Genomic DNA, 72,089 nt, shown 5'->3' with positions numbered 1-72,089 from the left:
TATAATCATACTACCAGCAGCATATAAAATCCAATCATATGAAGCTTAAAGGAAAAAAAAATCACCTGAATTTTTTGTAATGTGAAAGAGAATTCAGGCTTAGTATCAATACAAGAGAAAACAAATTCTAAAAGAACAAATTAAAAGTTGCTTAAGTATTACTTGAAGTCCACATTAGAATTATCTTATGAGTTCATGCATTATAGGATTATAAGGAAATGGTTAGAATCCATGCTGTAGACACGGGCCACGCTGTGGGACAGCAAAGAGAAAGGTGTGGTAATTAGCTTAGTTTATTGTGTCAAATATATGAGAAGAAAAGAGTACTGGTAAAGAAATTTTCCACATAATAATTAGGATTTTGTTATTCTTGTTTGTATGTTTATTTTCATAAGAAGTGTACAAACCAATAAGTGTGTGTACATTTGTACTGATGTAATGAGGTTTTGTACAGAAACGAAACTGTGAGTGGGAGCTTTCATCAAAACCACATGCACACTGCACCAGCGTCCACATACATAGATTTTAAGACAAAATGATAATATTTAAAGACGTTTTATTCTTGGCATACATGATTTGGGGTCTGCTTCTAAACTTGCCCTCTTTCCTCTTCCCATACCTAGGATCACATTTACCTTTGTCTTTTGTTAGAGGATCTTCTATATTAACTTTGAAAAGGGACGGTAAGTCTGGAATTGCAAAAGCAAATACCTTTGAATAGGGTGACCTATAATTTATCATCCAAACCAAGATACTTTGGAGACAAAGGGAAGACTATGAATAATTAGGTGGGACAAAGGTATAAACTGAGTCTGTCCCAGACAAACTGGAAAAATGAGTCACCCATGCATTCATAGACAGTTTGTGAAACAGCTTGAGATTAAGAAAAACAACAGTTCAAGCAAGATAATAAAGTAATACTTGATCTCTGGAGTGGGAGAATAATATGATGATGATGCTGGAGGAGCTAAGGTCCAGCATGTCTTGCCATGAAGAAAAAGAGGGCAACATTTTTTGAGATCTAGATTCTTTTTGTAAAGTGTCCAAATGCTAAATGTTCAAGTACTGACAACCAACTACATGCCCCAAATAAATAAACACTTTCATATGGCACATGACAAAGAATGCAATTTGCAAACTTTGGCACTAGGTGTTAATTTCAGAAGCACTCTATTTAGATGTGCATGGATTGCCTAGAAGCTACATTGTCAATGAACTCATCAAACTCCAATCAGTACATACTAACAATTGAAAAGCAACCTAAGTCAGAGATTCTTAAATTTTAGCATGCTTCAGAATGATATTGGAGGGCTTGATAAAATGCAGATTACTAGGTCCCAGTCCCCAGTCTCCAGGGTGGAGCCTAGAATTTGTAATTCAAACAAACTCCATTGATGTTGATGCTACTGGTTTGAAGACCATACTTTAACAACCATGAATAAAAATTTGCTCTTGCTTTCAAGGAGATACTAGTATTCTATGGTCAATTCATTCATTAATCCATCTATCCATTCATTGATTTATTTAGTTTCCAAAACTATCATGTCCTAGACACTATATTAGGAAAAAAAGAAAGGCATTGTGTTTGCCCTGCTGATTTATAAATGATTATCGATTTAGGGCATTCTAAATCTGTTAGTAACTCAAATTTTACCTATGAGGTTCAGAGATTCTAAATCATTTGGCTAAAGTCTTACAAATACTGGGTAATAAATCAGCTTCAGAAAACAACTTGTGACTTCCAAGTCATATAGGCTTAAGTAATGGAGATGGAAGAGAGATTAAGAAAGATTTGTGGAATAGATTCACAGCGGATGCATTCCTTTTTCCTTGAAATTGGTCCTGTGTATACATCAACCACTCTAAACAGAAGTATTTGAGAAGTTTAGATTCTTTCAGTGCCACTGCCTTATAAAATAAGTAAGTAAATAAATAAATTCTATGAGGTGTTATAAATATTAGGAAATCTGTTTATGGCAGGTGGGAAAGAAAAAATTTGAGAGGCACTTAACATTGTATAATATTTGCTTTTTTCTATTTATGAGGATAATAATATTTGCATACTGCAAAATAATTCTAGAAGATACAGAAAATATGGACTTAAATTTGTTCTAAAATTCACCTACAGAAATAATCACTATTAGTATTTGGGTATTTAAAGAATATTCTAGGGGCGCCTGGGTGGCTCAGTCGTTAAGCGTCTGCCTTCGGCTCAGGTCATGATCCCTGGGTCCTGGGACCGAGCCCCGCATCAGGTTCCCTGTTCCGCAGGAAGCCTGCTTCTCCCTTTCCCACTCCCACTGCTTGTGTTCCCTCTCTTGCTGTGTCTCTCTGTGTCAAATAAATAAATTCAATCTTATAAAAATTCCCCCCCAATGAAATTATATTATACACAGCAGTTTAAGATGAATTTTACTTTTTTTTTTTTTTAGAAAGAGAGAAAGAGAGACTGAGTGCATGTCCGGTGGGGAGGGGAGGGGCAGAGGGAGAGGGAAAGAATCCTAAGCAGTCTCACGCTGAGCGCAGAACCTGACATGGGTCTCCATCTCAGGACCCTGAGGTCATGACCTGAGCCGAAATCAAGAGTCAGACGCTTAACTGACTGAGCCACCCAGGTGCCCCTAATTTTACTATTAAGAAAAATTATTTCTTCAGAAACGTTTTGGAAGCAGAATCAAAGGTATGTACTTTGTAAAGTTTGTACCAATTTAAATACTCATCAGCAGAATACCAATGCACCTTTTATCCATCCTAGTGACCAACATTTGATATGGCAAAACTTTATGAGATTGTATAATCTTATAGGCAAAAATTGTCAGTCATCTCATTGTTTTAGTTGGCATTTCCTTACTTATATCAGAGCTTGACTTTTTTTTTATACTATCCTGATTTAATGTTGTTTTTAAGGGGGTGGGTAAACTTAGATCTTTTCCCATTTTTCTATTAAAATATTTATGTTCTAATCATTTTAAGAGCTCTTCATATATTAAGGACCGTAATCATTTTTCTTCCATAAATAGAACAAATATTTCCCAAACTTGTCATTTTAATTATTTCTTTTCTTGACAGGAATTGTGGCATGCAATTTACCTTTGCATAATATCTCAGTATTTATTAATAAATTTCAGGTTTTTGTTACTTATCTTATAAGAAGGTAAGTTCCTTGAAGACAAAGAATGTGTCTTATGCTTTAAAAAATTGCATATGCAGGGCATATGCAAGACAGTTACAAAGAAATGCTGAATACGTACTTGCTTTTTATATATCAGCATGGGTAAGGAAAAGAGCCTCTAAATTGTAGCCACACAAGCTTATGATGACCGCAGTGCATGGTATTCTTTACTGCATATTTTAAAAGACAATATTCTCAAATTGTGAACCTAGTAATACTGAATAAATGTTTCAAAATTTTAAAAAAATTTTTAAAAATGTTATTTATTTATTTGACAGAGAGAGAGCGCGCCCAAGCTTGAGCAGGGGGGAGGGGCAGAAGGAGAGATTGAGCAGCAGACTCCCTGCTGAGCAGGAAGCCCCCCAAGAGTCAAGGGGCTGGATCCCAGGACGCTGAGATCATGACCTGAGCCGAAGGCAGATGCTTAACTGACTGAGCCACCCAGGCATCCTAAATGTTCTAAATTTTTTAAAGAGCAAGTTCAAAAATGGAAAGGGAGAGGAAATGTTAGAACTGGAAATGCTATTTTCATGACACTTAACTCAGGGTAACGACAGTTTTTCTCAGATTATGTTTTTCCTAGTTTCCTTTTAAATTCTGATCACATTTGTTTTTATTTTCCTTATCTAAGAGTGTACAATTTAATATTCTAATATCTATGTTCCTCAATTTCTTTGTTTTTATACTAGTGGTTTCTGCATGTATATTTTTCTCAGTTACCATTCTTACAAATGTGTGAGTCCAAAGGAGAAGCCAGTCTTTTGTGCAACTTTTGCTTCCCTGTAAATTATTGGACATAGGGCCATCTTTTTCTTTTCATGATAGAAATAATGGTAAGAGTCACTTCCTTGAAATTCCTTGTGTCATCATAGCTCATCTACCTGAGAAGGCAGGGATTAGGATGGAGATGAATCTACTTCCCTCTCTGAAGGCAGGTTACACTGACATGTGTCACCAAAATGCTTTCTCCTCACTTCCCTCTTCAGAACTGGAGAAGTCCCTCATCTGAATATTGACATCCTTGTCAAGTCATCTTTAATGAGCAAGAAGAATGATAGCAGTGAAGGGTCATTATTGGATAAGAAATATCCACAAGAAATAAAAATTACTGACATTGGGAACTAAATGAAAATATCCAAAAGTGGGCTTGACAGAATCTGGATCTTCTTTCTTTAGATGTCTTCAAGAGCAAAGGCATCCACTTGTTTAACACTAACTCAAAGTCCTTTGATAATGGCAAAACCTGGAGCTTATTCCTCTTCATAAACTGACTTTCAAGGTCTCACTTAGGGACACCACGTTGTGCACTGAGATAGGAATGACCTGGAATTGCAGAGTGTGCAACATACACAACTGTACTTGCTGGTGCTATAGACTAGGACTAATCCCAACCCTTAGAATGCGTTGCTAAATGTTTTGATGAATGAAAGGCTTTTAGATTTATGTTAATAACTATAGTTAGATGATATACTAATAAGAGTTTTTAGTCCTAAATATAGGAAGTAGATTGATTTTATTTAGACAATTGTGTTTGTTAAATACTAGCATGTAATTAATCTCATAATTACTTTTACCTCTAATTGTTAATTTGTTCCAAATCCAAGTAATTAGCCTTCATTGAGAACATAGTACAGTGATGAGATCATGAACTTATGTATCTGGAAGATAAAGGAGCTCAAATTCTTCCACTTACTTGTCGCTTATTGGGTAAACCCTACTGAAACCAAAATGAGCACAGAAGTACATTCTTATATATAACTGCCACCAGTCACATATATTCTCTTCTTCCTCAAGAAAGGGAGGTTTTTTGGTTAGGCAAGACAAGGTTCTTGGGGCTGTGCGTATGGATATGTATTATTTCTTTTTTCTTTCTCATTGTTAGTAAAAGTGATTTTATAGAACAATAGACAGTGGATGTCTCAGCACCAAAAGTTGCAATCTTGGGTGTTACAGGAGTGTTGACTTTTTTAGCTGCCAAAGAGAAAAGCCCCATTTGGCAGCTGTGGTTTTGTATATCACCCTGGCCTTCTCTTGCCCCCGGAGAAGGAAACAAGGAAACCTCTTACCTGATATCTGGTCTCCTTCCCATTTATCCACACCCCACCCCACCCCACCCCAACACACACACACACACACACACACACACATTCCCTTTCTAGGCAGAAAGACAGGACAAGAAAGCTGCTTTCCTGGGAACCAGCCCAACACACACTCTGACTCACAAAAATACAAGGAGCGTAATCCCGCTCTTGTTCAACATAATGTTAAAGGGCTTGATTTGGAGATCTTCCCTCCTCGTATTCCAAGTGGGGGAAGAAGCAAGTAGAAACACAGGTTGACTCTATGTCTTTCCTTTAGCAGACCTGGGAAAAAGCTGCCTCCACTGTCCATACTTCTGCCTGTGGCTTCCATTTCCTGAAAAAGAAACAACAAAAGCTCCTTTCAGGAAGGGAGATTTTGGCCTGAGACCTTATAGCTATCTCAGCAAAACATGGAAATTATGTTTTCTGTTAACATTTAATTTGCACTTTAGTATCTCAACCTTTGCCCCATTGCTTCTGTCTCTCTGATTTCTATAGCTTTGGAGACACCCACCCCATATCTGAATTTTGTCCACTCTCAGCCTCCAGAAGTGTGTGGTTGGGCAAGAGTCCCTATTGAAGACATTGCTTGGTATAAGTTTTTTTTTTTAAATGTATATTTAATAATTTGTGTTTTAGATTGAGTAGTAGTTTTTTAGACATGCATCAGTAACTGAATCAAAAATACTATATAACCAATTTTAAAGATAACTTTAGAAATTATAATTTCATAGCTGAACAAGTTCTTAGAAAAGCTTTCTGCTGTCTTTTAATCACATACCTTCTAGATTTTTACTCACATTGTTTTTGCAAATAATTTCCCTCATTAACTGTTTTAGAAGAAGTTGTATTCCTAATGCTTCTAGGAATTTTAACTTTCATAACTCGATGAGGTAAACACATCAAAGAGCAACTAGTCTAAGATGCTCACTTTATGACTATATGAAATACAGAACAAATGGTTGCTTTTATTTTACCTTCATGAAATAAAATATATTTTTTCCTTTAAAAGGTATAATAATAAAATTTTCATTTTGCTTTTGGTAAAATCAAGGTGATACTATATCTTTTAGTTATTGAGCTTTCCAAAGTTCAAATTCACTTGAGATCTGTGAGGCCTTTTATGGTTTTGTATATTTCTAAGGAAATAGAGCTTAATGTCATGTCACCTGATCATACAGTATATTAATTGATGTAGCAATTTGAATATACACCCTATAAATATCTCAATGTACTCAGAAAATAATAAAGAAATTTAACCTGGAGGTAAACACAGAATAGTGATTCAAACTTCTGTAAATATGCATGGCTCATGTATTTGCTATTCCTGGTATCATTTTTAACTTTTCCTGAAGAACTGTAGCTCTACACAGAAAATCTATAAGGGGTAAAGGCATAGAAAGTGTAGAATGTGTATTACAACTCACACCCTTACCTCATTCACATTGCCTGTGTCTCTTTTGTCCAGGATATAATCTAAATTGTTGTGTCATGACTTCATTTTTAAATCCCCTTCACTGGGGCGCCTGGGTGGCACAGTTGGTTAAGTGTTGGACTCGCAATTTCAGTTCAGGTCATGATCTCAGGGTTGTGGGATCAGGCCCCATGTCAGGCTCTGTGCTCAGTGGGGAGTCTGCTTGAGAGTTCTCTGTCTGCCCCTCCCCCTTCTCTCTTTCTCAAATAAATAAAATAAATCTTTTTTAAAAAATAAATAAATCCACTTCACTATCGGGTCTGCACCATTTTCAGTCAATTATGTTAGAGGTGTAGGGCTGAAGGTCAGAACTGAAGATACTTTCTAACCTGGTCTCTGTCACTTTGCTATCAAGATAGCCTGGGAAATATTCCTTAATTTGTCCAGTGCCAATTTTCTAAGTTATAAAGCAATAACTTTGGTTAGAATGAAGTAGGATTGTGTAGCAAAGCAGAGCTGCCTAGATTCAAATACCAGTTCTGTTGGACATTAGGGAAGCTACATACTATTCTATATTTCAGTCATGTCTTATATAAAAAAGGGGATAATACTGTACTAAATTCATAAAGACAATGGGCAAATTTCAAAAAGTGCTTGTGAAGCGCTTTTACCATGCTCCAGTGGTAGGCAGCACTAAGCAAGTATGAACTTTTTATCATTATTCTTCATGTATTCATTTTCTAATTCAATAGCAGGATAGGCTGGATCAATGGATATGGTTTATGAGCAGAAATAAGCTATTTCACTGAATTTTTAATAAGCCAGATGCAGTTCTGCTCAGAGTTTTGTCCACAACAGGAGTAACTTTATTCCCATAGAACTGCCATCCACAGCTGGCTTCCCTCTCAACTCTGCTAAAACTACAAGAAATTATGTTTAGGGTTTTCCATTCCATTGTCTCAGGAAGCTCCATCAGGACACCCAGCATTGCTACTATGTATCGATATGTGTCATCAAAGTGTCAATGCAGGGCGCCTGGGTGGCTCAGTTGGTTAAGCGACTGCCTTCAGCTCAGGTCATGATCCTGGAGTCCCGGGATCGAGTCCCGCATCGGGCTCCCTGCTCGGCGGGAGTCTGCTTCTCCCTCTGACCCTCCTCCCTCTCATGCTCTCTCTCTCTATCTCATTCTCTCTCTCTCAAATAAATAAATAAAATCTTTAAAAAAAAAAAAAACAACAAAGTGTCAATGCATGTCTGCATTCTTTCCCCTCTCCAGTTTTCTTACTTCTTTTTTTTTAACAACCCAACCCCCAGAACTCAGACACCATAGGCATCCACTGCTCCCTACACTGTTCACATTTGCTCTCAGGAATTTTGAAGCGCTCGTAGTGCTTTGGACATAGAAACTCTTATTACAGACACAGCGATAAAAATTGTAACATCTGTTTTCCAGAAGTTTTATTTGCTTTCCAAAGCAAAGCAGACCATGGATTGTTGAGTTGAGTTATGGTTTTGATTGATCAGGCCTCATGTTCAAATCTTTAGCAGATATCTAACAAGGTAATCTAAGTGGAGCATGCATATCAGTGCAAATTATTGGACTGTCAGAACCATATTGGCACAGATGTTACTCTTTTCTTAACATTGCCTTAAATGAGGAGCGTTTGTAGTCTGAGAGTGAAACAGAACATATGGCTTCATATTTATTAGCAAGAATTCACAATTATTAAAGCTTGTTTAATACAAAACTGTTTCTTTTCTTTTCCCAATTTCACTCCAGCTGAATACTAAGAGAGTCTGGTTTCATGGGCACTTTTTTTTTTAAAGATTTTATTTATTTGTGAGAAAGAGAGAGAGCAGGAGTGGAGGGGAAGGGAGGGGAAGCGGGAGAGGGGGAAGCAGACTCTCCACTGAGCAGGGAGCTCCAAGTGGCGCTCCCAGGATCACGACCTGAGCCAAAGGCGGATGTTTAACCAACTGAGCCACCCAGGTGCCTTTCATGGGCCTATTTCTGGGAGCGTTGCTTGCAATAAAAACCACCACAGTCTATCACTAAACTCCACAGTGCCGAAGCCAGTGCTGCTTCAGATTGCATTTTTAAATTTTTGTGTGGTCCCTTTCTTTAAAATTTTTTGGCGAAGGATGCATAAAATCTTTTCTTTTGTGCCACTATGTAGTAACCTCTAGTCACCAGGAGTCGTTAGAAATCAGAAGGAAAGAATGAAAACACAAAACAGGATTTTTAACAGTGACAGACTAACATTCAAAAAAAATCTCTCCACGATAAAATAGAATTTATCACAACAAATATTGCAGAGCTAATGAAATCAGGGAAACCCCACAGTGAAAGATGTCTCTCTCTGATAAGACTGTGGGTTGATAATAACTAGAATTTGGTACCATAAGCCTGCCTTCATGTGAGTCTATGATCAAATGGGTACTGTCTCCACAGACCTGCAAATTAAAGCCCGGCTAGTAAAGCTGCAATAAAATGATTCCAGGTTAGTAGTGGCCACTGATGCTTGAGAAATGCAAATACAAATATTCTCTAAAGAATACTGTCTTAAATATGGGTCTCTCAGGGTTCCAATATGTAAAGTTCACCCAATTATTACCTCACAATAAAATTGCATAATATAGGAAGAAGTAATCCACTACAAAAAAGAGATTGTGGAAACAAAGATGATGGATCTAAGTCTTTCAATATGTGAAGTGTTAGTTTTATCAGATAGAGAGTTTAAGTTAACTGTGATAAAATATTTTAAGAAATAAGATATCAGTAAAAATTAAACTATTAAAATGACTATGCAGCTGCAAGAAAACACTGGAACACAATTTTAAAAATTAAAATCATAGAAATAAAAAATTCAATAGATGGGCATACAACAAGAGTACAACTGAACAACACTAAAAAACTGAATAGTCCTAAAAAAGAATGACAGCAAGAGAGAATATGAAAGGAAAGAGTAAGAGAACAGAGATGTAGAATATAAGATAAGTGGGGGAATCCTAACATATGTGTAATCAAAGTTCCAGCAGGAGAAAATAGAAAGAATAGGGGAGATAAGTTATTTAAAGAAATGATGGATGATAATTTCCAGAAATTATGAAATATGTGGCTTCCTAGGCTCAAGATATACATGTTGCAAACACGATACATATTTTTTAAAAATCCAGTTGTGAAGCTGCAAATATCAAAATGAAGAAAATATCTTTAAAACAGGAAAAAAGATGAACCATAAAGGAATAACAATTGGACTGCCAATCAAATTCACAAGCAATGATAAGAGCCAAGGGCAGTAAAATAACATACGGAAGTGCCATGAAAAAATATCTGTGCAATTTGAGTTATGTGTAGCAAAATAATTTTTTTTAAAGCAAGGCTAAATTAAACACATTCTATGCCTTTAACTAAAAGCTAAGAGTTTACCACCAGTGGAACTTCACTACAAGAAAAGTTAAAGAATAAAATTCAAGAAGAAAGAAAGCAATCCTGGTAGAAAGTTCTGAGGTTCAGGAAGGAATGTTGAGGGACACCTGGGTGGCTCAGTTGGTTAAGCGTCTGCCTTCGGCTCAGGTCATATCCCCGTTTCCAGGATCGAGCCCCCCACGTGGGGCTCCCTGGTCAGCGGGGAGCCAGCTTCTCTCTCTCCCTCTGCTGCTCCCCCCGCTTGTGCTCTCTCTCTCTCTCTGACAAATAAATAAATAAAAATCTTTAAAAAAAAAAAAGAAATGCTGAGAAAGCATGATGGTAAATATAAACAAATTTTAATTGTGTAAAACTATAACAACCTGGGAATTATAGGATTAATAATATATGGCAAAACTTAAATACAAGACAAAATCAGCATATTGGTTGAAGAGATGCATGGGTTGTTACATAGGATTCTAAGTTCCTTTTATTAATTAGAAGGGAAAGTTCAAGATTTTGATTATTTTTAAATCTTGTTAATTATCCAGGAAAAATTTTGAGAGAAGTTATTAAACTAATAATAATTATAATAAAGCATGTAACTTCCAAACAAGTAGAAGTGGAAGAATGAATAGGGAAAAATCAATCCAAAGGAAGCAAGAAGTAAGAAAAAAGGTGAAAGGAGACAGAGAAGGAAGATGAGAAAGAGAATAAATATAGGTATAAAATAAAATGGCAGAAATAAATCCAAATGTATCTGCAATGTAATTTTAAAAAGGGGTTAAATTTACCATCACAATACAGATGACTAGGAAAAAAGATGCAGCAGAAGTCTTTTACAAGAAAATACATAAAGCATAAAGAAGAGTAAGACTAAAAATAAAAGGATGTTAAAGATATACCTGCAAAATGCTAATCAGAAAAAAATTATTAGGCACATTAAGATCAGTTAAAACAGACTTGAAGACACATACCAATTCTAAAGAAAAGCAAGTCACTGAAAAGTGATATAAATTTTGTTCTAAAACTGCAAAAAATAAATAAATAAAATAAAATAAAAACTGCAAGCTACTGGACACAGACCTTATACCATTTACAAAAATTAATGTAAAGGGAAAAGCTATAAACTCCTCGAACATAACATAGGAAGAAAATCTAGATGACCTTGGCATGGTGACAACTGTTTAGCTATGACACCAAAGGTACAATCCATGCAAGAAAGAATTGATAAACTAGATCCATTAGAACTAAAAAATGTTTTGGTCTTTGATACACACTGTCAAAAGAATGAAAAGACAAGCCACAGAGTGGAAGAAAATATTTGCAAAAGACATATCTGATAAAGGACTATTCTCTAAAATGGACGAAAAAACTCTTAAAAATAAGTAAACAAACAACCCAATTAAAAGGGGGCAAAGACCTTAGCATGCACCTCACCAAAGAAATTATACAGATGGCAAATAAGTATATGAAAAGATGCTCCACATCATATGTCATCAGGGAAATGCAAATTAAAACATCAGTGAGATACCACTAAAAAACCTATTAGAATGACCAAAATCTGCAATCCTGACAACATCAAATCCTGGCAACAGGAACTCGCATTCATTGCTGGTGAGAATGCAAACTGGCATACCTACTGTAGAAGACAGTTTGGCAGTTACTTCTAAAGCTAAACACACTCTTATCTTATGATCCAACAATCACACTCTGTGGCATCTTCCCAAAACAGTTGAATATTTAGGTCTACACAAAAATGTGTGCAGGGATGTTTATCGCAGCTTTATTCATAATGACCAAAAGTTGGAAACTGCTAAGATATCCCTATGGTAGGTGAATGGATAATTAAACTCCAGACAGTGGAGTATTATTCAGCACTCCAAAGAAATGGACTACCAAACCACAAAAAGACATGGAGGAAAACTAAATGCTTATTACGAAGTGAAGCAAGGTAATGGGAAAAGGCTATCTACTATATGATTCTAATTATATGACATTCTGAAAATGGCAAAATTATCGAGACAGTAAAAAGATTGGTTTTTGGCAGAAGTTAGTGGGGAAGAGGGGATGAATAGGCAAAACAGGACTTTTAGGACAGTAAAACTATTCTGTGTGAGAAAGGTAGATACATTAATACATGTTTACATATTATATACATAAATTATATACGTCTCATATATTTTATATGTAAATATTATACCAAGTTTATATATAAAATACAATCCATTTTTTTAAGTTATCTTAAAAAATAAATCTGGCTGTGACAATATTGGTTAAAATTTTTCAGGGATTCCCTCATACCTTTTGGTTAAAGTTATAAACCCTTATATTTTTACCAGGACTTTCTTAAAGTCCTTGGTTGAGATAAAAAATTTAATATTTTTCCACTTTCTTCAGCATAGTATTTATATGTTTTTTTCCACTTTGAAAAATAAAAATACAGGCCATACTAATGGACAGGATTCATAAAGCTAGTTTATTTTTGGTTTAAACTGTTCAAAGAATCACATGTAATTCTATACTTGCTAGAAAGATTTAGAGAGAAATACTGACTTTTCATATTGAAAAATTTTCTCTCTGTGAAGAATTAGAAGCAATGGAAGGTCAGTTTCTTTCCCTCTTTGGGTGCAGTAGTCTAATAGGAGAGAGACCACATATATAAAATGGAATTCTCTCTCTCCTTCTCTCCTTCTCTCTTTCTCTCTTTCCTTTTTCCCCTCCACCTTCTCTTCCTATCTTACTAATTCTTTAAAACTATTTTAACAAATTCTTCCTTTGTTTTCTTTAACATTTAATATGAAAATTCTGGTCCATATCTATTATTGTTTCGATTCTAATAATTCTCTCCACATCTTCCTGGTCTCTATCTTTTGGCATATAGACCAGTGATACTTAATTGTTTAGGAAGTTCTAATTTATAAAATTCTAAAGAAAAATGCCCCCCTCTTTCCTCCTAGAGACAAAAACAATGTCGACAGGCAATATATACTCTGTCTCTCACAGCTGAAAAAAATATCATATCAGAATTCCAGAGATATTTCATGTCTGAACAAGACAATTTAACACTTAATATGTAGTCCCATATCTCTCTTTGACTTATTTATTTGTAAGCTCCCCAAAGAAAGAAGCTATGTGCTCTGCATTTGTTTGTTTCTAACGTTGACTAGTGTAGTGAGAGAAACATAGATCCATGTGTTCATTAACTGGTTGATGGAAACCAGTGAAAACCAAGTACAGGAAATTGTGGTTTAGAGGAACAGTCCCTTTTAATGATCCCTTAAGAATTCTATTTATTTGGTTTTAATTTTTCTAAATGTTGCCATTCTGAATAGAATATGCATGAATTTGAATCACATATATATATTTTTATTCATATTCTTCTTCCCTAGGAGCAGCTCCAATTTCTTCCTTTCTTTCTTTGGGCTCTGTATAAGCAATAAACCTTCCAAGATATTACCTAGGTTGGTACACATATGTTATAACATTATGTAATATAATAATATGGTATTATAATTTTATAATTAATATAATTATTAACATCATATTATAATAGTATAATAATATTATATAGTTACTGAATTTATGAAATTTATGGATTTATGAAATGTTTTTCACACTTTTTAAAATTATGTAATCAACTAGGTCTATTTATAATTATGTATCAGTAGGTTATTAGTTTGCTAAATTAATATTGTAAGAAAAGTGACTACACATCATTTACTGCAACATAAAAGCAACCACCTACAGTTTTAATCTTGAGTATCTTTTCTTTTTCATTTTACTTTGAAGAGTGTCCCATGGCTCTGTCTAGAGTAGTAGCACAGCAACTGTCTTATTTGTTTTAGGTGAATGTAAGGTACTCAAGGTATAACTACCTTGTTTCCTAACAGTGTCAGTTATTTGTATTAGAGAACACTTCCTAAATTTATGATTTGGGGAAAATCATTTAAGTTCTTTGTGATTGTTCTCGATATTTAAAATAGTCATAATTAATATTATTTTTTAATTATTTTTTAAAAAGATTTATTTACTTTTTTTTTAGAGAGAGAGCAAGGGGAGAGGCAGGTGGGGAGGGAGAGAAGCAAGCCCGATGTGGGGCTCCCAATGTGGGGCTCGATCTCACAACCCTGAGATTGTGACCTGAGCCGAAATCAAGACTCGAGTGCTTAACCAACTGAGCCACCCAGGCACCTCAGTCATAATTATTAAGAATATCTACAAGGTGAAGAAAAGTGAGGACACTTCAAGATCTAAAGTAAGGCAAAATAGGAAATAAATATGGATTAAAAGAAGTTTGAAAACTCAGTTTGTAGCATTTAATACAGATTCTTTTATTATTAAATCTCTACTATGTGTATATATCATAGTCAAGAAAAAGTAAAAACAGAATCCAAGAATACTTATTATTTATTCTATTGAAGATTTTTGAAACAAAGCAGTTTCTCTTATTGTCTTAAAATGCATGAAACTTGAGAACATCTGTTATTTCCCCATCAGAGATTTTCAGTGATCTAAACCATTCTAGGGCAATACTTTTCAGTGAACTTGTACAAAAATGTCATCAACCTTATATTACACTGGTATCATTCTAAGCATATAACAAAGGAAATTAAAGCCTTTATTTTTTTAAAGATTTTATTTATTTATTTGACAGAGAGAGAGAGACACAGTGAGAGAGGGAACACAAGCAGGGGGAGTGGGAGAGGGAGAAGCAGGCCTGCTCCGCGGGAGCCCGATGCAGGACTAGAGTGGGGGCTCGATCCCAGGACTCTGGGATCATGACCCAAGCCAAAGGCAGACGCTTAACGACTGAGCCACCCAGGCGCCCCTAAATAAAGCCTTTTTAAAGGAATATTTTGGTTCTAATCCACTCATCTTGAAGACCCCCCCCCCCCGCAAATATCTTCTTTGCAAGTCCAATGACCCAGAACTTGAATTTAAAAAAATAAAGCAGGTATATTTATAGATTTTAAACTTCATTTTATTATTTTGTCTTTAAGAATGGTAAGAACATTGTGGAAGGTAATTAAAATCATAGAGACCGTATTGGTTTTTCATATGTGGACTTTGAAATTCTTTGAATATTCTATTACAAAGCACAAATATTAGTAAATACAGAAATATTAACATACAGGATTTTTGTCACTAAATGTTTGAAGGAATTGTTTTTCTTTTAATTTAGGTGCCAGCTAAGGGAGTCCGAGAAAGAGCAGGTTTTTTAAATCTCTGAATAAAACTGCAGTGTAGACCCTTTCATTTTCTTTTCATAATCTTTTTCAAATCTTTCATACTGGGCTACATTGAACTGGTTTTTCTAATCTCCTGAAATACCTGAAAAGAAAGATAAAATGGTACATTTGAGACTACTACAAAATTTCCTTCTTAGATCAGTTTTCATTTGAATTTCCACACGTGTATTCTTAAACCTTTAACTTTTTCATATCTGCTCCATAACTCCATTCCTCACTCCCAAACTCTTGTGTGGACTGCCAGTTTACTGACTAGGAAAACCGAGAAAAGTTCCTAGTCAGTAAACTTGTTGATTACTTTCTTGTTGCTGTTTAAGATCATTAACATAGAAACTATAACAGAAGACTTCTTAATTTTCCAAAAAATCCCATGGATTTTTCCAGTATCTTATAAAAAGAAGTAATCCCTTCAATATATCAAGAAATGTCACTGGGAGAAAATCCAATGTCTCAAAATCTTTATTCTTTGGCCTCAAGAGCTTTGTTAACAAAAAGTAAAGAATTTTTCAGTCCTTTTAAAACTATATTTTTCAATGTCAAGTGATAATTTATGAAAAAAATTTCTATGATCAAGTAAGATTTGGAAATGACTGGGTTAAATGTAATTAAACATATGTATTATCACAGGATTTCTCAATTTTCCAGAGACTAACCATATCTTAAGACCTTGAAGGAAAGACAGATATATTCATATATTAATTTGCAAAAAATAATCCAGAAGTCATTTGCAAGCCAAGGTTTAGGGGGGAAAAACAAAAGAGCAGGGAAGAAAACATGCCAAAATAACTTTGTTAATCTGTCCCAGGATTTCCCAACTTTGGCATGTTATTTTATTTGTTTATATTTCCACTGTTGACATTCAAAGCCAGACCATTGGCTGGGCAGATGTGAGATTGTCCTGTGCATTATCATGTGTTTAGCAGCATCCTCGGCCTGTACACATTAGATGCCTATAGCATACCCTTAGTCATGACTCTCAAAAATGCCTTTGGATGTTGCCAAACATTCTTTGAGAGGCAGAATCGTTCCTGGCTGAGATCCAGATAGTCCTAGAAAGACTTATCCATGGCTTACTTTCTGCCTCATTAACTTAGGGCTTGGATTTTGGATATGCTTTGGCTAATGGAATTTGAATATGGGCAATATATACCACATCTAAACAGAAACTTTAAAGACATTGTAAGTTTCTAGCGCCTCTCTTGCTCTTCCTGTCTACTATGATATTGGGCATATCGGATACCACAAGTGGGTAGCTCTTTCAGCCTATGTTTCATAAAGAGAAGACATAAGAGGCTGAGACCATGAAAGTCAAAGTAAAATTGATCAGAATCAAAAAGAGTAAGTAAAACTGCAGCAGCCACTGGTGGCCAACATTCAGCAACATTAAAGAAAAAATAAAACTTGGGGTTTTAAGCCACTGAGATTCTTGGAGTTGTGGGTTTTTTTGTTTTTGTTTTTTTTTTTAAGACTATTTATTTGAGTGAGAGAGCACAAGTGTGGGGAGGGTCAGAGGCAGAGGGAGAAGCAGACTCCCCACCAAGCAGAAAGCCCATGACCTTGGGATCATGACATGAGCTGAAGGCAGACACTTAACTGACTGAGCCACCCAGGTGCCATTTGGAGTTGTTTGTTTCATAGCAAAACTAATACATACACAACTAACAGAACCTCTCCTTCTCTCTCTTTTTCTCTCTCTTTCTTACACACACACGATTCAATTCAACACATCTTTATTAAGGGACTATTTTTTGCAAGATGCTAGCTATTACATTGAGATCAGCATTGAAGATGCAGTGATTTACCATATCATAACAACAACCTCAAGGAATTGACACTTTTCATTATTCATTTGGTATGCTTAACATCATTTAAGCCGGCTACCCACTACAGCAAAAATTTAAAGGAATATGAAGAATATCTAGAGAGTTCAGACAAATGAAAGACATTCTTCTGATACAGCAAAGGATGCCAAGACTCATGCTTATCAAGGCATAGACTCTTGAGTAAACATTTTTCATTAGAAGGTTTGTCTTACATGTCAGGCTTACAGAAATTATAGTTTATTTGCCACAAATTATTTCCCCTAAGGTTTTTTGTTGTTGTTGTTGTTGTTCCTATTTTTTTTTTCTTGCCAGCATACTCAATCTCTTTCCATTTCCTATAATACTGCTATTTGCTTCCCACCTATACTCTCCATGACTGTAATTAGTGAACGGTATAGAAACTAGTATATGATTTCTCACCCTTTCTCATGAAGGGAGATACAGAATGATCCATATCAAAATCTGGTACAGTGATATAATTTGTACTGGATTCTGCTTCATCACATTGAAAGAGCTATGATAGAGGATTTTATCCACAGTTTCTTCTGACAGATCTTTGTCTAGAAACTTTAACAACTCCTGAATTTCATGCTTTGGATCCTAAAAAAATTACAAAGAAAAAGAATTATTTCAGGTAGATTTAGTCATGAAATAGGCAATGCATTTAATAAGGTTCTACATATATGTCAATGTGGTGAAAGAAATGATTTTATATTTTTATGTGCATTTTTCATTTTGCTTTTCAAAGTACATGTCCTATTCTTGGCCAGGCAATCATCTGCTAAAAGGAAGAGTAAATTTTGTTTGTTTTCAAATTTTTATTTAAATTCTAGTTAGTTAACATATAATGTAATATTGGTTTCAGGAGTAGAATTTAGCAATGCATCTCTTACATATAATGCCCAGTGCTCATCATAGCAAGTGCCCTCCTTATGACCCATAATTTTGTTTCAAAAAAATGGAAAAAAAAGTGTTGATATTCAACCTTTCACACTCAAAAAGAGAATTAACCTGTAGAATAACGAATGGTAATAAAGCAAGCTACTATTATCATAAGGTATAATTTTCAAAATCCTTGACCTCCTTTTTTTTTTTTTAAGATTTTATTTATTTATTTGACAGAGACATAGCGAGAGAAGGAACACAAGCAGAGGGACTGATAGAGGGAGAAGCAGGCTTCCCACAGAGCAGGGAGCCCGATGTGGGGCTCGATCCCAGGACCCTGGGATCATGACCTGAGCCGAAAGCAGACGCTTAACGACTGAGCCACCCAGGCGCCCCCTTGACCTCCATTTTTAAATCATACTTAATATAAAGAATAGATTACCTACCAAATGTGTTTCAAAGATTTTATTTATTTATTTGAGAGAGAGAGAGAACACAAATGTAGTGGGGAGAGGTGCAGAGGGAGAGGGAGAAGCAAGCTCCCTGCTGAGCAGGGAGTCAGATGCAGAGCTCAATCCCAGGACCACAGGATCATGACCTGACCTGAGCAGAAGGCAGATGCCACACAGGCAATCCTACCTACCAAACATTTAAAGAAAAATTAATACCCATTTCCATTCTTCTCAAACTCTTCCAAGAAGTAGAAGAGGGAGTAACAATTCCAAATCCATTTTACAAGGCCAGCATCATCCAAATACCAAAACCAGATAAGAACAACACAAGAAAGTAACAGGCTAACATCTCTGATGAGCATCAATGCAAAAATCCTGAATGAAATATTAGCAAACAAAATTCAACAGCACATTAAAAGGTTTGTATACCATGATCAAATGGGATTTATTCCAGTGATATAAAAGTGGTTCAATATCAGCAAATCAACCAATGTGATATACCACATTAACAAAATGAAGGATGAAAATCATATGATCATTTCAAAAGATGCAGAAAAAGCATTTGAAAAAATTCAACATCCATTTATGATAAAAACTCTTAAAGTGGGTATGGAGGGAACATACCACAACAGTAGTCCATATATGACAAGCCCATAGCTAATATACTCAATGATGAAAAGCTGAAAGCTTGTCCTCTAAGATCAAGAACTATAGTCAACAATAACTATAGTTAACAATACTGCACTGTATATTTGAAAGTTGCTAAAAGAGTAGATCTTAAAAGTTCTCATCACAAGAAAAAAAATAACTATGTGTGGTGTTGGATATCAGCTAGACTTACTGTGATCCTTTCATAAAATATACATATATTAAATCATATTGTTAATATTGTGTTATATGTCAATTATGTCACAATAAAAAAAACCAGATTACCTATTACCTAGAGCTATAGTGGAAAGAAGATACTCTTTCTACCTCTCACCCCTACATAGATTTTTTTGAGAGTATGAATATATCAGGAGAAAAGTAAATAAAATCCTGTCCATTTCCAGCCTAAGGAATGGTGGAGAAGAGAAAGAGGCAATGATGAAGAAGAGATATATTTGATGTATTTCTTATGATTTCACTTCTCTATGCTTCAGACTCCATAGGATAGCTTGGAGTATCTAAGAACAGTGAAAGAGTAGCACTCAGGCCAAGTAATTTGTGCCCTGTTACCCATTGGAGAGGTGATCTTCTTGGTGGTCCAAACCAAACTGAGGCTGAGAGCCATAATGTTAGTGACATTGTGAGATCAGGCAGAAAGGTGATCTGTTTAGCTTTATTGAGCTATCCATCTCAATTCATGGAAACAGAACCAGAGAGTCTTTGTAGTGGCTCTAAAAGAATCTATTTATTGTAGAAACAGTAATGAACTTGGTGGAAATCAGACACACATCTTAATCACAATGAAGTCCCAGTTGTGTCAGGTCTATCCTGTGAATGTTAAATGGAAGAGTGATGGAGAAAAGGTACACTGCTCAGGCTTGGAATGGGAATATTTGGGGTGAATTTGATGGCACAGAGACTCTAGAACCCTTGGGTAGTTTTGAGCCTTTTCTACCAGCAGATGTAGATTCTCCTCCCATATTTGAGGAGACTAAACTCCTTTTGCTTAAAGACCTTATTATACCTAAGGTAGGTAGTTTTCTTTCCAGGTAACACCTATCCTCTCCAAGATCCACCCCAACCCCTACTTGTTGCTTCTAGACACATAATTAGGGTAATATGTCACCCCTTAATCCAGAGTGACAAGTAAAAAGTGGTTTAAACAGGATGTAGAAGAAGCTGGGAATTTAACTAATGAATCTGCCAGAGGGAGTCACCTTAGCTGGGTGAGGTGGTTTCCCTAGAGGCTATAGAACAGATTTCCCAAATAAGAGATGAAGGGTAGTCATAGTTATCTAAAGGAATTTGGGTGTGGACAAGCTTCCTGAAACACATACAATTTAAGAGATGTGAAACATTTCTTAAATGGACTATTTAAATAATCAGATCAGGATAAGTTTTTGATCAAATTGGAGAGTGAATTATTTTTCATGCTAATAACCAGATAGAAGATGAAAAAATAAAAACTAGATGTTCTATAAATTAAATAACATGTTTTCCCCACTGTGCTGGCCCCTTGGGGAAGCAATCACAAATGAGATAATTTTAATCCCTACATCCAAGGAGCTTGCATTATACTAGAGGAAACCAAGAAAATGTAAGAAACACATATATAAAATAATTAGAAGTGATGGTAGATGCTATGAAAAGAACAATAGCAAAAGAGATTTTTTTTTTAAGATTTTATTTTTTATTTATTTATTTGAGACAGAGAGAATGAGAGACAGCATGAGAGGGAGGAGAGTCAGAGGGAGAAGCAGACTCCCTGCCGAGCAGGGAGCCCGATGCGGGACTCGATCCAGGGACTCCAGGATCATGACCTGAGCCGAAGGCAGTCGCTTAACCAACTGAGCCACCCAGGCGCCCAGCAAAAGAGATTTTAATGGATAATAATAAGGTGAATTATTTGACATTGTGGACGTGAACAGAATTCTGTGGAGAGTTAACACTTAAATTAAGACATGGAGGATGAGAAAAAGTTAATTTGAAAATAGTGGGAAAAAATATTTCAGGCAGGCTCACTTAGTAAGAAAAGGAAAAGTGACACCAGAAGAGGTTGGAGAGATAGACAGGAACTAAATAATGTTGAACTCTAAATTATCTTAATGATTTTGTATTTCATGTAGAGACAGAAATCATTGACATATTTGAAGAAGGCAGTGGGCATACTCTCATTTAGGTTTCAAGATCATTTTCTCTGAGTGGACAGTAGAAGCAAAATGAGATACTTCAAGTAAGTCAAGATAGGTGCCTAAACTAGAGCAGGAGTCAGTAGTGGTAGAAAAAAGTAAATTAAGTAAGAGATTGATTTTCAAGGCAGAGTTAGCAGGATAGTGGATTAGTAATATTTATAGATCAAGAAGAAAGGAAAATGTGATACAAAAACAGATGAATCTTGGGTTTCCTTAAAAAATAAAAAAGAAATTATAATTGCCTCTTACCTCTTTCATGTCTTCATAGAATAGGTAAAGGATATGATAATCATTCCTCTTCTCCCACCAGCCCTTCACATGGTCATACCAAGAACCATAAGCCACTAAATTGAAAGATATAATCTTTGGAAAATTAAAACTATTTACATAAAGAATTGTTAAATATTAATCCAAGTCATCATTATCAACACAAACACACTTATTAGTTCAAGAAAGAGGGATGGTAGGATAATTACCCCTGTTCTCACTGACTTTGCAATCTACTTGGAAAAGAGTGGCAGGGGAGATCATAGAAGAAGGAGAAAGGGAGAGAAAATCATAGGGATGGAGAGTTAAGGAAGGGCTGCCAAGGAAGAGTATATTTGGATCTAAGAATAACTGGGTTTTAATAATGATAAGAATGAGTAGACATATGGGCAGAGAATAGTCCAGGTAGCAGCAGGAGTAAAAATTTGCAAGATATTGAGATGTTCTTGCCTTGAAAAGAGAGTTTTTATAGAAGAATATTTATATGAGAACTTTAAGTAGAGCTACTACTATTGCCATAAATATGTTTCCCTGAAAGAGAGAATACACAAGTAGAGAAACAGAGCCTTGGGGATAAAATCTTTATGCAAGAATTTTCAGTTTATATAATAAAAATAAGGGAATGATAGAGAAAAGAGAGTCCAAGAAATATGTCTAATATCAAAACAATAAAATGGATGCACAGCAAGAGAAGAAACCAGTTGCCACTAAGCACTAATGAAATAATAAGACTAAGAACTGAAATATCTGTGCTACCTATTCCCCAAAAGTTCTGAAAGGGAAGAGACAACTATGTATTCTGCTTCCTCTATAGTCTTCCTAAAACAGTAGAGTGCTGGGCACATATTAGGTTTATAATAAACACAGATTTATATTTGATCTTTCTATCTCCTTGAAAAAAGACTTTTCACTATAGAACTCCTTGATTAAAATAAGAGTTGAACCCACCCTTCCCAGTCATGAGTTTATCCAGGAACCCCTCCCAGGTGCCAGGCTCTGGGTGTAATTTTGCCATCTGGGAGAAGTAATAGTAAAACACAGCCACATCCTTAGCATTTCATGCCACATAGACCATCTGTGGGGAGATATGGGAAATCATCATTTCATTTATATTATTTAATAGTTTGTAAACTTTTATCTTGCAAGAATGCTTATTTTCTCTTTTCTATTTCCTGATCTCAGCATTTACGTGTATATCCTGACATAAAATATTCACAACTATATATCGTTTTAACATAAAGGCTTGTACTTTCACACCCTGTTTCTCTTTAGCCTTTGAAAAGAACATCTCTTAAAACACAGAAAAATGAGTATCATAAGAATTACAGTAAATGTTAAATTAACAAAAATGAGCTAATATTGTTCTTAAATTTAAAATATTTTTTCTGTGTCACTTATTAAACATATAAAAAGAAGCATAAAAGTTATAAAACATAAAAAGATAAACATTTTTATTTTTTTTTATTTTTTCACTATTACTTTTTTTTAGAGGGAGAGTGCACACGTGCATGAGGTGCGGGGAGGGACCGAGAGAGAGGGAAAGAGAGAATCTTAAGCAGGTTCCAAGCTCAATGAAGAGCCCAATGTGGGGCTCTATCTCACAGTCCTGAGATCATGACCTGAGCTGAAATCAAAAGTTGGACGCTTAACCAACTGAGCCACGCAGACGCCTCTAAAGTAAAATTTTTAAAGCTGAAAAAATGTCCTATTTTTAACTGAAAATAAATTATTATTCAGGTACATTTAATCAATAAGGATTAAGCATTCTTCATTCTGTTCACGATCACATAACAATCATTGCTGTTTATAAGATTTGGTGTGAGATTAAAATTTATTTTATGTATAGAGCCCTAAAGATTGCTTAGAAACAGAAATTTTGAGCATATTTTCCAATAGAAATGACATTGTATGTCTCAGTGGTAATTAAGTTTTCAGGCAAGTCCACTGAAATCCATTAAGCTTACTTCTCCCCTGAAGTACATCTAATAATACTGAGGCCCCAGCCACCCATGCAGTAAATAAATCCCTAAGGGAAAATGCATTCAGGAAGAAATCTCCTTTCCTCTAATTAGAAACAGCTTTCTTCTTCTCTTCCAATTGATGGGAAAAGGAAATGGGAAGTTTTATATTCCCAAGTCACTGATAGTAGTTCTCATATTCTGGGATAAGAAGGGAGTGGGTGGAAAGAGGTTTTTTGAAAGACTGAGTATAGAGTTCTAAGAGTTGAGACAGTTCTTGAGATAAACATTTCTAATAACTTCTTATTTCAATACCAAGAGACTATGGTAATGAGCCAACTGTTTTCCTCTATCATCATCACCTCTAAGTTCTTTAGTGAGGACTATTTCCAGTTACCTCAGTGTAGATAGAACGTACATTGAAGTACTATTTTAATTACTGACAACTAGAAACCACCCAACTATCTATTAATAGTACTGTGGGTAAGTTGGTTGTGAAATATTCACATAGACCTAATGGAATTCCTTATATCAGTGATTCTCAAACAGTAGCATGACTCAAATTCACCTGGAGGTTTTATTAAAGCTCAGATTTCTGGACCTCATCCCCATAATCTTTGATTTAGTGGGTTTGAATTGAGCCTAAGATTTGCTTCTCTCACATGGCTACTTTTGCTCAGGGTACCACATTTTGTGATCCACAGGCTACATTAAAGAAAACAAAACAAAAACAAGGTGACAGCATGATAAGAATTGATCTCATAAATATTATGTTAAATGAAATAAGTTAAATATTCAAGATTATATACTTTCCTATTGCAGACAAACTAATTTATAATAAAAACATTCAAGATAGTGGTTATCTTTGAAAATAGGGATTGCTGCCCAGAGTGCAAAGAAACAGAGCTTTTGGGGTACTAGTAATGTTCAATTTCTTGATCTGGGTGCTGGTTTCTTGGGAATGCTCATTTTGTAAAAATTCATTAAGCTGTATGCCTAAGATTTACGTACTTTTCTCCATATATGTTATACTTGAATTCAAATGGTTATTTTAAAAAGAAGCCTAAAATGAACCCATATATATAATATAAGATATATATAATTATAAATCCATATTTGTAATTTCATGAAGAAGCAGTTCTAGCATTATTTAAATATTTAGATATGAAATATTTAAAAGTGGATCCTGATTAAAGGGATTTAGACAGAAAGACAGGCATTTTAGAGAACAGAAAACCTGAGAAATTCTCAGTGCTTGGGAACTAAGTCTATATCTATATATCTATAGCACTGGTGTCCATTGGTGTTGTTTCAACCCTTGAATATAGGGACCACGTTACTATTTTTGCAATGATTTACCCAGGGGTTGTAATATCCCATCGTAATTTCTGAATGATGAATAAAAGAAATTTCAACACAAATAAGGATTTTTTTTCTTTAAATGTTGCTACCTTGCAGTTATTTTTCCAAAATGAAGAAGGGAGAAGTTGAACAGGTAGGTGTGTTTTCACTAATCAAGGAGGCTGCATTTTTTTCAACTCCTCCACACCTACAAGCACAAAAGTTAATCTATATTATAAATGTGGAATCATAAAGGTCAATTACAATAAACTCTAAGGCTTTGTAAACATTAACCCCACTATATGTCTTGAAATAACTATATAGCTTCAGATACATATAAAATCTACCATGAGATCAAAAATGATAAATTCTTGTTAGTGATGCTGTTTTATTTCCTATGTAGAACAGACAATAACTGTCTGTAAAATCTTCAGATACAACACCTTGCTGAGACAGAAACAAGAATAGGCCAATGTCAAGACATCCAAATTTTTCCTTCATTTATCTTTCTTTTTCTCATTTACTATATGGGGAAGTTGAACTGGAAGATTTCAAAATCCCTTTCCAGCTTTCTTATATTCAAATTATAAGATCAATTAAGCCATGAAGCTCATAATTAATTTTTAAAATTTTAATAATGCAAGACCATCCATAATTATGTTTCTTGAGTCTGTGAGCATCAGCTAACAAGGAGTAGACATGATTTTATATTGGATCAAACTCTGAATTTTTTGCATATAATGATCATACATTTAAATGTTGAAGACTTCCATCTGTGCAATTAAGAAAAAATACATACTCCGGGCACCTGGGTGGCTCAGTTGTTAAGCATCTACTTTCGGCTCAAGTCATGATCCCAGGGTCCTGGGATCGAGCCCCACATCGGGCTCCCTGCTCCGCGGGAAGCCTGCTTCTCCCTCTCCCACTCCCCCTGCTTGTGTTCCCTCTCTCGCTGTGTCTCTTTCTGTCAAATAAATAAATAAAATCTTAAAAAAAAAAAAAGGAAAATATATACTCATCAAAATCTCCTCTTATGCAGATATTATTATTATGTTTGGATCCAAGAGTAGTATAATACGGTTATTAGTAAAACCAGATTCTTACTCTTCTATTATAGACGCTTAGGATTCAACTGTCCAAGTTCTGTCTATAGAAATTCCATCATGATTCCTTGAAACACCACAAAATGGTAAGGGGATTTATTCTTATGGTAAAAAGGAACATTCAGGGGAAATACCATTTTGGAGTCCAGGAATAATCAATTCCATGAATGGCACTCGTTTGTATATTGCGTCCTGCTTACAGTTCTCCACATCCCCATTATTATAGATCAAATCCAATATTTCACTGACCCAGGTTGTTCCTAAGGGGAAAAAAATGGAACAACTATAAACTTTTCTGTCAAAAAGGGTATAAGAGGGTCAATATAGGTAGAGAAGTTGTATAATACCAAAAACAAAAAAGGTGCTCTTCCTTTCCATCCCCCTTTTCTCTTCCCACTTTTCTAAGGAAACATCCTTATCTATCTTGAACATATACATATGTGTTGTATGTGAGAGAGTGGGAGTAAATCTGATTAAAGTAATCATAAAGTAAGTCATAAAAGAGAAGTAAGACATGGGTAATTTAAGAGACAGTGTGTAAGTCATGTAGCAAACCCTCCTGAATGGAATGCAGAGGGAAGCAGACAATTTCAAGGAGTCTAACTAGCAATTTGTAGAGTTTTTATTAATATCAAAAATATGATTAGGCTTTGGGACTGAAGAGTACTTGAGGCAAAAACATTCAGTGGAGGTCTGAAGAAAGGATACAAAGAGAACTTGGTGATTGCATCTGTGGTGAGTAGGTGCTACTCACAAACAAGAAACCATAGATCCTAAGTGAGCAGAGAGGATGGAGTCACTCTGGTCTTTATGAGATTGTGTCTCGTTTGTCTTGAGAAATGGAACTAAAGTACAGATGGTCCCCTACTTATAATGGGTTTGACTTACAATTTTTCAACTTTATGATTGTGTGAAACTCATAGGCATTCAGTAGAAACTGAACTTCACATTTTAAATTTTGATCTTCTCCTGGACTAGTGATAAGCAGTATGAAGCTTTCTCTCATGATGCTGGGCAGCGGCAGCAAGCGGCAGCTCCCAGTCAGCCAGGCAATAATGAAGATAAACAACTGATACACTTACAACCAGTCTGTACCCACACAACCATTCTGTTTTTCACTTACGGTACAGTATTCAAAGATTACATGAAATATTCAGCACTTATCATAAAATAGGATTTGCATTAATTTTGTCCAATTGCAGGCTAGTATAAGTATGCTGAGCACATTTAAGGTAGGCTACACTAAGCTATGATGTTCAGTATTAAATACATTTTCAACTTATGATGAGTTTATAGGGAGGTAACATCATCATAAGTCTGTATATAAGGATATGGCCTATTTAATTGTCTACAGTATTCAATGATCAGGTTATTGAGGCTGGGCTGAAAAAGCAATTATAATGATAGGAGAAAAATATCTTCTTAACTATTCCTATCCCCTTCCTCTTTATCAAACATGTAATGAATGATAATGTCTAAATTGAATAATCATGGGTGGAAACTAAAAAATTAAATTAAGTAATTAATCTATGCACTGCATAGATTTTGGCCGATGACCTGCACAAGGATGTACCTTTGGATTGGTTCCATAAATTAGAGTACTTTAGGCCTCCTTTTTAATTCTTTCTTGTGGGCAATTCTTCCTCCTTTTCATCCCTAAATCATGAATATGAGACTGTCTCTCTCATCCCTCTAACACAGACAATTACAGTGCTAAGAAAAAGGTGAGTCAAATTAATACTATCCTTGAAGATTTTGTTGCCTCATCTGGCTTAGGCTTAAGCAGTGATTCATGGGGAAAAAAGAGACCTATATTCCAAGGTACAACAGAACATATTTCATTTCCTGTCAGTGAATGGTTGAAGTTATGGCCACTGAAATCTGATGGAAAGAAATACCATTTTAGCTATGCTTCAAATTGGAAATGTTTATTTTCCATAATTTTTGAAAAAAAAACCCCACATGATTTACCATATATATGGAGCAAGTTGACTTAGATCCTTTATTAGTAACATCAAGACATGTTCTTAACAGTTTGTAAAGAGAAAATATCAAAGAAAACAATGACCAAGAGTATATAATTACTTTATGTAGCCATCTAGCCACCTAGCTTTTACTATATCAGAAGAAATCCAGCTTCAAAGAGCACTTTCATAAATAAACTATTTGTAAAATTGTACCTTCCAAAGATGATCTTAATGGTTTTCTGCTTGTAAACATATTTTTTAAAATAGCAAAAACAAAAAGAGCATATATATTTTCAGTAACTGTCCAACTTTTTTTTTTTCTTTTAAAGATTTTATTTATTTATTTGACAGAGAGAGCAAGAAAGTACAAGCAGGGGGAACAGTAGAGGGAGAGGGAGAGGCAGGCTCCCCGCCAAGCAGGGAGCCCAATGCAGGGCTCAATCCCAGGACCCTGGGATCATGACCTGAGCCTAAGGCAGATGCTTAACCATCTGAGCCACCCAGACGCCCCTGCCCTACCTTTTATAAACTTGTATCTCAACAAGGAGATGCAGAATAGTTTTGGTTCCAAACAATTTGGGATTGGTGAATTGCTCATAGAGCAATGTATATAGTAAGAAAAGAAAGAAAAAAATAAGTTTTTGCCAAAACAAGCTTGTTTTCTTTTCTTTTCTTTTTTTTTTTAAGATTTTTATTTATTTGACAGAGAAACAGCGAGAGAGGGAACACAAGCAGGGGGAGTGGGAAAGGGAGAAGCAGGCTTTCCGTGGAGCAGGGAGCCCGATGTGGGGCTCCATCCCAGGACCCTGGGATCACGACCCAAACCGAAGGCAGATACCTAACGACTGAGCCGCCCAGGTGCCCCCAAGCTTGTTTTCTATTACTTCAAAGGTCTGTATTGTACATTTGTTTATTTCCTGAGAGGATCTCTTTGTTTTCGTACAATGTTATAATCTTGACATTAGAATTTCCAAAAATTCAGATGTTTCCTCCTAGGCTTTGTTACATATCCCTATGAAGTAATTTCAATATTTATCATATAAAAAGATTAGTACTTATTGAAAACTTCTTGTCCTTAAGTCTTTTAAGAAATTAAGCAGAAATATAAAGGAAAGTTGACTTTAGGGAATTTAGCAATTGGAATAGTTGATTGATTATGGGCTCAAGCTAATTAAGTGGATAAAAGGCAAGAGAAAACCCATTCTCTGATATCTCCCTTTACCTCTATCACTGAGTAAATTGGAAGACTCTGTCATAAAAAGATCTGGAGAAATTAAAATTATTAATTCTTATTGAGACATCTTAACTCCTTTCTGAGATCATATACTGAGGTCCGCAGCTATTTAACTTTATAACAAAATATTTCCAAATGCATTTATAAAGTGTAGAAAATAATAAAATATTAATGTTTTACATAGTATATTTAAAATACAATGAAAGGGGCGCCTGGGTGGCTCAGTCAGTTAAGCATCTGCCTTCACTCAGGTCATGATCCCAGGGTCCTGGGATCCAGGCCCACATCAGGGCTCCCTGTTCAGTGGGGAATCTGCTTCTCCTTTTCCCTCTGCCCCTCTCCCCTGCCCATGCTCTCTCTCTCTCTCCTCTCTCTCTCAAATAAATAAATAAAATCTTAAAAAAATCAAAATAAATTGATATTTTATTAAATAAATTAGTATTTCATTACTATAGATCCAACAGCACTAGATCACCTTCCTGTGCATTATGAATCAGTGGAAGAAGAAAGTATAAAAACTAATAAGGTCTTGCAGGATTTATTTCATAAATGCTCTTTATATGTTAAATATCAACACTTTCCATTGGTATATTGAATTGTATACAACAAAGATTGCTGGGAAGGAGGAGCAAGATGGCAGAGTAGTAGAAGACCTAAATTTCGTCTGGTCCCAGGAATTCAGCTAGATGGTTATCAAACCATTCTGAACACCTACAAATTCAACAGGAGATCAAAGAAAAGAATAGCAACAACTCTCTGAACAGAAAAGTGACCACTTTCTGGAAGGTAGGATGTGTGGAGAAGTGAATCCGAGGCCATATTGGGAAGATAGATGGTGGGGGGAGGGGGCCTCCATCAGCGGCTACCAGCAAGTGATAGAGCAGTGGAGCACAAAATCAGAAATTTTAGAAGTCTGCTCCACTGAGGGACGTCGCTCCAGTGGCTAAGCTGGGTGGGGGCCCTCGCTGGGACAGTGTGGTCTCAGGACCCTCGGGGTCACAGAAAAGCCAGGGGTGCCTGAGTGGGGCAGAGATCCCAGATATCAGAGTGGGGAAGCTGGCTGCAGAGACAGAGCCAAGGAGTGGGTTGCCATAAACCATGATCTGCAGCACAGTTGGGCCACTGCTCTTCCAGCAGGGACCCAACAAGTGGCAGATCCGAGGAGACTCTCCTTCCTCCTCTGGGAGGAGCAGCACGGGAGCGCACCACAGGGATCTGCTGGGTTTGGAGACTCCAAACGGGGTCATGTGCCAGAGATAGAAATGCTGGTTACAACCCAGGTGAGCAGGGAGTGCGGCCGGAGACCAGGGAAACAGGAGTTATTGACTGCTTTTCTCTGAGGGCTCACTGAGGAGTGGGGCCCTAAGCTCTCGGCTCCTCTGGGGCCGATTGGGAGGCCGCTGTTTTCACTCGTGCTCCAAAGCTGTTCGGAAAGCTTGCAGGGAACAAAATCTCCTGAGAGCAAACCTGAGCAGATTACTTAGCCCGACTGGCAAGGGCAGGGCAATTCCACCTCTGGCAAAGACATTTGAGAACCACTGCGACAGGCCCCTCCCCCAGAAGATCAGCAAGAATAGCCAGCCAAGACCAAGTTTACCAATCAATGAGAATGGCAAAACCCCAGTGCTAGGGGAAAACAGCACATAGTCTTTAGACTTTCAAAGTTAATTTTTAAAATTTTCTTTATTTTTTCTTTTTCTATTTTTTTAGTTGAATTTTTCTTCTTTCCTTTTTCAACCAACATCTTACAATTCCTTTTTTAAAATCTTTTTTAATTTTCATTTTTACAGTCATATTCTATCTCTTCATTGTAATTAACCTTATTTTTTGTATATATATATAAGTTGTTCTTTCTTTAAAATTTTGGGATACAGTTTCTTCTAACAGACCAAAATATACCCTAAATCTAATGTATGACATTGTCCTAGTCTCCTGCCTGATCACTTTCTTTTTTTTTAATTTTTAATTTTAATTTTTACATTTTTCTCATTCTTTTTTCAACCAACGTCTTATCAATTCCTTTTTTAAAATCTTTTTTAATTTTCATCTTTACAGTCATATTCCATACCTTCATCATATTTACCCTTATTTTTGTATATATATAATTTTTCTTTCTTTAAAATTTTGGGAGGCAATTTCTTATAACAGACAAAAATACTTTTGAAAAAAGTATAGAAGATACTAGAGAATCCCTTTCTGGAGAAATAAAAGAACTAAAATCTAACCAAGTCGAAATCAAAAAGGCTGTTAGTGAGGTTCAATAAAAAGTGGAGGCTCTAACTGTGAGGATAAATGAAGCAGAAAAGAGAATTAGTGATATAGAAGACCAAATGATGGAAAATAAAGAAGCTGAGAAAAAGAGAGATAAACAACTACTGGATCACGAGGGGAGAATTCGAGAGGTAAGTGATACCATAAAGTGAAACATTAGAATAATTGGGATCCCAGAAGAAGAGAGAGAGGGGCAGAAGGTATATTGAAGCAAATTATAGCAGAGAACTTCCCTAATTTGGGGAAGGAAACAGGCATCAAAATCCAGGAGGCACAGAGAACCCCCCTCAAAATCAATAAAAATAGGTCAACACCCTGACATCTAATAGTAAAACTCACAATTCTCAGAGACAAAAAGAAAATCCTGAAAGCAGCTTGGGACTAGAGGTCTGTAACCTACAATGGTAGAAACATTAGATTGGTAGCAGACCTATCCACAAAGACCTGGCAGGCCAGAAAGGACTGGCAGGATATATTCAGAGCACTGAATGAGAAAAATAAGCAGCCAAGAATACTGTATCCAGCTAGGCTGTCATTGAAAATAGAAGGAGCGATAAAAAGCTTCCAGGACAAACAAAACTAAAAGAATTTGCAACACCAAACCAGCCCTACAAGAAATATTGAAAGGGGTCCTCTAAGCAAAGAGAGAGCCTAAAAGTAACACAGACCAGAAAGGAACACAGACAATATACAGTAACAGTCTCCTTACAGGCAATACCATGGCACTAAATTCATATCTTTCAATAGTTACCCTGAATGTAAATAGGCTAAATGCCCCAATCAAAAGACACAGGCTATCAGATTGGATAAAAAAAACTAGTTTTTGAACCAGATCTGCTAGAGCTTGGTAGAGGAAAAGAGGGTTTTAATTATTTTTCTCATTTTAGGTTCTTTCTCATGTTGAAAAGGAGTTATCAGGTTCAGAATGGAGTCGCCTGTACTAAAAGCCACCTCAGCAAACTAAGACTTAACTACCGAAGCTAATTGCACTTTCTTTTTTTTTTTTAAAGATTTTATTTATTTATTTGAGAGAGAGAGACTGAGAGAGAGAGAGCATGAAAGGGGGGAGGGTCGGAGGGAGAAGCAGACTCCCTGCTGAGCAGGGAGCCCGATGTGGGACTCGATCCCGGGACTCCAGGATCATGACCTGAGCCGAAGGCAGTCGCTTAACCAACTGAGCCACCCAGGTGCCCGCTAATTGCACTTTCAATCCCCCCACCCACCCAGGCAGGAATGTAACTTTAACCAGTTAACCTGGGATTACCTTATTAGTACTAGTAAGGTCACCCATGCCAGAGGCCCTCCATTCTCCTTAGGAAGGCAACCTTGCCTGAAACAATGCATTCTTTGCAACTAATTTCCTTTTTCTGCTCCTTTTCCACCTTTGAAAGTCTCTCCTTTTCTTTTTTCTTATTTATTTATTTATTTTTTTTTTAAAGATTTTATTTATTTATCTGACAGAGAGAGAGACAGCGAGAGCAGGAACACAAGCAGGGAGAGTGGGAGAGGGAGAAGCAGGCTTCCCGCCAATCAGGGAGCCTGATGCGGGACTCAATCCCAGGACCCTGGGATCATGACCTGAGCGGAAGGCAGACACTTAACGACTGAGCCACCCAGGCGCCCAGTCTTTCCTTTTCTACAGCTCAGTTTTCTACAGCTCATTGCTAGATGGGATGCTGCTAGATTCATGAATTGTTGAATAAAGCCAATTTCATCATCAAATTTAATCAATTAATAAATCTTTGCTTTTTAACACTCAGAAAAGTTTTTTTTTTTTTTATTCACTGCGTTCCTGCAACCTTTTCCATTAAGCTCAAAAGTGTGTTTATCCACAAGAAACTACTTCTTCCATAATCCTTATAGTGGAACTGGTATTCTGTGCTGAACTTCAGATTAACCAGAAGAGATTCTGACACTCAGATCTCTTAAAAGGGCAAAGAGGAAAGTGAGAAATAGCATTCCAATGAGGGAGAAGAGCAGACACAAAACATCTAATGACTTAGTACTTAAAAGTAATGATGTGTATCTATTGAAATAAATTCTCCCCAAGATATTCTTGAGTGACAAAAACTGGGGGAAAAACAATTCATAGAGTGTATTCTCCTTAAGGTAAAATAAACAAAATACTACGTATTTCTTAATATATGTATCTGTGTCTTAGTGTATGTATACATACAAGGAAAGGTTTGCAAATTGATCTTCAAGGACCTCCAAAAAAAGATGTGAAATTGGGTGGGATCGAATAGTGACTTTGCTTTATCTAATTGTTTGAATTTATATTTTGTGATAAAATAGAATTATGTGCGTGGGTGTGTATGTATTAGTGTATTCCTTGGGAAATTAAGAACAACTTGTAGAGAAGAAGAAACATACTCAGTAGAAGAAAAGAGCATAGATAAAAAGATGACTGGATGGCAGGATGGTAGAGAAAATACTTTTATATTTTTGTGTGGTTAAGGCTTTCTGAACAAATAAATCTAGGACCTAAGTTAACAAACAAGGCTTGGAAGTTAAAAAATGGCTAAATAGAGAATGAGAACTGAGATTCACTCTCCCTTGGACTTAGGTGTTTACATTTCAAAGGGGAGTAAAGTCTGAAATCAGAAAACTTTCCTGGGTTTGCAAAACTGCAGGACTTGGCCTATTTTCCCCCTAGAAATCCTTTACATTCCAAAGGATAAGTACCTTGAAACCCTCTTATTCATGTCCCAGTTATCATTTGTTTAGATTGGGGAGATTAAGCTTCCTTCTATCTCTCAGCACCAGAGAAGGATGACACGTATATAAACTCCCAAATGTATCCTTTTTGGTGTTCCTCTCCTATAGTGCTAAAATTGCCTTTGCACTCGCAGTCTGTCACTTTGCTTCAGGAGAAAGGCAGAGAGAACAGGCATGGGGGACTGGTAAGATTGTCACTGTAATAGTACCTCTGATCCCTGCACCAAGAATTTCATGTTTACTTTCAGACAACACAAACAAGTATAGGGATCAAAAACTTACCACAGCACTAGTATTCATTCCATTGAAGAGTGAAACTTTTGTGGCAGGGTTGAAGGTGGCTGTCTCCCAGCTGGTTTTTTAAATCTCATCATTTTCAGTACAGAGATGAAAAGACATTATTTTCACTTGATTTATTTCACATGTATCTATTAAGGGCTTAGTAAGCACCAAAAAACAGGCTTAAATCTAAATCTAAATCTTTTGGGATGAGGCAGACAATAGATAAACCAGCAAACATTTAGAAAGTCAAATAGCTTTAATTTTTAAACTAAGGCAGGATAGTAGGATAAGAATTTATTTTAAATATTTAAATATTTTAAATATTTATTTTAAATAAGGTCCTTTCTGAGGAGGTCGAATTCGAACAGAGATCCGAATAAATTGAGTGAGCCCTGCAGATATTTTGGGGAAGAGCATTTCCAGAGAAGAGGTCACAGCTAATACAGATGTGCCAAGTCAAGGACATGGTCAGTATGTTTGGGGAAGAGCAACCAATTACTATGGATGCAGGAGAAAAAGGGAGAGAAAGGAGGACACGAGGTCAGACAGATGGGAAGACAGATGCAGAGTTTTGTAGCCCAGGGCAACTTCTTCGGCTCCTCTGAGAGAACTCATCACAGGAATCTAAGTAGAGGACTAAGAGATCCAAATTGTTTTAAAAGAGAGTTGAAAACAAAGATGAGCTTGGAAGTGGGATGAGAGAATAGCAGAAAGAATAGTTGGAGATTTTGCAATTATCCAGGCCATGGTTCAGTTACTTAGACAAAAATTAAAGTGAGGGATTTGCTAAGAAGTGACCCTAGGGCTAATGGGATTTGGGGATGGTAAGTGGGTTGTCTAGAGCCTCAGGCAGTAGGCAGCCTGTAACCATGGCCTTGGGTCGTGCCTTGGCCACTGCAGTTCCCTGTCGGGCAGCAGCCCAGGCAGTGGCTGACCCCCTCCCATGATGCCACTCCTGGCATTTTCTGCATTGTGAGCTGTTCCCCAAAAGGCAGGACCTGACATCATATGAAGGGAAGGAAGCCGTTATGATTCTAATCTTTCCCCACAGCTCAATCCAATTTCTGGTGTCCGAACATTATAAAACATTAACTACTACAAAGCTGGGAGTTTCTGGTTGTGGGCACAGATATGTAACTGGATCCACTGAGATATGACACTTATCTTCTTTCCACGGTCAGGGTACCTAGCAACCCAAGTGGAAGAGGAACACCCCAGAATAGGAACGATTTGCTGTGGTGTTGCTGGAGTAATAACACAGACAGTGTTCTATGCATTTGATGTAAACGTGGGCGAAGGCAATTGGGAACTGTTTGGCAGAATCTGAAGTGTTTTACCACGAGAGAAACAAATGGACTATGTCTGTGGAGATAGTGGAATTCCAAAAAGATTATATCCTGGTTTATCTCTTAATTACATTCATGGCATTCCCTTGTAAGCTTGGCTTTTATAACATATGAACTTATGAAGCAGATTTTTTCACCATGACTAAAAACAATATCCTGCCTCCCACCCCCACACCCCGTTAATAAGTTAATAAACTGTTGGAGAGAGAGATAAGATGTTACTTTATAAGATGTTATTTAGATAAAACATTTAGTTGGATATTTACCAGGCTGTAGGAACCACTGCTATTTTAGTTCTTTCTTTTTCTTCTTTTTCATTATTATTCTTCCTTTCTTTGTTCCCCACAAATCATATTTCCTAAACTTTTTTTGATTCCATAAATTGCAGTTTAGGATATTGAAAAATCCTTAAGCTGATACCAGATAATTAGGGGTTTTGTCCTTTTTTTTCTTAAGAAAAAGGTTTTAAAGTGCTATGTGGAAGTAGAATTTCAAAATGTTGCTGTTAGCCAATAATGTTATTCTTAGATTTTCATTATAGTTACAATTTTTAAAACATTCTAATGTTGTGTGTTAATATGAAAATAAATAGGTTTGGTTATGTTGCAGCAGAAATATGAGCGCTGATCAACAAGAAAATGTGAGAGCTGATTTTTTAAGTTCAGTAAAACATAGTTTAGAAACCAACATTGAAATACTGTTCTTAGTTCTCATAATTGTACTTCACTAGATAAAAGAACACCTTTTTAAAAAACATATTTTTAACATTTTTAACAGAAGTAAATATTGCTTTAAGAAAAAAAAAAGGTAGCTGTATAGGGGTGCCTGGGTGGCTCAGTTGGTTGAGCACCAAGCTCTTGGTTTCAGCTCAGGTCATGATCTCAGGGTCACGATCAGGGTAACGAGATCCAGCCAGGAAGCCCCACAGCTCAGTGCAGAGTCTGCCTGGGATTCTCTCTCTCCCTCTCCCTCTCTTTTCCCTTCTGCTCCTTCCCCTACTCATGCTCCTGAGCTTGCTCTCTCTCTTTATCAAATAAATAAATAAATAAATAAATAAATAAATAAATAAATAAAATCCTTAAAAAAATCAAATAAAATAAAAGGTAGCCATATAAATAATTATTATGCAAAATGTACAAAAATCTCTCGAAACTCAAAATAAAAAAAAATGGATAACAGATCTGAACAGACATCTCCACAAGCAAGACATATAGATGGCAAATAAGCATATGAAAAGATGTTCAGCATTCCATGACATTAGGAAATTACAAATTACAACCATGGTGAGATATACTACTATACACCTATTAGAGTAGCAAAAATCCAAAACAATGACAATACCAAGTGCTGGTGAGGATGTGGAGCATTAGGGACTCTTGTTCATTGCCAGTGGAGTGCAAAATAATGTGGTCATTTTGGAAGACAGGTCGGCAATTTTTTACAAAACTCTAATAATCTTACCATTTGAGCCAACAGTCACAATGCTAGGTATTTACTCAAATGAATTAAAAAACATGTGCATACAAAAATGTACCCATGAATGTTTATGCAGCTTTATTAATAATCAGTAAAAGTTGGCAGCAGTCAAGATGTCCTTCAATAGGTGACCAGATAAACAAACTGTGGCACATCCATACCATTAAATATTGTTCAGCAATAAAAGAAACGAGCTATCAATCCATGAAAAGACATGGAGGCACCTTAAATTCATTTTGCTAATTGAAAGAAACCAGTCTGAAATGGATGCAACCTGTATGATTCCAACTATATGAGGACTTATTGGAACTCTATGTACTTTCTGTGCAATTTTTCTGGACACCTAGGAATTCTCTTTGAAAATTGTCCATTAAACAAACAAAAAGTAGCTTTGTAGAGATTCAACCACAAGTGATAAATTTTTGAGTATTACTCAAATTTATTACCAGTTACTATGGGTGATTTACATATGTTTTTGGAAGTCAGTGTATTTTCCAAAGGCAGTAATAATAAATATTAAATATCCTTGCTTTCAAGATAGAGATTAGCATTGTCAAATTTTATCCTTGTTACTGGAAGGTTTGGTATATGCTAGAAGACATAAGTGAATTTTGAAATACCCATAACATAGTTATGTGAATGCTAAAGAATGTTTCTTAGACATACTACCACCATGATAGAACTAGTCTTTCATGTAAATCATTTTAATGCAATATTAACTTAAGTAGAGATGTAAAATAGGATTTAAATTATGCTTTATTTTAAGAAAATGGTTTAAATCCATTTATCATATTCAGAGCCATTTCTATGTCTTATTATTAACATGACTGATTGGAAGGGGAACAATGTGATTTGTAGAGTTGATGTTATTTTAAGACATTAGAAATCTAAGTTGAAGTAATTTTTCTCCTTCAATTTTTATTTTTCCATAAAATCTTTCCTGCCATTTTACCTTAGTAAAAATGTCATGAACTGATTTCATTGAAGATATGTATCTCGTATGATTTCTAAATATACTAGTGGATGGAAATACATGAGTTCCTAAAACTATTTTATTTTCATTTCTGGGATGCATTATAACAAAATAGTACCAGATCACAAGAAGACTTGAATATATAAAATAAGTATCTCAATCATGTTATCAGTGACAGAGAACTCAAGAGTATTTTTTAAGAAAAAATTTGTATTCTATATAATAAAATACATAGAATAATTAAAAATATTTTTCCATGTTTCAATAACAATGATGAAAATAGTTGATACTGTCCTAGATTTAAAAAAAGACTCAAGAAAAAACTGAGATACTAAAAATGGAACTTATTTGAATCCTGATTTGAAAAATAGATTCAAAAAATGACTTTTTAAAGGTTATCAGAAACATTTGAGTAAGTACTTGACATTAAATGGCATTAATAAAATATTGTTAATTTTCTTGGGTATAAAAATGGTACTGTGGCTGTCTTAGTCCATTTTGGCAGCTATAATGAACTTCCATAGACTGGGTGGCTAATAAACAACAGAAATTTATTTCTCACAGTTCTAGAGGTTGGGAAGTCCGAGATCAAGGTGCTGGCAGATTCCATGTCTGGCGAGAACCCTCTTCCTTGTCATAGATAGCTGTCTCCTGGCTGTGTCCTCCTGTGGCAGAAGGAGCAAGAAAGCTCTCCTGGGGCCTCTTTTATAAAGCTCTAATCCCATTCACAAGGGCTTCCCCCTCATGACCTAATCACTTCCCAAAGGTAATTATGTTAGGTATTTGGTATTCCCAAATACCATCATGTTAGGAAATAAAATTTCAACATATAAATTTTGGACGTATATAAACATTCAGTCTATAGCAGTGGTTATATTTTTGAAAATACTTTTTAGAGATTCACACTACAATGTTTAGGGGCAAAATGGTATGATATCTGAGATTTGCTTTAAAATACTCAAAGAGGGCGCCTGGGTGGCTCAGTTGGTTAAGCGACTGCCTTCGGCTCAGGTCATGATCCTGGAGTCCCGGGATCAAGTCCCACATCGGGCTCCCTGCTCAGCAGGGAGTCTCTTTCTCCCTCTGACCCTCCTTCCTCTCATGCTCTCTGTCTCTCATTCTCTCTCGCAAATAAATAAAATCTAAAATAAAATAAAATAAAATAAAATACTCAAAGAAAAACTGGGGCGCCTGGGTGGTTCAGTCAGTTAAGTGTCTGACTCTTGGTTTCAGCTCAGGTCATGATCTCAGGGTTGTGATCTCAGGGTCCTGAGATCGCGCCCCACATCAAGCCCAGCAACCTGTTCCGAGCTCAGCAGGAAAGCTGCTTGGATTCATCTCCCTCTGTCCCTCTCCCTGCACACACACACACACACACACACTCTCTCTCTCTCTCTCTCTCTCTAAAATAAATAAATAAATCTTTAAAAAGAATAAAATACTCCAAGAAAAATCAAACTGAGGATGGAGTAGGTGAAACAAGCTTTGAAAAATGATGTTGAATCTGGGTGATGGGTAGATGGATCTTGTTGTATCTTTACTTTTGAGTATGATTTAAACTTTTCATATTAAATACTTTAAAAAATCTTTGGTGTAAACACATTCTTTCTTTCTGTAATATGTTTTAGTCATTGCTTCAGCTTTACTTCCAATGCACTTTACAAAAACTCCATTTTTCTGGTATGTTCTTAATTTTACACAAACCTGATTCTATACCTATGTTTGAGATTTTTATATGTTCTGGAACATCTTCATAGGTCATGTTTAGGCTTGTGTTGGAGCCTCAGGAGTCCACTGCACTGACAGTTATCTGTTAACAAAGTTATTAATTCAGAAGGTGTAACCAAACCTCCTTAAACATTTTTCCCAGAACTCTGAAATCAACTTGATATGTAAGCCTTACCCTTCCCAGTACTAAGTTTGTCTAGAAAGTCATCTCAGATGCTTGAATCAGGGATTCTTTGCCCTTCAGTAGAAATAATGGTAAGAAAAGATCACATCCTTTACATTCTGAATAACAATACATTATCTGCAAGTATCGAAAAGCTCTTGAGGATATGCTATTATATATTCAGTCCCAAATGAAAGAATTTGCAACCAATGGGAGACTGTTTCTCAAGATTGATACTGAGACTGTTTTTATACTCAATGTGAGGCACTTGTAATTTTATTTATTTCCAGGTATGAATGTAAAAGAAGAAAAATATTATGAGTTGTTTTGTTTTGTTTTGTTTTTTGTTTAGGGGAGACTGAGGAACAAAGTGTAGAATCAGAACAAAAAAAAGCATAGTCAAAGCATTAAAATAACATGAGATTTGAAATGGGAAGGAGGAAGGACAGGAACATATTTATGATGATTTGTGGTGTGGTGTGTAAGGGGGAAAAGATCTCATATTTTAAAAAGAGAAAAAGAACACAGTATTTAGCTAGATAGTAATAAAGATGTTTGTTAAATGGTGAAACAACTAACTTCTAGATTAAGCTTTCTAGAGATTACCTGGAAGGCAAATGCTTTTAGAAATAAAATTGGATGATTACTATTACAGCCCAATTCCTTTGTAGCAGCTCCAGTTGGCAAGGGGCATGCATTATGTCCCAAAGCCATTGAATAGTGTATTTAAGCAGAAAGAAAAAAAATCAGTCCTGTAAGCCTTTGTATGTCTTATGTCCAGAATGTTAAAATATTCAAACATCTGGAAAAGAATGAACAGTCGTTGGGTCAAGAAGGCTGATTGAAAATATATCTTTACATATTCACTTTCCCTAAAGAATATTGAAATCATAGAAAAACTATAAGCACACATCCCCCCAAACTCTGATAAGCACCAAATGACCAAAATAGGGACAACTATCTGGAATATATAAAACAAGTGAGATTGTATTGTCAGTAGAATTACAACCCCCTGGAGACAAGAAAGAGTCTTCAAAGATACTGAGTTATCTCAGCAGAAGAGGACAACCTCAAGATCAGAGACGGCAGAAGCCCACAGAAGGAGATGCCTGTGGACACAGCTGTGCATTTAATCTATGGGTAGCCAAATAGCTGTCCTAATGCTCTGCTTCTGATTCTGGATATTTCTCCCGGACAGAAGCTGGGAGTGAAGCTATCTAAAATGGGATTTTCCAACACAAATTTCAATTGACAACAGAATTTACAATAATCAAATTTTAGTTGGTAACAGAAATTTCTAGAACATATACTATAGATGGAGAAGTACAACCCTGGTAACTTAAGACCACTAAGGAAAACAAACTGACTTTGTCAAACAGAAGTTAAATGTACACTGTAAAGAAAAGCACACTGAATACATGTCTTACTCTTTCTAGCTGTTAATTGTGTGATATACCTCAAGAATACTGTTAAATATAGAGACTAATGATACGCAATATAGTGAACCGTGTTCTAGTATAAACAGACAACCAAAAGCATGGTGGAGAGGCCCCCAAGTTACAAAAAGAAGCATTAATACCTGAGGAAACTGGTTTATGCAGAAAACTCAAAAAAACTTTAGAAAATGAATAATTGGTATGCCCATCATTATTCAGTAGGATGTTATACCTATTTTAAAATCAAGTGCTTTGAAAAAGGAAAAATTATTACTTCTAGAACTTAATCACATGATTATTGAAATAAATTCTCTATATATTAAAATAAAATATCAAATCAGCCACCTAGGAGATGAAAGAGAAATTTTTTTGCATGGATTAGTGCAAAGGTCAAGAGGACATAAAATGTAGGAGAATAATTAAACTGAATATGTATCTAGATATTCAAAAACCTGTTTAATAAGTATTCCAGAAAGCTAGACATGAGAAAATGCAATGCAAAGGAAATAGAAAAATAAACCAGGACAAAATAGGTTTCTTTGAACGAACCATTATAGTGACAAAAAGTAAAAATGAAAAAAACAAGCAGAACAAAACAGAACTTATCTACATCTTGCTAAGCAAGAAACTTTCATGAATATATTTAGAAACAAACTGATTAGATTGTTCACAAGGACTTTCACCTCTCTTTTTGCTGATAAGTAAGCATCTTTTGTTGAGTCTGACCTTTCTCTCCACGTGAGACATAGGTATAAAGAAATCAGAAGGGCAAATTATAAGTCACTTTGTAGACTCTGTGACATCCAAAGGCAGAGGTCTGTTCAACTACCTCTAATGGCCAGGTAGAAAGTTAAGTGCTTTCTGCATATGCACATTTAGCACACTGACAGAAATGTTTTTTCCATAGTGAAATTAAAAAAAAAAAAGCAATGCATATGGAAGAATTATAAACATGGATACAGATGTAGGGCATCTGAAGGTAATCAAGGAGAAAAATTCAGAGCAGAGAGCCCTGTAGGCATCAGAGTAAAGGGTAAAGCCCCATGCACAACACTGTAATGTAAGACTTGGTGCTAGGATAACTTAACTAAAACTTTGGGGAATGGTGGTGTTGGAGTTCTTCCTCAGGCAGATTGACTGACAGAGCTGCAATGACAGCCCAGGATAGGTAAGTGATTCTAGAATTCAGTCTGCTGAAGGATCCAGACTGGAAGAACAAGAAAAGATTCTCCCAGCTCAGCTTAAATTTTGGCATTTGAAAAAAGAAACAAAAACATTCAACATATCCAAAGTTACATAAATGCTCCATTAGTAAGATACCCAGGCTCACAAAATTGTAAATGTGGACAAATATGTGTTTATTATCTGAAAGAAGTCCTCTTTGCAGCTGTTACCTGGTGTCCACGTTTCTTTCAGAAGAGATATTCGGGACATGTACATACGTAAATAAAATAGTGTTATAGATCTAAGATCAAACTACGCACAAGGTCAGGTGACTTCGACCTGGTGAATTGAGAATCATGCAGTAGATGAGGTCCGAGCCAAGAATCGGCATCCAAGGCCCTCACCAATCGGATGGAGAATGGGAGAGAAACAGCATCCCAGGCCATGAAGCAATGTGAATAAGGAGCAGTGAGGAAAATAGACCAGGGCATAAAGGGAACTTCACACAACTTGGATCAATATAATGCAAGACAAGGCTAGCAAGTCTTATGGGCAAAGACAAAAATGTGACGTTGTCTGCGTATATCTATAGGCAGGAGATTCAGGATGGTTTTATGGTTTTTAAGCAAGAAGTTGAATGTTCAGATTGACATTTTAAGTGACTCTGGGACCAATTTCTAGATAGAATAGAGAAGTTTGAGGTAGGAGGCAAAAGGCTTGACCCTTACTCATTTGTGATGTGACTGTGGGTTCAGGGAAAGAGGGCTGAGAACACTGGCTGCCTTTGATAGAGGGCTTTCCTTGGAGCAATGGCAAGAGCAAAGCTTGAAGAGTAAGTGAGAACACAGAGAACACACCCATTACAGTAACAACATGTCAGGATGGTTACCTTGCAGTTTTTCTCCCTGAGGGTTGTGGAAGTAGGTGAATAAGAAACATCTTTACAACTCTCTGATATGGCATTTTATTCAAAGACCCCATACCTAAAAAGGCATCCATGAATTGTTACAGGATTGTAAGATGCCACACGTTTCTAATAGTCTTCCCACAGAGTTTTAACCAAACAGTTCTCAAAATGTGATATCCCTGGACCAGCAGCCTCAATATCATCAACCGATTTGAGAAATGCAAATTCTCGGACCCAGCCGCAAACCCAGTGAATCATAAACTCTGAAAGTGGGGTCCATAATTTGTGTTTTAATTAGCCCTCGAGGTTAATTAATTCCTCAAGATGATTCTAAAGCATGTTAAATTTAAAAACCACCGGTCTAACTCATTCCAAAGATCACATTAACAGGTAAATTAAGTACAGGAACTAGTATCAATCCACTCAAGACATTATGATAATATTTTTTCAGCAGTGTCACAATTGGAGTTATTTGTGAATGTCTATATCATATATTAAGTCAAATTATATGACATCAAACAGCTCTGGTAAGGACAAATGAGTAAAACTTGCCATTTGCAATTTCAGGCATAATCAATTCCATGAATACAACTCGGTTATAAATAGAATCTTATTTACATTTTTCCACATCTATTTTATTAAGAATAAAATCATGGTTAGCAATCTGCTCTATCACTTTATTAACCCTGGTTGTCTTTGAAAAATAAAAAGAAATCAGATTTATTCTTTTTCTGGGGTTTACTAGGAAAACATACTCACCTAATAGTTTTCCCTTTCATTTTAATGAGACATTACCACTGTATTATATTACTATCTAATATAGATTGAGTGTTATCATGTGCCACGTACTATTTCAATCCTCGGAAAACTCTATAAAGTCAACAGAATTATCATCTACATTTTGTATATAAGGATATAGAGGCACAGAAGTGATAAGGAATGCATGCAAAATTCTTTACCTAGAAGGTAAGAGAGCCAGGATGATTGTTCCAGAATCCATAGTAGTGGTTTTTCTAAATAAGATTTAAAATTCATTTTTGTTTGTTTTGTTTGTTTAAATCAGGCTTAGTGAGGCATAATGTATAGACAGTGAAATTCACCATCTTTTATGGTCCAGTCACTACCCATAATTCATCCTTTTCCTTTACAACAGTGGTTCTCAAAGTTTGGTCCCCAGACTAGCAGTGTCAGCATCATTTGGAAACTTGTTAGTCTACCCCAGTCTTACTGAATCAGAAACTCAGGAGGAGATGAGATCCAAAGCACAAAGCATGTGTCATATTTGCTAAACTTAACATCAACAGTAATAAATCATGTTAATAGTGTATATCCTTGATATGCTGAAATGAAAATAGTACTTAACCTGTGGTGCGCCTCCCCAAAACTCACGACTCCAGTCTAACGATGAGAAAACATCAGACAAATCCCACATTCTACATTCTACTGACAATTATTCTTCAAAATTATCAAGGTCATCAAAAACAAGAAAAACAGTTATAGCCAAGAGGAGCCTATGAGACATAAGAGCTAAATGTAATCTGGTATCCTAGATTGGATCCTGGACAGAAAAAAAGATATTGAGTAAAAACTAAGAAAATCTGAATCAAATATGAACTTCAGTTAATAATAAGGTATCAATGCTAGTTTATTCACTGTAACAAATGCACAATAGTAATGCAAGATGTTACCAGAAGAGAAAATTGGGTTGGGTTATGTGAGAAATCTACTATTTTCACAATTTTTCTATAAATATGAAATTGCTCTAAAATTAAAAGACTATTAACATAAACAAGTAATGAGATAATAATTCAACTTAAAAGTCAGAAAAAAGAATAATATATCAGAAAAAACTTCAATATGCAGAACCCAATTACAAACAAGAGTAGAAAATGAAAGAGTACTTAGGGAGGAGAAACAAAGGCACACAACCTTTCTCTTTAAGATAAAGATTAAAATGGAAGAAATCAAAGCAAAATGGACAAAGATAAAAATATCACATGTATAAGCAATACTGGAAATGAGAACAAGTGATTTATAACATGAAAGTGATGAAGACATCTATGAACATCTTTTTGTCAGTAAATTAAAAAAAATAGATGACAAAATATGATTCTAATCAGCAACAAATACAAAGAAAACATCAAAAACATTGTTTTGATCACATTTCTTTAATGATTATTGAATACGATATTACAACATTAAGAAATTTAATAATTTAATAAGCAATTAAATAGTACTATAGCCTTTAAAGAAACTTAATAAGCAATTTAGTACTTTACAGAAAACAAGTATCAGATTTGACAGTTTCACAGGAGAGGTCTATTAAATATTCAAAGAAAAAATAATTGTTGATACTTCAAATTCTGATGGTGTTGCAAGTGATATTCTCTTTAGTTCCGGTAGGAGGAGGTAAAACCTAAGGATTTTAAATGGAAGCATCAGAGAAGAAACATTGAAAGCTAAGGGGAAACCCAGACTTCAAGATTTAATTCCACACACCTTTGTGAAACATACTACAAGTCTTGAGGCAGGGCCGAGTTTTGCTTTCTAGGTTAGGTGCTTTCTGACCATTCTAAATGAAGATGTTTGAGTTTTGTGTCTGGGGAAGTGTGGTGGTAAAGCAATGTTACGTGAATGGACTAAGGGAAACTACCAAGTACTACCTCTCCTCCCTTCCACTTCCTTCTCCTCACCTTCTCTCTCTCTCCCTCTCTCAGTCTCTCTCTCTCTCTCTCTCTCTCTCTCACACACACACACACATACACACACACACACAGACCCCCAGGAGACGTACTCCCCTCTACCCTCCAGATTTGAGAAGGGACAAGGAATTTATTTTTATTTTGATTCCCCCCTTTGATCATTAGGTGGCACCAAAGAGCAACATAATATACTCAGATAAATGTAAAGTCAGAGAAAAGCGGAACGGGTCCTGCAATCAATTATCTTTAATTAGGCAGGCAGGACTGGATTGAAATAATATTAAACAGATTTATTAAAATTTCCTGAAATATGACCTGTCAATCACTAAAGATCATAGCAGAATACTTCAGTTAAAAATTCTACAAATCATGTGAATTATTTTTTCTTTGCTAGAAAATAAGCATTACTAATTTGAATTTGTCTAGATATTTCTATTATCAATGGATCAGGTCCTAGATATTTAAAATCATTAGGTGTACTAGACATCAAAATACACAAATGAATTTGTTACCTTCATGCATGTCCTTATTTGTTTCCTTGAGTTTATGTCAAGGCTATGGGGTTAGGGATGAGTAGCTAATTCAATTTCAGTTCAATTTATATTTCAAGTGCTGTAAGTTGCTGATAAAACAGTGATGTCTGTCACTGCTCTCAAAGATTTCACAAATAAGAAGGGGAAGACAAAAGTGTAAGTAAGCAATTAAAATATGGTGCTGATAGAATATGCTGATCACGTGGAAATTAAACACTGTCCAAAAGACCTCAAAGAAGGGTCACTTACGCAGTGGAGGGGAAGTGGTGACAAAGCTGGGGTAGGCGAGGAAGAGCAGGGATGTAGTGCAGTAATAGAACACGGAAACATTCCACGTGAAGGAAATAACATGCATAGGGATGGAGGAGTAAGAGCTTCATGCATTTTTGAAACCAAAAGAAGTTTGTTGTGGATGTGTCCTTCAGAAAAGATGAGTGTGCTGGTTGGTGAGAGGTGGAGCTTTCTTTAGCTCATATCATGCAGGGATTTATAGGTGAGTTTAGGTGACGAACGATTATCCTATAAGCAATGGGGAGACAGTGGAAAAACAGGTACCATGGTCAGCTTTGCATTTTGAGAGACTCGTTGTTGCTCAGGCGTGGAACGCAGATCAGATAGGAACAATATTAGAGACAGTGAGAGGAGTGAAGAGACGAGAGGTCCAGTGAGTTGATGGTGGCTTACTATAGAGAGCAAAATGGAGTCTCTCATGTCAAGTAGGGTCCCGTGTCAAGCAATGACGCAAGCAGTTAAAGGTTCTGCAGCTACAAGACATTGCTGGGGCCAGCATCAGCTGACACCCAGGCAGAACCAGAGGAGGTCTGTAGGGGCCTGAAACCCATTAAATCCCTTTAAAACAGGGATGATTTTGGCAGCGAACTGTCAGACGTGACCTCTCTATGTCTGACCACTTAAAAAAGGCAGCTGCCACCCCAGGCTCTGCCCCCTTGCTCTCTGAACAGAACCGAGATCCTTCACTGCTTGAACATAAGAAGCAGTAAGTGCTGAGAGCTGACCTGGACCAAGATGACAGAGGCCTTCTCTCAACTGTGTGCCCACAGACTGAGTCCACCTTCACTTCGTTAACTTCCTGCATCCTCCTGTTATCTCGATGGTTGTGTGGTTTATCTTATGCCCTGCTCTGTGTGCTGTGTAGGAAGCCAAGTTTAAGCACATGGTAAAATGTTATAGAGCTTGGAATCCTGAACATGCTTTGTAATTGTGATTAACTTTGCTTTATGACTGAATAAAGCTGACATTGTGGAAAGACACAAGTTGTGTGTGCACCTTCATAGCACGCTCATGACGCTCACCGAGACCTGGGACATTTGGTAGGTAGACCCAAAACCATTTAGAGATAGATTGGCAGTTGGGGAAAGAGATAGAGGTGTCTGAACTGAGCAATCGAGGGAAGGATCTAGAGAAACAAGAGTTAGGCTTGGGCAGAAGGTGGTATGTTCCTTTGAGACCCTGAGTTTGACATGCCTATAAGGCTTCCCTGATCTTTACCTCAGAGTTGGCTATGTGAGTGAAAGACTCTAACATCCATGCGTGTGTTATTTCCCTTACCCTCCATAACATTGCTGCAAAGTTCAATATACATATTCCTTTCTTTGGTCTCTTTAATCCGTCCAGTTCTTTCCATCCCCACCAACCTTCTTATTTAAGCATTACCATCTCTTATTTGGATAACTTCAAAAGGCTCTGAACTGGTCTACCTGTTTTCACTCCTCTCTGAAGCCAGAGTGAGCTTTTTTTTTTTTAATTTATTTTATTATGTTAATCACCATACAGTACATCATTAGTTTTTGATGTAGTGTCCCATGATTCATTGTTTGCGTGTAACAGACTGAGCTAAAATCTTGTCGCCTCCTGCCATAATCCTACTTAAAACCTTTCAGTAGCTTCCTGTTGTTCTCAGAATTAAGGCCAAATCCTTAAATTGGCCTACAAATCCCTGAATGGCCAAGCTCATATATCATACATCACGTTTCTGCTTCCCATTCCCCCATTCGCCTCCACTCCAATAAACAGCTGGTCCTGTCAGTCATCAGCTGCCTCTTGATCTTCCCTCAACAGGCTTTGCAGGTCACGCTCTGTTTTTGCCAGAAATGCTCTTCAATACTCATTTCAATTCTCTCATTCTATTGACTGCAGCTGTTAAAGCCAGTTCCTCAGGAAAGACGCTTTTACTGACCTGTCTAGATCAAGCACCTCTTTCACAGCTCCCAGAGCCCCACGCACCTCTCCTTTGCTGAACAGGTCAAAATTGCTCTTTTGCATATGTTTATGCTGATCATGTCTCCTGACCCACTAAGTGTCAGCTTTCATGAGGACAAGACTGAATCTGACTTTAACTCATCTTTGGGTTTCTAGAACTTAGTCTGATGTTGGCAGATGGTGAACACACACTTCTTACTTGTTGAATGGAGAAATGAACCAGCGAGGTACAGAGCATACTTCATATACAGATGTGAAGCTTAAGAAACAAGTCTGCATGGGTCATATGATTCAGGTGTCTTTAAAATAAAAATAATAATCACAGTCATGGAAGTAAATCCGATCACTCAAGAAATGCACGCAGAGTGGAAAAGAAAGAAAGAAAGATAGGAAGGGAGGGAAGAAGGAAGAAAATCAAGGCTGTATTGATCACTATTCTCTGTTGCTGACATAAAAACCTATTACATGTTTAAGCAAGGAAAAGAATGTATTGAAAGATTTTTAGTAGTTTACAGAATTTGGTTCAGAGATCCAGGTCTAGCACTAGACAGGAGCAGTGCTAAAACCTCAAACATGGCATTTCTAGGGAAAACACTGAAGCTCACACAGCATATGCCAGCCCCTTGAGGACTTATAGTTCATTTAGGCAATACTGGAGAATAAACACCAGAAGGTCTGCCACCCCAGCCAGCAAAGAGCTAGAGCCCTCAGTCATCATCCTCACTAAGAGGTTAATTCCCCAGATAGCTGCTTCTTCGTGTTCACTGAATTTCCACCTGTAGTACCTTGAGAGTGAATCTGATGGGCAGGACCTAGGTCACATGCCTTGCAGTAGCTAAAGAGGCTCACAAAGTAAACTTTTAGGTTTCCACCATGAGAAGATGAGGAGTCATAAGATGAGAAATTAGCAAAATATATAGATAGCATTCCAAAGAAGTTGAGTATCACTCACACATAAGAAATATCTCCTACAATGGCTCATAAAAAAAAAAAAAAGAAAACAACCCTGAAAATATCAATATATAAGAGATGGTTAAGGAAATAGAGCCAGCTAAGGAAACTAGGGAGAGAAGAGGAAAATTAGAAGGATGTGTTCTTAGGGACGACATATGAAGAGAGTGTTCTTTGAAAGTAGGAGAATGAGTGACACAAATACTGCACAGAAATTTAGCAGGAGAGTCTAGGAGTATGCATTGGGAACCAACCAGAAGGAGGTCATTAGTGACTCCAGAAGAGGCAGTTTCTGGGGATAATGAGGCAAAGGGCAAATTTATAGTACATAAGGAATGGGAGGAAGAATATAAGCAGTGTAAGTGTAGGACATTATTCCAAGAAACTTTTGGAACCCTAGCAGTAGGATATGGGATTAAAGAAACCTTTGTTGTTATTGTTTCTTCCAAAGAAATTCACAGTCCTGGAAAAATAAGTAAATAGACAATATAGTGAGATACATGTTGTGATAAGAATAAGCATGAGAGGTTAAGAGTACAGAGGAGAGGCACGTAAATAGCTTTAGGGATTATTGAAGGTTTGGGAGTTTAGGCAGGAGAGTGACATTTTCATATTTAAGCTTTAGATACATTACAGAAGCTGCAGGATGAAAAAGTCAAGTCCAGTCAGGAGGTTACTCCAGCAAATGGAGAGAGATGGAGGCTGTGTGAAGGTGGGGATTACATTGAAGAGAATGGAAAAGAGGCTGATTTGCAAGAGACTAACCGGGTAGCTCTGATAAATTTGTATTTAACTGAATGTAGGGGTGACTGAAAAGTGATGATTCAAAGATCCCTTGGCCTCCTGAGGACATTCATTGTTAAGAATAGTATCAAAAGAGGGTGCCTGGCTGGCTCAGTTGGAGGAGCATGTGATTCTTGATCTCGGGTTCAAGAGTCTTGAACTCTCAGGGAAGTTCAAGTCCCACATTGGGTGTAAAGATTACTTTAAATAAATAAAATTAAAAAAAAATAGTACCATAAAGGATACAGTTTTACTAACCCAGCTGACTAATAAAATACATGATTTTCTTCCTTAAATTTCTATTTATTTAACATGTCATATTATGTTGTATTAAGATGTAATTCCTCTTATTTCAAGCGAATAATTTAATGTTTAACAGGATAGGTTCCAGAATATTTCAAACTCTTGTATGTTTTATGTTTTTTGTTTTGTTTTGTTTTGGTGTTTTTCTTTTTTAATCACACTCATCTGGAGAATTCAGGGGAGTATGAGGGTGCTATTCATTTCTAAGAAGAAGGCTCAAGATATATTAACAAACCAGATGAGAAAAGTATGTGTCCTTGAGTTGTTGAATTGTGATGGCCTTGTATTTGAATGTTTTCTCTTTTCCACTGACAAAAGAAGTTGCTATTGCAAATATAGTCATTATATATCATGGTACTGTTAGCTCTGAGGCTGCATATCTAGGTTCAAATCCTGGCTTTGCCACTTTCTATCTTGCCATGGACAAATTGTTCAACCTCTCTTAGACTCAGACTCCACATCCACAAACTAGACATAATTTCATAGGTTGTTATAAGGATTAAGAGGCATAATTTATGTAAAATACTTGGAACTTTAATTATTCAACAAACATGTATTATTTTAATAAACAATCTAATGGTGTTTTTTTTTATTTTAGGTGCCTGGAAGAGAATACAATATAATCATTAAAACTTTGGAGATTTTCCAGTAAAATTTACAATACACACACATACAGACACACAAACACAAGTGACTAATATCAATATAATCTCTATATCTACATAGACCATACAAATGTGTCATTAAATATAACACACACACATAAATTACATACATATGCATATACATATATATATATCATATAAATAAACCTAAATTACTTTCATCTAATGTCTAATACTGACAGTCCTATAGAGACATAACAAGATTTACCTTCTCAACTTAACTCCATAATATCTACCTACCATTTATGTATCAAGTTTCTGTTCTGATTCTATTCTGTTCATCAAGCTTTCCTGAATATTCTAACTGGAAATACATTATCCCTATTCTATATGGTGATAAGATCTCTTGGAATGCTTATCTTCTACTTTTATTATAGCTGATGTTGTGCTCATTTATCTCCCTTCCTATACTCTAATCTCTACAAAAATAAGGTCCATATTTTAAAATATCTTTGTATAATTTGTACAAAAATTTGCAGTCTAGATCCTTAATAAGTATTTTTGAATACATAAGTAAATAACTAGCACTTTAGTCGGACTTTGTGCAGACTCAAATTTCTATGGGTCTAGGCAGTTAACAACAAAAGGAAATGAATGAAGCAGGCTGCGTATAACTTACGAGGGTCTAGTAGTAAGTGCGTTAAATGAAAGTGCATACCCTCTATAAAGCACACACTCACAACCCAAGCTCTGTCAGTTTAGCCCTGTAGGAATGTAGACCCAGTTTTGTCAAGTTATCTGCTGTAATCTAGAGGGGCTACAATTACTGAATTATGTATGAAAGTTTTTTGATGTTGCAAACATTTAAATGTTTCAGGTGAAAGGAAATATTTGGCCTTTGGGATACTAGATAGCCATATTAGATACTGTAAAGTATGCTGAGTAAGGCAGAGGTTCGAAAATTTATCCTCCCTATTTCCTCTCCTTCTGCTTTCCCCCCATGACTCCTATTTCTGATGTTCTTTTCTTCTAAATTACCACATCCTCTAACATTAAATTCCCTTCTATTCCCATCTTTGATATTTTCTGAATTTGAGCCCAAATGCATAGGTAAGCCTATTTAGGATCATTATGACCATTTAGCCACTCATAAAATCAAATACCTGATGCAAAGAGGTGGTTACAAAAGGGTAATTTGAGGATGAAGTCTCAAGGGATCAAGGAAGACTTGGGCTCATCAGTTGAATTGGGGGGATGAAGCATAGTACAAATTTCATCTGGTTAGTAAGGGGAAAGGATAGGTTTGAACCCCACGGACCAAACAATGCGATCAGGACAAAATACATTTTAAGAATGAAGAACTAACTGGCGCCTGGATGGTTCAGTCAGCTAAGCATCTACCTTTGGCTCTGGTCATGGTCCCAGGGCCCTGGGAGAGAGCCCTGCATGGGTCTCTCTGCTCAGCCGGGAGTCTGCCTCTCCCTCTCCCTCTACCCCTCCCCCCTGCTCGTGCTCTCTCTCGAGCTCTTTCTCTCAAATAAATAAATAAAAGAGGGAAAAAAAAGAAGAACTAAGTCCAAAATCAAAAACTCGGTGAAACTAATTTCTGATTGAGACTGCCAGGGGCCTCAGTAGCTACTGTGGTTCCATGCTGGCCATTTACTGGTTTGATATTTACTGGTTAGGTATGATGTATGGTTGCTAATTAGAAATTTCAACCATATTTAACAACCACATTTGTTTTATGAATATTAAATATAAATATCACTTTATATTTTCAAAATGCAAGTGTCTTTTTTCCCATTACCTAAGCCATTGATCAAAAAACTAAGTTTACTGCATATAGAAAATTAATCTATATCTTAATAGGAGTGATTAGTTGAAAGATACTACCTTTACCAAAATTCAGAATTTAAAATAGGTAAAGTTGTAAGGGGGGGGGAGTCCGTTATTATACTACATTATTATAGCTATATAGGGCTTGCTTATTTATTATATGTCTTTTGTTTGTTTAATAAATTTGGTATTTTTGTATGTTTTCAGTACTAATCCTAACATTTCTATATTTATAGGTCCCTTCATCCAGAATTTTGGATGAAAGAGAGTAAAGTCATAAAATTAAAGAAAGTAACTGAAAGTAATGCAAAAAAGCAAGGACTATAGCTTAACCAATGATAGAATAGGAGGGAAAAAAAACACAACAAAGAAGATAAAAAGAAGGAAAGCCTTTTCACAAATATAAGTTCATAGCCCATTTAATCCTTTTAAAAATTCTTCTTTGGGTATTTCTACCCCCTTTTTTTTATTGCTTCTTTCTAGCTTTCATTTTAAGACTTTTCCTTTCTCATTTCTGTTCATATTAATGTACAAAACAAAGTCATGTGGTCCCTAAAACTTAACTCTAATTGACCAAAATGTGATAAAATTATGAATAAAACTGGGCGCCTGGGTGGCTCAAGTGATTAAGCAACTGCCTTCGGCTCAGGTCATGATCCTGGAGTCCCAGGATCGAGTCCCACATCGGGCTCCCTGCTCAGCTGGGGGGTCTGCTTCTCCCTCTGACTCTCTTCCCTCTCGTGCTCTCTGTCTCTCATTCTCTCTCAAATAAATAAATAAAATCTTTAAAAAAAAGAAATCATTAAAAATAAAAAATTTTTTAAAAATTATGAATAAAACTTGAAGCCTCGATTCACAACTTTTTGAATAGTTCTGATAACTTTTTTGAGTGATTTCCTATTTAAAATTTTATTAAATGTTAAACTGTCACATTTACCATATTATTTTCTAGATGCCAAAAGATTGACAATTTCTTGAGTCATACTGAAAAACCCCTTTACTGGGTTTATTGATTTGGTGCTGTCATATCAATAATATTCCAAAACAGAGAAATTATTTATATGACAATTATCATTTTGCAAGGTAACTTGACTTTAGTCAATGACAAAGAGTTTTGGCATTCTATTCAGGTGGCACCTTCAGTCTTGTGTTTTGCTACCTCTCTCATCATTTTCCTTTTATTATTTTTTTTCCAGAGTCATCCATCAGAGAAAAGCTTGACCTCATTTTTGATGGTCTTTCTGGTATTCGTCTCCTTCCTTAGTTTCTTCTTTCCCCAAATCAAGAGCCCAAAACAAGATCTGCAAACTTAGCTTGCTTCAAAAGATTCCCATCAAGTGGACTCTTGCGTACTTCAAAATGTCTCCGAACTTCAGTTTCAGAAACTTCAAAGGGCCTGTGATTTTATCCTCCTTGTAAGATAAGGAGACAGCTTGCCACAGAGACACTGCAGAAGACACTAGACTCCTGAACACAAGACAAAAAACTTTATTACACACAGCAATCACCATAGAGTCTCAGATCTGCACTGGTTCTTCCTCCCCGTTTTTACCGTGAAGAGGGGCAGGTGATACCTGCATACACAGCAGGTGGTGTTACAGGGGAGGAACCCCACAAACTTCAGGATCTCAGTTTTTTCATAATGAGCAAGTAAGCTTACCTGATATTTACTCTGGAGAGAGCCATTATCTTTATTATAACAGCAAACAAGCCTGCCCTTTATTCTGAAGGAAGACTATCTTCCTAGGATTTTTGCTACAAAAACATTCTTGATAAGATAGAACAAAGGCGGCCAGTGTCTCTACTTGCAAGACATTCAGAAAAATAAGAGATCCATGGGGGACTGTTACTCAATCTTCTAGGAAGATAGACTAGATATTTTCCTCTTTTTTTTTTTTTAAGAGGAGGGGAGGGGCAGAGGGATGCGGGGCTCAATCTAACACAACCCTGAGATCATGACCTGAGCCGAAATCAAGAGTCGCACCCTTCACCACCTGAGCCACCCAGGCGTTCCATGACCTTTTCCTCATTTTTTCCTTAAATATTTTATTTATTTATTTATTTGAGAGAAAGTGGGGGAGAGGGGGCAGGGGCGAGGAGCAGAGGGAGAGGGACATAATACAGAAAAAAAAATTTTGATTTGTTTGATTATCTAAACATTGAAAACTCCTCAACATCAAACCCATCATAACATGAAAGGGCAAACTACATTTGTGAAAATATGTCCACAAAATTAATGACGAAAAGAAAAATTTTGTAGATTAAAAATCTACAAAAATATAAAAGCATTCTTGAAGGGAAGGACAAAGAATATGAGATAATTCAAATGAGTAGACATGGTATGCATGTTACAACCATATGTTCATATCATAGCAGAAAGCAAAAACTAAACTCTGAAAATATAAATGCCCCTTTAAGGGTAGCTAAATAAATTGTAACGTCTCAATAAGATGAAATACTGTGGAGCCATTATAGAAGATTACATAGAACTATGGTTTTTCTATCTGTGGTCTATAGAGTGTAAAAGAGTCCCAGGGAGGGGTGCCTGGGTGGCTCAGTCGTTAAGCCTCTGCCTTCGGCTCAGGTCATGATCTCAGGCTCCTGGGATCAAGCCCTGCATCGGGCACCTTGGTAGGAAGCCTGCTTCTCCGTCTCCCACTCCCCCTGCTTGTGTTCCTGCTCTCACTCTCTCTCTCTCTGTCAAATAAGTAAAATCTGAAAAAAATAAAATAAAATAAATAAAAGAGTTCCTGGGAAAGAAAAGGAGAATATTCCATCAGGTGGGGAACTATTCCAACCAAACAAATTCACATTTACCTAATTTAGGTTTTGAACTTTGAAGAACAGGATCAATTGCTTAAAATGTGTTAAATATTATAATATAACCTATAAATCTAAGGCAGTGTGAGAAAATGATGATATAAGAAAAGGTGGAAAAAACAGTTTATAAAATCAATGGAATTTACTATATACAACACTCATATATATAGCCAAAAACATACTCCACATTTTTTTTTTTTACTAATGATTGGTTATTTTGGGGTTGTGGGTTAATGGATTTTGTTTTTTTCTTATTGATTTTTAAATATTTTATAAATATTTAAATAGCCACTAAACTCGAATCTGCAACTGTCCTACAAAAGTGAAAGCTGTCACTCAAACTATATCTCACCTTACAAATTGAATATCAGAAACCTGTAAAACTGACCTCAGTGTTTCATTAATCTACTTGATTATGAAAATTTAAATAATAAAACACAGACTATGATAAAGTCATTTGTTGGATTCGTATCTAGAGCACAGAAAGACTTTTGGGGGTAAATTTTTAACAATAAAGCGCAGTACTTAAGAGGGAACACTTTGGAATAAAATAACCTGGTTCAAGCCAGATTAGCCATTTTTGTCTTAGCCCAAGAAAGTTGTATAACTATTGTAAGCCTAGTTTCTCCATCTCTAAAATTGAAATAAAAATAATATTCACTTCCTTGGATTGTCATGTGAAAAAATCTTCATAATGAGCAAATCTTTAAAATGTGCTAACACACACTGTACATTAACTAACTGGAATTTAAACAAAAACTTAAAAACATTAAAAAAAATGTTTTTTGTTTTTTTTTTGCCTGAGTGCCTAGCTTATTAAAAGTGCTTAACAAGGGCGCCTGGGTGGCTCAGTTGGTTAAGCGACTGCCTTCGGCTCAGGTCATGGTCCTGGAGTCCCGGGATCGAGTCCCGCATCGGGCTCCCTGCTCGGCGGGGAGTCTGCTTCTCCCTCTGACCCTCCCCCATCTCATGCTCTCTCTCTCAGTCTCTCTCTCTCAAATAAATAAATAAAATCTTTAAAAAAAAAAGTGCTTAACAAATGTCAGGTTGTATTTCTGTTGGAAGAATCTGCTTGCATTAGAAGACTGGCTCTACGCTGTGAATTGTGTAAGACTAATAATGAATCATAGACCTGTACTTCTGAAACAAATAATACGTTACATGTTAAAAAACAAAAAAAAAGAAGAAGATAGTAGGAAAGGAAAAATGAAGGGGGGTGGAATCAGAGGGGTAGACGAACCATGAGAGACTATGGACTCTGAGAAATAAACTGAGCGTTCTAGAGAGGAGGGGTGTGGGAGGATGGGTTAGCCTGGTGATGGGTATTAAAGAGGGTAGGTACTGCATGGAGCACTGGGTGTTATATGCAAACAATGAATCATGGGACACTACATCAAAAACTAATAATGTAATGTATGGTGATTAACATAACATAATAAAATTAAATTAAGAAAAAAAAGAAGACTGGCTCTATAACCACCAGTACAGGGTAGTGAATGTCCTTCCTTGTCATGTCAGCAAAGTGCTTAGAAAAGAGAGAGCCTGAAGGCCAGAAACCTGGCATGTGATTTGTTGGACCAGGGCAGGACCGAACTCCTCTACCCTTCTCAGAGAGCTTGCAGGCAGAGGAAGAGGAAGGCCCTGGAGGTACTCGGGCTGGGACTATCAATGACCATCCTGATCTGAAACAACAAGAGGAAGTTAATGACATCCTGGAAAGAGCTGGGGTGGGAAGGGCTGGACAAAGGTGAAGAACACTGCAGAGCTTCACCTCCAGGCCCAGGGAGAGAGTGCCAGCCTTTCAGGCTTCTGCCTTCCTCCTAAGAAGGAGAGATTCTGGTTCTCAATACCAAGTCCAAGTTCCTGTTGGTACTGTGCAGTCTTCCGTGTCCTGCTTCAGGTCGGCGCAGTCACGTCCAACCATGGCTATTAACGCACCTTCCCACCTCCCCTCTTCCCTCACCTCCTCAGCTCACACACCTCTACTCATCTTCCAAGACTCCCTTCTTGATCTTTTCAAGTCAAACAGAACACACCCTCTTTTGTGCCTTCAAAGTTCTTGTATTCCTCAACAACTATAGCACTTTTCAATACATAAAATTTAATAATTTATAAGTTTGTTTCCCCAACAGAGTTATTTTAGTTTTAATTCCTCCATCCACGTGTCATTACCACCACCCTCATCTGTCAGCCTCTCTCACTCCTCAACTTTCCAAATCTCACCCAGATACTAGTAGTTGTTTTAAATTTTTGACCACCTCATCCCAGTCTATCTTCTGGACTTCTGTTGTACTTCCCTTATTGTATCAGCCATCTAAAAATTAAATAAATAACTAAAATAACTGCTACTTTCTAAGTTTTTATGACTTTCCACGTGCCTCTGTGCAATCTTTTCCACGCTGGTACACCCTTCATGGCTGTAACTTAATCACCCACCATGTTAAAACCCCGCCGCCTGCTCTCTGCTCCTCCTTACTTACCTCAGAGCTATCCCTCTTCTCAAATACTCCAGCTCCACAGCCTCCTCATGGTCCTTTGCACTGTGTCTACAAAAATTCGGTTAATATTCCTAGAAACTCCTTCATCTCCTTTACTTCCAAGACAGAAATTTGAACCTGAATCTTCCCAGATAAAAACACCCTATAACTCTCTCAAGTCGGAGAAGGTGCCCCTCCCCTGTTACCGCCTCTATCTGGAGATCCGAAAGAGGAGAAGGAATTGTCATTCCACAACCACTTCCACTTCCTGAAGACCTCCTGCACTGACTGTATACCAGGGGCCTCCTGACCTTGAAGTCTCAGACTCTGCCGTTCAACCTCTTCCTTGTCTCACTGCTGCCATCTTCTGTCCTTCGGGCTCCCTACTGCTATCCTTGTTCAGGTTTCCTATTCATTCCCTCTTGAAACCTGTCATGATCTGGGCTGTATTAGTGTCCACACAAATAGTCTAATCAACCTCCTGACCTCTTTAACTTAAAAAACCTTCACCCGGAAAGAAGTCAGACAGAGAAAGACAAAGACCTTATGACTTCACTTATATGTGGAATCTAAAAAACAAAAGAACAAACAAAAACCAAACAGACTCTTAACGTACAGAGAACAAACTGGTGGTTGCCAGAAGGGAGGGGAGTGGAGGGATGGGTGAAAGAGATGAAGGGGGTAAAGAGGTACAAACTTCTAGTTATAAAGTAAAGTGATGGAGAAGTACAGCATAGGAAATGTAGTCAATAGTATCGTGATAATGTTGTTCAGTGACAGATGGTGACTCTACTTATCGTGGTGAGCTTGAGAAGGGTATAGACTTGTCAAAACACTATGTTGTACACCTGAAACTAATATAACATCGTATGTCAACTATATTTCAATAATAAATGATAAAAAAAAAGACCTTCACCTCACTTCACCAGTTAGCCTCTTATTGCCATTAACAAGAACTTCTTTATCTTTAAAATTTTTCAATTCTAAAATTTTCCTCTCCACTCTAATTTTTACTTTTAGGCACTTCTGTACTTCCATATGAATGACAAACATTCTTACTAGCTACTAATGGCTAGCTAATCAATGAAGAAACATTAATACTGATAAAGGTGTAGTTACTAAAAGGAAATAGGATCAGAAGAATGTGGTTGGATAATGCTGGAGTTAGGAAATTGCATATCTGACAGTCCGCCGACTTCTCCAGAAGTAGTGTGAGGTTTGTCTTCAGCAACACTGTGACATTTTTTATTCTGCTAGTTCCTCTTACTCTCACACTATCCTCTGATGGCTTAAATTAGTTCATCTTACACGCGTGTTAGGCATTCTTCTCTTGCTAGGATTTTACTTCCTCTATTGCCTATCTAAAAGTACAAAACCTTATATACATCAAGTGCTCCTGTTGAGTGGTATATTAGTAAGAACACAGGCTTGTGTGTTGGAAGATCTGAGCCACCATTTACTCATTAGCTGATGCATGACCTTGTATGGAAATCAGTTTACTTAATGTAGGGAAGGTTTGGTTTCCTTATCATGCTTTCCCTACATTGCATGGTTCTTGTGAGGGGCAAATAGAATAATAACTGTAAGACTTTAAGCATTGTTAAGAACCATATAAATTAATAAATAAATACATCCCATTCTATTGGTGGATAGCTTATTATTCTGTCTGGGCAGCTACAGTTGGTTCTGGTAGGTAATATAGTCTGTCAAAGACATTAGATGTCTTTAATATTGTTAAACAAGGACATCTAATGATTAGACCCAGAAAAGCAGATTAGTAATGAAAGCTACATTCTGTCAAGTCAGAAGAAGATATATTTCTGATAGGCAAAACTCTCTTTACACATCAAATTTCAAGGTCTTTTAGAAAGAACTCACTAGGTAGCATTTAGTTAAATTTTAGCTCAATTTTCCCAGACATCTTGAGTAAGTAAAAGCCTCCTTAGCGGCAAAATGAATGAATTTTGGTTGGAGGTGGCAAGAAGTTGGCCGTAGACAAACTGTTACTAATAGAACATCCTACCTACAAGAAGAATCTAGGGTTGGGTAAGAAAAATGCTTTATTCTAAACATTGTTATGAAGGTAAACAATCTCATGGAAATATGATTCAGCATTTTTTAACATCTGTTTTTGCTATGTATGTTACATGTTTTTACAATTTTACCATGCTGTTAAGTATGCAAACTTTATATGCAAACTTTCACTGTTGGTAAGTTTAAAGGAGGAGACTATACATTACATTTTCAAATCTCCTAGCTGCTTGATACTCAAAGTGTGTCCCATAGATCACCAACAATGACATCACCCGAAAACTTGTTAAGAATGCAGTATCTCAGTTAAGAATACACACCTCAGGCCTACCGAGCATGAATCTGAAATTTAACACGATATCTTAGAGATTCATAAGCACATTAAAATTTGCGAAGCACCCTCTAATTCACTGTTCTGTGAAAATATCAAATAGGACAGGATTTCATTAATAAAAATTCTAAGCTCTCTTTTCTACTCCTTTCTCATATCCCATCCCAAACATTCTTTAGTTGTGGTCACTATTAGAAATTTTGTCTTTACCTTTCTACACGTTTTCTATGCATATACAAATATAAAAATGTAATTCATAAATTCTCAAAAGTTTACAAATCTATGAGGTAGGAATATAATTTGGTCACAAAATAATTAGTTGAGGCCTTTAAAAAATCATGTTCTAATAATGGATAATCTTAAATGAGCCCCTTGTTTCTGGTACTGCACACTGCGAAGTGTGTAATTTCATTTTTTTTCTCTCATGTAAAAAGCGGATGTTATTGAACAGATGAGAACACTGAGGCACAGTGATTTACCCCAGATAACAGCAGGTTAATGAGAGCCAAGATTTAAACCTACAATCTGACCCCAAACCCTCTCTTTCAACCACCACTTACACCACTTTACTCAGCTTGTATGTTTTATTTTAGATCTCCAGAGACCTATTTACAGGCCCCTGAAGAACTAAAAAGGTAATTTGTCTGAATACAAACACAAAAGTAAACATAGGTTCCATATTTCCAGTGATACCACATATTCATACTAGACAACAACTTCCTGAAAAGAACTCCATTTTATTTCTGGGCGCCAAGGTTCTGTTCTTACAATACCTGAGAGCAGTTACTAAGCATCCATTGCGAATCCTCTGGTAGGTTCCAAGTGACGTGTGGGTTTCTAGAGAAAAACAAAAGTATCTTTCACATTTCTCAGTAGATTTCCTTCTGGAAGGTTAGCTGTTTGTCACATAGTTAACGGACACTTTCCTAGAAGTCTCACCAGCCATAAAGCCAAATGTTCCTGAGAGAACTGTGACAAACTAATTTTGGAACTTTATGTTCTGAATTATTGACTGTCTCACGCAAGTGAGTCGTCCAAAGGAGGTGTGAGTCTGGACCAGAACATGCTGCAACAATATAAATAACCTCGCATAGTAAAGTTTACCACTTAGTAAGTTTTCAAAATCTATGTCTATTGCTATGATATTTCTTTTCATTTTTGCGCTAATTAGTTTTACTAATAAGTATGAATTTAAGAAAGAAAAAATTTTTCCAATATTGAAAAACTGGAAAACAAGAAAGCTTTCTATTTAGTTGTCCCTTTAACTAACCTGTTTCCACTTTCATTTGTTTAGGGACTCGTGGAAGTTCAAAGCCAGTTGTGTGATATTATTAGAGTGGTGTGCCTAAAATTGTCCTAGTTTATGTCTGTTTATGTCTGTTTTCTATTATAATTACTAAGAGCAGAACATTTCATTATTATGAATGTGAATATTATGAATATTATGAATATTATAATGATCAGTTATATGTTCACCTTGTATGTGACTCTGTTATAAAAGAAAATTGATATTCAGGTAATAATCTCATTTTTTCTTTACTCATAGGGCAAAGGCCCATCAGACTATAAATGGTCCAAATGTGTTTCAAACCTGAGCTTTATTTTAATGGCTGGAACTGATCAAATTTAACTTTTGATAAAGCAAATAAAAAATATCAATAAAAGCAAGTGAATTTAGGCTAAGATTTTTCAGGACTTGGCATTGTACAAATTTACAATGAACACATGAAACCATGTTTTCTCAAAATATAGTAAACAGTTATATTTTATAATGATAAAATGTTTTATTAAAAATTACAACCTAATCAACTATTTTCAATACCTACTTCGGACAATGTGGAGATAAATCCTTATCCATTGGGGATTATAGATAGAAAAATTTGGATTTTGAGTTCATGAGAAGTCCCATGGTAGATACACAAATTCACTGAGAGGTGCCTTGCCTTAGATGCAGACTTTTAGATATTTCTAAAAGTCTGATTGTTTCCTTTTGATGACAAGCCTTATTACTATCAAATATTTCCAAAAAGTATGGCCTCCAGACAGAATTGTTCATAGGTATTCTGGAGGTCCTGTTCAAATCTCTATTTTTGGTCTATCAAAAATAATAAAATTATTTGCTTTTTGTGTGTTAATTACCCACCATTATACTAGGCCAGTTATTTTGTCTTGCTCAATTTTTATATCCCCAGTACCTTGCCCAGTTTCTCCACCTCCGTGAATAAATAAATGAATAAAAATAAATAAACAAATGAAGATACAGTAGCTTTTTATAAATCACAGTAGATTTTTCTACAGTGTGATTCTGAGTAAGGCATAAAATTAGTCAATCATTCTGGATACACTACTGAGAAAAGACAAAAGTATGGCATTATAATGCAGCTGAGGATGCTTGTCCTCACTCCCTTGAATGAATCAGAGTACAGGCATACCTCATTTTGTCGCATTTCACCTTATTGCATTTTGTGGATATTGCATTTTTTTACAAATTGAAAGGTTGTGGCAACCCCACGTCAAGCAAGTGCATCAGCGCCATTTCTCTAACAGCATTTGTTCGCTTCGTGTCTCTGTGTTATATTTTGGTAATTCTCACAATAATTGAAACTTTTTCCTTATTACTGTACTTGAATTATTGCAATCTCATGATAAAATTTAAACAGACGAAGAATTGCTTCTAATGGATGAACAAAGAGAGTGGTCTCTTGAGATGGGATCTGCTCATGGTGAAGATACTGTGAAGATTGTTGAAATGACAACAAAGGGTTTAGAATATTAATAAACTTAGTTGATAAAGCAGCAACAGGGTTTGACTCCAATTTTGAAAGAAGCCCTACTGTGGGTAAAATGCTATCAAACAGCATTGCACATGACAGAAAAATCCTATGTGAAAGGAAGAGTCATCCGATGTGGCAAGACTATGGGAGCCACTCGAACCATTGGTAACCACCACCTTGATCTGTCAGCAGCCAACAATATTAAGGCAAGACCCTCTTCCACCAGCCAAAGGATGATGACTCGCTGAAAGGTCTAATGATGGGTTAGTGTTTTTTAGCAATTAATTATTTTTTAAATTAAGGTATATACATTGGTTTTTAAACATAATGCTATTACACACTTAACAGACAACAGCACCATGTAAACATAACTGCTATCTATATGTGCTGGAAAACCAAAAGTGTATTTGACTCGCTTTATTACAATATTCACTTTATTGCAGTGGTCTGAAACCCAACCTGTAATATCTCCAAGGTATGCTTGTAAATAGAAAACGCTAGTAAGGGGCGCCTAGGTGGCTCAGTTGGTTAAGTGGCTGCCTTCAACTCAGGTCATGATCCAGAGGTCTTGAGATAGAGCCCCGCATTGGGCTCCTTGCTCAGCGGGAAGTCTGCTTCTCTCTCTGGCTGCAGCTCCCCCTGTTTGTGCACCCTCTCTCTCGCTGAAGAATAAATAAATAAATAAAACCTTAAAAAAAAAAAGAAAACACTAGTAAGTTGTTAAAATTGATATGATGTAGTCAGCAAGGAAGATACTATGTCAAGAGAGCTTTAGCATGGAAAACCACAGTCTCCTCTGATTGCTGTTGTAGAGAGACTGAACCACCCTGGTATTTCTTTTAACTCAGAATAATGTTCCTGTCTTATGATTGTGACTAGGCTGTAAATATCATTATAGTTTATTTTTTTAATTTTAAAATATATAGTATGATTCCTTTCTGGTAAAAACGCACTGATAATCAACAGTAATAACTTTTAAAAGCCCTCTCTATGTATGGATATTTTCTTCATCATGTAATATTTTTTCTAGAATATATGATGCTAGTTCACTCTAGGAGTAGAATTAGGGATTAGAGAGAGGGACTTTCATTTTTTCTCCTTTTATTTACTTTAAAGGATGGAGAAATCACAGATATGGTTTACTTTTTGCAACATTAAAAATTTAATTCTTGAATAATGATTACTTTTAATTAAACAATATAATAACTCAATTACTGAATGCTATCACAACTAGTACTCCCAAAACAAAGCAAGCAAAAAATTATGTGATGTACTTAAAATGCCACCAAAATTTATAGGATAATTTTATTTCTTTTTTGGAAAAAAAGATTTGAGCACATACAATGTAGGTTACCCCATAAAGTGAATAATTAAAATAAATAATATGTTACAAATTGAGTTTTAAAAGGTGAAATAAATAATGAATTCTTCTCATGTTCTAGTATGTTGATAAAAATTGAAAAAAATTGAAGACCTTAATTTGTCCCAAGAATTTTCTTTATAGGTATTGGATTTTCCAAATATAAAAAAGAGAATTTTATTGCCATATTGGTCTTTCCAATTATCCATTTAACATAAAATCATGTTCCTATCATAACAATAAATCTAGAAAATTTTGTATTTTAATTTTGAATACTATTATTCCATTTCCTGTATAATCTGTTATCATAGTATGAATCACTCCATTGTTGGAAACTCTCCTCAGAATTTCTGGGGAGAGAAATTAGACTGAAAATTAATTTCCTATTTGAGAGAATTCTTAGAATTTAAATAAAACTATTGGTTGAACTGAAACCACAAAATTAACATTTTACTAATCACTAGGTTTAAATAGCTGTGGAGCAAAGACATCTGCCATCACCTTGATCATCTACCAAGGTTGCTTCTTCTTCCCAGTCTTGGGTTCAAGGTATTGTCTTTACATTTGGCAAAATTACTATGATTTCACATTGTCCAATCTTTCTTTCATTCTTCATTAAGATGCATTTGTAACTTTTTTAAGTGTTTGCAAACATTGATACCTTCTTATGATATACTGGTAGCTTAGAGATGCATTTGTAAATTTTGTCACCATCCATCTCAGATCTTTAGGTGAAAAGTTAATATAGTATAAAGACCAAATCATTTTTTGATGACTTAGTAACTAAAACCTTATATATTGAAAAAGCAGATGCATAATTTCAGTAGAGACTTGTGGGAAAATAGTTTGAATTATTTTGCCCAATTCCATGGAAACTCATTATGCAAAATAATTTCTGGTCTTTTTAATTACTATAACAGAGACCATTTCTGGTACAGTATTTCAAAGCCAATTTTATTTCATATCATTTGGCTAACAAAATTAATTCTATAAAGGTATGTCAATGATAGATATAAAAGATTACTTTTTGTAAAGATGGTTTAATTTGGATATTTGAAATGATGCAAATGGATAAAGATAGTAAATTCATTTTGGGTTTATAAATATGCCTTCTTTATTAATATGTTTAGATTATACAGTTTGTAAACTGAAGTAGTATATATAAAAATGTCAGTATTAGTTTGTTGACTGAGGCATAAACAAATTGCATGTATAACATGATTTATTTAAAAAATTTCTCTGTAAACCATTTTCCTACCACATTTAAGTATCAGTAGTTATAGATTATTGCAATTTGATGGAACTCTGGAAATCAAACATAACAAGACATCTGAATCTTATGATTCTGTCCAATCATCTTCATACAGTCATGTCATGGATATATCAGTGTAGCAAAACATGAAGTGATAGCCAGATTCTTTTAAAAATATAACTGATGGAGGTTAACAGTTTCTACATAATGCACTGATACCATTTCTCCTGAAGAGTCTGAAAGAGCAGGATGCTCTGAGATAGATTTAAAGGAGAAAGACATTTTCTAAAATTTTCAGATAAAATTAAATGCTAGCTCTTACTGGATTTCAATTTATTACCCTCCTAGCAAATCTGATGATCTAGAGGGAAAAGTTTGGGTTTTTTAAAATTGTATTTAAATATTCATTATTCTCTAGTCCTCTGACAAAACCATATTACCATATTCAAGAACCAAATGTTTTGTTTTAGAATGTTAGTGGATAAAAATATTGGTAAGAAATTGGTATTTCTTAAAATAAGCACCGAGCAAGATAACTGGAATCAGAAACTAAATTTATACTGAATAGCAAAATTTTAAAAATCATGTTAATTAAAATACCACTTCTCAAATGAACGTATTTTAGCATAAATTTTCCTTTGTTGGAAAATCAAGGATTTCTTTTTCATTTTATTAGAAGATCTAACTCCTTTTTATTTCTCTTATATAGGTCTTGACAATCATGAGGTTTCTCATCCTTACCTGCCTTGTGGCTGTTGTTCTTGCCAGGCCTGTGAGTATAGTAGAGACTTTAGAAGCTTGTAGATTCTTGTTAGAAATGACCTGATATCTTATCAAACACAAAATATAGAGAATAATGATCTTAAAGCACGGGATGATCTCTAATTAAAGGCTTGGTATTAAAACTGTGGTAATGCTTCACAAGCCTTAACTCTAAATAAAATGTCTGACTTGAAATATAAGCACTACTCAATAAAAAAAATCAAAAATGAAAAGTTAAAAAAAAGAATGTATTCACAAGATAATAAATAAGAGCAAAGAATAAAATTAGGCTCTTTCCCTGGGTCATCACAGAATTAACATATTTGTAGACATATAATAGGTCTCAGTTTTCCTTACCAAATATAACATAAAGACACATGTTCCAGTGTATTTTACTTTTGGAAACAAAGTCAATCCTCATTTAAGACAGCCTGTGTCAACCAATTCTTTCCCAATGTATAAAAAATGAGGCTGATTCTGCTGATTCAAAGGTCAAGTTATTGTGGTCACCATAGACAGTGAAACTAGATAATGTAATGAAAAGAACCTTTCTTCTCAAAAATAATTTTTTAAAAAAAGCTATTCCGTTAGTTACATGAAGCAACGTGTTATTCTGTTCCCTTGTGATGTGGAGCTAATGAAGGAGGGAGGAATAAACAAGGATCGCCTGACGAGAAAGTAACTCATAAAATAATGATCTGGGGTATTTGGACATTGCAACTATCAAACACAGAAGCAAAAGTTTCTGAAGTGCTGACACATGATTCTATTGATGAGACTCTTACTCTCTAAATCCCTATTAGGATAATGAGAAATCACCAGTAACTGAACTTCTTACCCAATAGAACTTTGTTTATGTTGCACTCTAAGCACCAATAGAAAGAGATCTCTGACTTAAAGTTAGGGAAAAAGATCCAAGTCCTCAGAAATGTGTCATTGGAGTAGTTCTTCTCTTGTCCTTTTACAAATGAAATGAATCAAGTTTCCTCAGAAAACAGATTCGACCCCTTATTCCAAAGAAAACATCAGATTTTTTTATGCTATCATTTAATCAACCTAAGCCTTGTCCCCAGAGTCAGAGTGTAGATTGAGAAAAATTTTTATATAATGTAGTTGATGATAAAAATAATATCTGGACAAACATTTAATTAGGAAAGCATACATTTTACTCCACAAATTTATAATGGTTTAAAATCACCTTTAGAGCCCTCATGTAATGTAAATAGTTCAGAAAACTAAGTAGCTTATCACCTTGGATTAATTTAAACTAAGAATTTTTTTTAGTCTTTTTACATAGTTTTCTCAATTTTCTGCCATATTCTAAGGAGAAAATAATTAGTCTATTTTGCTTTGATATTTGTTAATAAAAGTTATGGTTCCTTTTTTTTCCTTTTTGTTCCCAGGGAAACTTGGTTTCAGATAAATTTAGCTATTAAAATATGAACCTTTCTTAAATAGCAATGTTTAAATTCATAGTATATGTGTATTGTGGTATTATTATTATTATTGTATTTTGATTGCTTTTTTTGTTTTGTTTTACAATTCTCTATTGTTTTTCACAGAAACTTCCTCTTAGACACCCAGAACTCATTCAAGTGAGTATTCTAGTCTATGTTCCAAGAACTCCCTCCAAATATGGAATTTAAGCGATGATGTATTGATAACACATTGACCCTAGACCTGTTCTCTCTTCTCTATAAAACAGTTTCACAGTCACTGAGCTACAATATCTTCAGTTCATGTGCTGACAACTTTTGATTTGTTTTCACAAACTTTGTTAGAGAAGAGGGCACATGGACTTAGATAAAAATTCATGGTTAATAAAAACCTTAATATTCAAGAGAAATAATTAAGCAGAATATGTTAACATGATTTATTTTAATGTATTCTTGCTTCCTTCTCTTCTGCTTGCACTCTAACATGTGATTTATAATTTGATTTCATTTTGCACACCAGATCTTAAATTAGATACCTCTACCACATGTTTCTGCAAGAGCCATTGATCCTTCACTGTGTTGACTGATTGAATAATACCTTTTTATTGATTTTTCTTATTCTTTGCAGAATGAACCAGACTACAGAGAGGTAAGGTTCTTGCTCTTCCCCCCTTCCGGCCCCCAACCTTTTTTGTTAGCTGTGATGAACGGTGAATGTCTTCTTCACTCCAGTTTTTATTTATCTTCAAATGTATCCACGTACTCAGCTACTTTACTCTCTCAAAACTCTGTTTTGACTAAACCCTCATTTAATTCCTCCTTTAACATTTTGTTAAGCATAGACCTACTAAATCTCTAGGCCTGGTCAAAAAGGAATCAAATAGAATGTCTCTTTAGTTTTAAAAATTAGATCATAAAACCAAAACTAATTATCTTTTCTTCTACCTAAGAAATATGTTGGTTTACCTAATTAAAATTGATAACTTGCATTCAAATGGACAAACATGCTCCTTTTTGGGTATGTTTTCCTTTTTTTCATCCTTCACAATTTAATTCTACAGGAAGTTCTCAAAGAAAGACAGTTTCCCAAGTTTGCCCTGGTGAGTATTATCCTTTTATTCTTCTTAAAAGACAAACATGTTTTGGGGCGCCTGGGTGGCTCAGTCGGTTGAGCGACTGCCTTTGGCTTAGGTCATGATCCCGGAGTCCTGGGATCGAGCCCCACATCGGGCTCCCGGCTTGGCGGGGAGCCGGCTTCTCCCTCTGACCCTCCCCCCTCTCATGCTGTTTCTCTCTCACTCGCTTTCTAATAAATAAATAAATAAAATCTTTAAAAAAAAAAAAGACAAACATGTTTTTCTGGGAAATTTACTTTAATTTTGGTTTATAAATTTTTTTTCACTTGGCTTGATCAAATCTTCCCTTCATTCAGTCACCCAGGCACCCACAAAGAATATTAAAACCAGATATTCAAATATTAAAGAGCTGTTTTAAATTTTAATTTGTACCTGTTCATTTGCCTCTTTACAAACACGCATGCTTTCCTTTGCATAACCTAGTCAGAACACGTAATTTCCATACACATTCTGATGGAACATTCTCTATCTCTAAATAATACCATTTTATGTATTGTGTTTTCTATAGTTTTGTGACTTAATTATCAAATAAAACATAAATAGAAATTTTACTTCAAGACCACTATTTTAAAAGTTTGATAGGCAACCCAACTTTGCTTGAGTGATTTTTAACATAATTTTTCTTTCTTTCACTTTTTCTTTCTTCCTTTCTTTCTCTCTTCCTTTCTTTCACTTTCTTTCTCTCTTCCTCTCTTTCTCTCTTTCTTCTTCTCTTTCTTTCTTTCTTTCTTTCTTTCTTCCCGCCCCCCCATCTCTCTCTTTCTTTTTTCTTTCTTTTTTTTGTAGCCTACATCAAGAGAGCTAAGAGAGGTAAGGAAGTCTCCACAAGATACACTGTCAAGTTAACCAAGAGAAGCAAGTGTTGTGTTGTCCACTTCTTTATTGCTTTTTTATGGAAATAGGCTTATTGAACCAGACAGATGAGATCAAGAGAACTCAGAACTATGACTAAAACAAGATGAAAGATAACAATAAAATGTAGTGGGACAATTTTTTTTTTATTATTTAAGTGCATATTTATATACAGCTTAGGCAAAGAAGGCTTAGCAAAGAGAAACTAATATTAGAAGTAATATAGCAAGAAATATTAGTACATTCATAAGAAACATTTATTTTTTAAGTTGCAGCAGAACAATGCAAGGTACATTTTCTTATAGATGTTCATTCATTTATGTCCCTGTGCATGAATGTTGTTTCTCTTTTTTTTTTATCCCTCAGGAATACCTCAGTGAACTGAGCAAGGTAAGGAACACCAATGATATTTAAACTATTTTAAAAGTTTGTTCTTTCAAAAATAGATTTTATAAGCTATACTTTATTGGTTTCAGCAGAAAGAACTTCTGAGAGAAAAACACAATGATGTACTCAAGGTACCAAAAACTTTCTTTAAATAGTATGGCAAAAAAAAATGTAGTCTTGCAATAGGAAAACTGTTTTAATTCAGAAAAAAAATAGTTATTCTATGGCATTTATAGTTTCCTTGAACTTTTCAGTCAGACATTCAAAATAACTAATGAATTTTGTGGAGAATTCTAAAGAATACTGATTTTATTGTTACTTTATAGCTATGAGGAGACAAAACATTAGTATGAATGGATGAAGGAAGGAAGGAAGGAAGGAAGAAAGGAAGGAAGGAAGGAAGGAAGGAAGGAAGGAATGTGTGCATGTATGGATGCACTTATGGACTGGTCAATTATTTGTACTTGTTGCCAAAGCTGAAGAAATGCTTCATTCGGGCTATTACATAAAGCAATATATCTGCTCCAAGAATGTTTTACATAGTTACAATTGATTATTCACTTTATTTAAACATGATTTTTAAAATCTGGATTGTCTACTAGATTTTTAATAGATTTAGTATTAAGAGAACACACAGGGGTGCCTGGGTGGCTCAGTTGGTTAAGCAACTGCCTTCAGCTCAGGTTATGATTCTGGAGTCCTAGGATCGAGTCCCGCATCGGGCTCCCTGCTCGGTGGGGAGTCTGCTTCTCCCTCTGACCCTCCCCCTCTCATGCTCTCTGTCTCCCATTCTCTCTCGCTGATAAATAAATAAAAAAACCTTAAAAAAAAAAGAGAACACACAGATGCTCAAAATTTATAAAACAAATATATCTC

General features: G+C 35.8%; 1 pseudogene; it reads right to left on the bottom strand.

Annotated features, from left to right (window-relative positions):
- Positions 1–15,297: 15,297 nt before the first annotated feature.
- LOC118010860 lies at positions 15,298–40,026 on the bottom strand (annotated as a pseudogene).
- Between the last annotated feature and the right edge of the window lie 32,063 nt (positions 40,027–72,089).

The sequence above is a fragment of the Mirounga leonina genome, unplaced genomic scaffold (genome assembly GCF_011800145.1).
Source record: "Mirounga leonina isolate KUSES-001 unplaced genomic scaffold, KU_Mleo_1.0 Mir_129, whole genome shotgun sequence".
NCBI lineage: Eukaryota > Metazoa > Chordata > Mammalia > Carnivora > Phocidae > Mirounga > Mirounga leonina.
This window is presented reverse-complemented; position numbering and strand designations above follow the sequence as displayed.